At 43.9% G+C, this 72,089-nt stretch overlaps 1 protein-coding gene across 2 annotated transcripts; it reads left to right on the top strand.

Annotated features, from left to right (window-relative positions):
* The first annotated feature begins 24,432 nt into the window (after positions 1-24,432).
* Positions 24,433-49,862, top strand: GABRG1 (gamma-aminobutyric acid type A receptor subunit gamma1). 2 transcript variants are annotated; one of them, XM_066631726.1, is made up of 7 exons: positions 24,433-24,560; positions 29,981-30,063; positions 34,272-34,409; positions 35,401-35,553; positions 41,349-41,564; positions 45,608-45,621; positions 49,584-49,862. In XM_066631726.1, exons 1-7 carry the CDS (start codon positions 24,433-24,435, stop codon positions 49,860-49,862), a joined length of 1,011 nt encoding a protein of 336 aa, XP_066487823.1. The 2 variants fall into 2 exon arrangements, with proteins under 2 accessions (XP_066487823.1, XP_066487824.1); XM_066631727.1 differs by lacking the exon at positions 45,608-45,621 and having other exon boundaries at positions 41,349-41,560.
* The last annotated feature ends 22,227 nt before the right edge of the window (positions 49,863-72,089 follow it).

Genomic DNA, 72,089 nt, shown 5'->3' on the forward strand with positions numbered 1-72,089 from the left:
CTGCTGCTGCTGTCTTTGAATTGGTACTGACTATATTCTGCTGGAACATATTGCATTGCTTTAAGAATATGCATTGTGTTTTTAAAAGCATGGACACGGATTATCCCAAATGCCTCCAAGCAAAGAGTGAGATTTCTAAATAAACCTTGAATTCATTGAGACACAGAGGTGGGTGGGATTAGATTGGTGAGACACAGAGACATGGAGGTGGGTGGGATTAGATTAGTGAGAGCACCCATACGTTGGATGGGGAATATACTTCACAACAGTGCTGCCACCAGTTTGCTGGCAGTTCTGGGACAAAGATCTCCTATGGCATTTCCCATCATCTTGCTCTTAGCATATTAGCACTATCACTTCCATTGGGGTTCATGGTTCACGGGCCAGCCTGACCAGGTAGGCCAACTGACGGACATTGACCCTACTCCCCCATCACTCCTGCTACTGTGAAAGATAACCTTTGCTTTATTCTTCATAGCATTTCTGGACCAATATTCATTTTGCAAACAATATTCAGACTGAACTTCACACAAAATAACGTTTAACTTTTTGAGTCACCGTTCTTTCGTATTCGTTATTGACTTTCTGCCCAGTGTGGGGTATTGATCATGGTTCCAGCTGATGACGAGAGATTAATAAATCTGACCTCTACTTTGGTCTCAATATTATTGCGAACATTTGACAGAACGAATGGCTTTCCCCCAAATATCTTCACTAAAAATACTTTGAGAAGCATTGGTTTTGTGAGCATTTAAATACAATATTTCAGAGGCTGCATAATTAGTGGTGCATTTGATTGGTTTTCTCATTTGCCAATATTTGTGCATGAATCAAAATTGATTTACTGTGTGATGCTTTGCTTCCCTCCTCTTGCTCAGTGAAAGGTCTTTTTCTGTGTTTTCTGTCTTTTAATCCATGTTTCGTTTGATCCACATTAATAAATAACGTTTTATCTGCACTAAATAATGGAGCCATTTTTGTTATAGATCAGGTGCACTAGCAACATATGTTGTATACTGTGAGCTTTCCTTCCTTGCTTGCAAATATATGGCATGATCCTGCATCTCCCATATATGCAAAGCTGTAGGTGGGCAACTCTATGCACACAAGAGAATTTGGCTTTCTTAAGAGTCACCCTCTTCCCCTTCTGGCCCTCAACAGGGGTGCTATTGCTGGTTAAAGTGCACTGGAACATCCAGCCTACTTCAGATACTGGGAAGTACTTCTGTGCATCACATATAGACATCACATTCATTTATCTGCTCCTCCCAAAGGTCTAGGTACACAGAAGGCTATTCACATTAATTCTCACTCTGGACTTCATGCTTCATGAATGACTATCCCGAGATTCATTTTAAAACTCACCCTGGGGTCAGCAATCCTTTAAAATCCAAAGAACTAAATCCAGGGACAATTCTTTCTGATCAGTCCCTCCTTGCGGATGATCATCTGACATCATTCTCAGTGGCATCAGAAGGGGGTGCAGGCCATACCAGGTGACACACATGGGGGGATGACACTACTAGTGGCCAAAATGGTTAAAATCGCAGTTTTTAGGAATAATGGCATCTTGTTGTATATCATTCGATGTGCAATTTTATGTAGAATGCAATGAAACAAACCCATGTGGAAATACCTCTATTCTATCAAATGTTATAGCCAAAAAACCAGCCGGGAATGGGCGATGATGCATTGTCCCATCACCTGGGGTGGTGTCCACTGCATGCCCTCTACATGGGAGGAGTTCCATCATGGGGGTGAAATGCAAACCCTAGTGATGCTACGGGTCATTCTAGTTGCTTGTCTTCCATGTGGAAGTAGTCACTAAATGGGGCAAGGTACGGCTGGAGAGTAGAAGCTCCCTGTGTTGAAAATGCAAAAGGAACTTCCGTGATTGGAAAAATAGCCTTTTGAAATAGGTCTGGCACAGTGGCAGTACACCCAGTGAGAAGCTCCATAGAATGTATAGAGCTATATATGGCCGAATCCAATTGTGCCAGTGCACCAATGGAGCACATGCTTTGCTGGTGTGTGCTGACACAAAAAGTACTGTAAAGTGCTTTTCAACAGTGCTTGTAGAAGCATGCCAGCACTTGCCGAGAAATGGAGCACTTGCTCCAGCACTTACTTGGAGCAGGTAAGACTGGCACAGGGGCTGGGGAGGACAGGGAGGGGTAGAACTGGGCAAGGGAGGGCAGTGATGGGTGTGGGGTTGGCAGGTCGGACCAGGAGGGAGGTGGGATAGGTGGCGCCGCATCCTGGCCTCCCTCCGGGCCTGATCTGTCAACATGGATCAACTTGGTTTTGCACAGTGATATCACTGGCACAGGTTCGAGTTCACCCATAGTTGCTGCCTGGGCTTACCCATGAGCAAGGGGACATGTGTGTCTTCACCCCAAGGAGACCTCCAGCAACTGAAATTCCCCTGCAGGAATGCATAAATAGTCAGTACTTCACATGTACTTATTATGTTTTGTTTTAGTGAGAACGACAGTAATTGAAACAGATGTCTATGTTAACAGCATTGGTCCAGTTGATCCAATTAATATGGTAAGTGTTATGATAACACAACTACAAGGTAAGAGGCTTTTTTTTCTCCCCGGTTTTTGATCTGCTTTGCAATGCCTCTCACAGTTTGAGTGATATCAAGAGGTGGGATAACCTTGCACTTCTGAAAGTGATTATTATTTTGGATGAGATGGATGAGACATTAAGCATTCCATAAGAAAGTGGTCTCTTTTATCGAGGAAAAATCTCACTAAATTAGAGAGCTGAAAGTCAAGCCCAAATTCCAAAAGGAAACTGTATTAACCTTATTCAAATGAGGCCTTTTCATTTCTTATCCTCCTTACAATCTGGAAAGGGCTGCTTGGCAGATTAAAATTAAAGAAGGATCAAACTGAATGTGATCCAAGTACATTTTGAAAGTCTATTAAGTAGTTTTAAAATACCCAGACCTTATAATTTTGAAGATATGCTGGGTAGGAAAAAAACAAAACACATTGCTGTGATGGATAATGACTTTATACCAGTGGGTTCCCAAACTTACCTGAATCACAACACCTCTGCAACCTCTTCTTCCTAGCCAAGCTGGCCGCTACCATCTTGGGTCTCATGAAGTTTCGTGAGATCCAAGATGGTGGCACCCAAATTTCATGAGATGCAAGATAGCAACATCCAGGGGAATAGGTAGGAGGGGCAATTGGGGACATCCCACTGTGTCCCTGTGAGTGTACTAGGATGACGCCCTAAGGCAACGTGATGCACACTTTAGGAACCCCTGCCTTATATTTTCAGCTTTAAATATGGCCCAACTTGCAGCTTTTTGGCCAGCTTTGTATTCCACAAATCCTGCCCTTCCTCCTCTTACTCTGATCAGTTATTCTATCAAAGCCACTGCTTGAAATGGTAGGAGGGACTATAGAACAGTGATGGTTGGCATGCTTTTTTAAGGAGGAGGTTCCAAGTTTGATCCCTGACATCTCCATATAAAGAAATCTGCAACAGTAGAGCTGGGAAAGACCCCTACAGAGAACATGGAGAGCTACTGCCAATCACTGAGCTCCCTGATTACTGGGGAGGCAGAATGAAGGGCTGAATAGATTTCATATGCCAATCCCCTGCTATTTGCAAAATTCTACAATTCACTTGCAGGAGATAACTTCCTGGTAGATCGTACTCTTCATATCCACAGAGGTCCCTTTTCAGAGTTCCTGCTCATGTAGCTGTACTGACTCCATTCAAAATGGTGGGTGGGTATGAATCATGCTGAATGCCATTAACACTACCCAATGCCCATTTAAGGCCCTGGTCTTATGGGCGCCTTCTGCTGACGAACATTAACATTCTGTCAGTGAAAAGGTCCTCTTCGTCAACACTGTAGACCAGTGGTTCCCACACTTTTTTGACTGGCGGCTCCCTTGACTTACTGGGGCCATTGGCAACAGCTCCCCATTAAGGGCTACAATTTTATACATTGTATAGGGCTGCAGAGTTTTTTTGTGATGATTCCCTGACTGGTTTCTGTGGCTCCCTGGAGAGCCGTGGCTCACAGTTGGGGAACCACTGCTGTAGATATAGCACAAAAGAGCTGTCTGTGCAAATAGCTAGTGACTGTGCATGGGCGCCTTGAGAAGAAGTACATTTGCAGTGGGGTGGGAAGAGGGTAATGGGCATGTCAAGGGAAGAACCAGTGGCCATGTCAGGGAGAAAGGGACAGGTCTGGTGACATTGGTGCACATTTGATCTTATTCCTCTATTTTTTCTGCCTGCCCCCGCCTCCTGGCTCTTGGACTTTCCCCAGTTATATAGGTAGCGTAGGTCCAAGGAGACCCATGGCTATCAGGGGGCCTATACAGAGGTAAGGGAAGAATATCTTCCCTTGTCTCTCACAGGTCTCCTGATTTCCCCTACCCCCACAGCATGCAGCATGCGCCTCTATGACACAGCTGCATGCTTCAGTGTGGCACGGGATAAGACTGAGCAGTAAGATGCCTTTCCGATAAAACCTCTCATAGTGAATCGCAGCTGTGGATCAAAATGCTGTAATCTTGTAAGCTGCCTTGAGAGGGCCCATTTGGATTGAAATGTGGGTTGCAAGTTTAAAAACGAAGGAAAAATCCTGTCACCGCAAGATTGATTATGGGCAAGGAGTTCAGCATCTCCCTCCTCTCTCTCCTCCAGTTACTTTTTTTTAGAGTGTTCATTAAGTTTGTTTTCATATTGTGGGCTGCATTAATTCTGCAAGTTGATTCCCTTGGCATTCGGGGACTTTTGCCAAACACTGCAGTTCACAGCTTGCATTTTCAAAACATTCAAAATAGACGATAATTTCCAGGTAAGAACCTTGTTTATTTAAATATTTTGATATCTCAGCATAACACTCAGCCTTAAGTGGAACAGTTAGTGCTAAAAGATTCATTAGTTGAAAAATTACCATAAAGATCTTGAAATATGACTTAATCAGAAATTCTTTTTTGGATTCTAGCCCATTTGTGCTTTAAAATTGGATACCCCCATAGCTTTAAAAATTTGATACCCTATAGCTTTCAAACTAACCTGCACTTTTATCCTGGTTAAATGCAATCAGAATGCTCTGCTTTTAACACTTCTTTGATATGTGTTCTCTCTTTAAGTGCTTTTTTTAAATTGGTTGTTGAGATTGTCTTCATCTCCTAGTTTGTTTTTAATTTTATTTTCCACATTTATATAGTATCCTTTCTCCAAGGAGCTCAAGGCAATGTTCATGGCTCCTCCCATTTCATGTATCCTCACAACAATCTTGTGAGGTAGGTTAGGCTGAGAGAGAGTTACTGACCCAAGGTCACCCAATTAGCTTTTTGGCTGCATGAATTTGAACCTGGGCTTTCCCAGTTCAAATCTGGCACTGTAACCACTGCACCACACTGTCTTCCACTTTGGCTTTGTCCCACACATTGTTATTCCAAGCTTTGTAACTGTGAAGGTGTCACATTATCAGGACTGAAAGTGAAACAAAGGCAAAGCAACAGTCCAGACAGTGGGCTAAGATACTGACCTGGGATTCATGTTAATCCAATGAGAAATATCAAGGTAAGCTAATGTAGAGGTTCATGCTTGGTGAAAAATCCAATGCAGAGTGAAGCAAAATGAGTGCTGATGAGCTTTAATAAAGTGCTCCTGCTCCATCCCAAATCCTCTGTGGTAGTCTATTGCACATGGTTGTCTCGGTCTCTTTCTAAGAGAGTACAAAGGCGTAATTGTACCCCAGTCAGAGAGGCTCCTGGGGGTGTGGGCTGCATCCATGCTTATGTCTTTGGTGGTGGGAGAGACATTCTGGAGAGGGAGTCTGAAAAGACTGACCAGTTAACCTGGCTGCAGGACAATTGAGCTTAATAATTCAAGGAGTTTGCAGTTTGCAAACCAGATCATGCCAAGATGAGAAGCCCCAAATTTGCAACACCTTAGAGCAGCAATTTTCAGACCTGTGCTTGCAAACCAGGATTATGCCCAGCAGTGCTGCAACTTTCCATTGTGATCAATGGCCCTTATTTAGCAGGATCTTGATTAGAGAGAGCCAAGCCTCACCTCCTCCAGGGCAAGGTACTGGCTGACACTTGGCAATATCGGCTAAGGAACCAAGGTGCTGTTAGGAGAGGCTGGGCACATTTTGGAAAGTGAAGTCTTATTGGCAACAATATAACAATCAATTAATAAAGGACATCCTGCAGACTCCCTCCTTTTAAAAAAAATGTTTATAATTATTTAGGTAATTTATAGTGTGCTTCACTATCAGAAAGATTCTCAGTGGTATATAGTTACCAAAAAATTGGCCATCCAAATAACATTATAAAATTGTGGGGGGTGAGAGACAGGATAAAACTTTAGTTTCCTGTAAGTGATAGTTTTGGGGTTCTTTTTAAAAACACAACTGTTTTATTCACAAGCTACAGTGAACAATGCCAGCAGACAGGGCAAAACCTTCAGTCAGCATTAAAACAAGAAGGGCAAAACTTATCATTAAAACTCACTCTTTAGAGCAGTGATTTTCAATCTTTTTCATCTCATGGCACACTGACAAGGCTCTAAAATGGTCAAGGCACACCACCAGGTTTTTGACAATTGACAAGGCACATCATGCTGCTAGTGGGGGCTCACTTCTGCCATTGGCCCTATTAATGAATGACCTTACCCCAAATTCCTGTGGCACACCTGTGGACCACTCGCGACACACCAGTGTGCCACGGTACAGTGGTTGAAAATGGCTGCTTTAGAGGATTGTTTAGCTAGCTGCTTGAAAGTGACAAACTTCTGAATCTGTATGGTACCAGGAAGCTAAGTGGTTTCCTGGTCCCATACAGTGTAGGGGCCCCCATGTTTGTTTTTCACTCTGTCCAGTGTGCATCAAGTATATCTAAAGTATTGCAGCACCAATTGTTCTTATTTTTCAGAGCCACAGTGAATGTTCTGGAAGCTGAGAAATAATGATAAGGACGCTACACACTTTGGTGTTCCATTTAGTGTTTATCAGCCTGACTTAGACCTAGGTTGTCTCTTTAAAAGGATCAGGTGTTGTTCCACTACCAACCACTATGTGGCAGTGATCCCAAATAGTAATATCACCATCCAAGCCAGGCACAAACTCCCTGCAAAGCAAGTACGGGTAACACGGCACCAGTTTCACAGAAATGACCCTCCTATCCCAATCAGTCATCTCTCTTTCCCCCATCAATCATCTTGGCTGACTCAACAGTTAACGGAAGTTAGTCATAACATATTTTGAGTTGTTGTTTGGTTAGGGATATTTATATGCCACTTTTCAATAAAGAAAACATAAAGCAGTTTACAGAGCTAAATGAGTATAAAGATTCAGAAGAGATGCTAGCAAACAGCCACTAGAAAAGTCACTGGAAGAGGGATAGTTGCTCTCCTTGAGTTGCTAAATATAAGGAGAGAACCACTTTAAAAAGTGTCTCTTTTCCCACTTAGCAGGGCTAAGGTCACTTCTAAACAAGTTATAAGCTGCTGCTGCTGCCACCTCCGGCCTTTTTAGCATTCCATAAATGGATAACCCTGCATGGCTTCCTCGGTGACCTTCTGCAAGTAGACAATGCCTTTATAATGCCTTTATAATTTACCAGAAGAAAAGAGCATATTGGTGACAGGGATATTTGGCATTTTCCACAAAAGCCTGCCATTCTTCCAAAAGGTTTTATATAGCAACTTGAAAACGGAAGGTGTTGGGTGAAGACTAGAAGCGATTGTGAAGAGCTCCAGAAGGATCTCTCTAAACTGGCAGAATGGGCAGCAAAATGGCAGATGCGTTTCAATGTAAGTAAGTGTAAAGTCATGCACATTGGAGCAAAAAATAAAAACTTCACATATAGGCTAATGGGTTCTGAGCTGTCTGTGACAGATCAGGAGAGAGATCTTCGCTGCATCTAAAAAGGATATAGTGGAAATGGAAAAGGTGCAAAAGAGGGCAACTAAGATGATTGCTGGGCTGGGGCACCTTCCTTGTGAGGAAAGGCTACAGCGTTTGGGCCTCTTCAGCCTAGAAAAGAGGTGCCTGAGGGGGGACATGATTGAGACATACAAAATTATGCACGGGATGGACAGAGTTCATAGAGAGATGCTCTTTTCCTTCTCACACAAGTTCCGAACCAGGGGACATCCACTAAAATTGGGAGACTTAGGACAGACAAAAGAAAACATTTCTTTACTCAGTGTGCGATCAGTCTGTGGAACTCCTTGCCACAGGATGTGGTGATGGCATTTGGCCTAGATGCCTTCAAAAGGGGATTGGACAAATTTCTGGAGGAAAAATTCATTACAGGTTACAAGCCATGATGTGTATGTTTAACCTCCTGATTCTAGAATTGGGCTATGTCAGAATACCAGGTGCAAGGGAGGGCACCATAATGCAGGTCTCTTGTTATCTGGTGTTCTCCCTGGGGCATTGCTGGGCCATTGTGAGATACAGGAAGCTGGACTAGATGGGCCTATGGCCTGATTCAGCGGGGCTGTTATGTTCTTATGTTAAGCAGATGTAAATAGTACTATATGAAAGTTTTTAAAATTCACTGTTATGTGGTTAATGGCATCACCATCGGGAATGCTCAGATGCAGCCTTTGAAACTTTTTCAAAAGGATCTTAGCTGAGAAGAAACATCTGGCTCAGAAGGAAGCAAACTGAGAAATTTGCCTAGGGACATAACTTCACTTTTGTCAACTTGAGAGCCAGTATGTAACTCATGTTACATTGACAGCACAAGCCTATGTATGTTAATTCAAATTAAGTCCGATTGTGTTCAGTGACACTTATTCTCAGGAACAGTGTGCATAGGATTTCAGCCCATTGTCCTGAGAGTCAGTTCTGTTGAACACAGTGGGACTTATTGCTGAGTAAATACACATAGGCAAGTGTTCAAATATGCCTTTTAATATTTATCTAACAGATTCTTAAAAATCCAGTTTTCAATGCTTTACATTTTTCTTAAATATATTGCAACTCACTCCAGAAGTCTGGGATAAAATGAGCTAGATCAGTGTTTCTCAACCAGTGGTACTCTGATACCACTGGTGGTACTTGAAGTGATGTCCAGTGGTACTGGAGAGACCGCCCAGGCCCCCACTCCTGACAGCGAGACCAGCAAAGGAACACAACAAGCAGTAATAGGAGGCTCAGCAGACAGAACTCCAGCGCGCACTTTTCACATGCTCAAAAAAGCCCTCCCAAATGCCCTAATCCTCTTGACAGTGTTTGTTGCATCTCACATGGCCTCCCAATTCTGAAGTCCCAGTTACTTCCAGTGGTACTTCCAATAGGTGGACCATGCAAGTGATGCGGCAGGGGACAAATCTTGAGAAGCACTGAGCTAGATCATTAAATGTAGTAGAATAAGTTTCAAAGTAGAAATAAGTAACAGTTGTGTTCCCCCCCCCCAAAGAAAACTCTAATGAAAAACTTTGAAGTGGATTTTTTTTTGTCTCAGTGAAGCAAGGCTTATATGTACAGTACCTTCATTTGAAAAATTAACCACTACACTACTGTTATAGGATAAGTATCCAAGGATTTCTCACAACAAACTCTGTGTTGTAGCTTAATGGAGAAGCCCTTTCTTTGCATGCAGATGGTCGTATGTTCAACCTCTTACATCTCTGGGTAGGGCTGGGATACAGTCATCACTGAAACTCTGAAAAGTCAAATACGCATATTTTCCCATGCTCACAATGCTAACCATGCCTTAAGTGCTTTCTCCTTTTGCTAGAAAAAAAAGTCCTTTAAACTGAGATTTATGTGAACTCTGTTAACAAAATGATAGGAAAGTAGAGCATCCTTATTCTGTATGTGCCTCTGGTACAACTGAAGGTCATTGTAATTTATGTCTAATGAGGCCTGCACAAGATAATCATAACATGAGGTACTTGTAGGACTCAGTTATGTATCACTTCCTAAATTAGACATCTCTTTATAGAATTAACCTTAATTTTAACCTGGCTTTAAATCAAGCGAAATTATTGGTAACTATTGCGGGTTGTTAATCCTTCCTGCTGCTCACTGCAAAATTTGGGGGGGGGGGGTTGGACATTAGCATGGAACCCTCAGTGAGGTCCCTCAACCTGGAAGAAACAGGGCATACATTAGATCTCATAATGTATCTGAACCTTCTTTGTTGTCCCTGTATTGATATTTTAATGCAGCAGTTTTCAGCCGTTGTGGCATGGGACATTGATGTGCCCCGAATGATCCACACGAATGCCACAGGAGTTTGGGGGAGGGTCATTTATTAGTAGGGCCATTGGGGGATGTAAGCTCCCCACCAGAGCATGGTGTGCCTTGTCAATTGTCAAAAAACTGATGGTATGCCAAGAACATTTTAGTACCTTGTCAGTGTGCTGTGAGATGAAAAATGTTGAAAATCACTGTTTTAGTGGGTTAATTTTCTTATGCAGCAAGGCGAATTAACTTAACAGTTGTGCTGAGAATGGATGCCGGGGTTAACGGTTATAGTGAGAGTGGTTGTCTAGTCCAACATGGAAAAGGGAAAGATAAGAAAAAGGAAAATAATTTTGGAGGCCCACTTTTATTTCATTCTTATAACAGCACAGTGACAACTGCAAAAATATAATAATGAAGTTCTGTAAATCATATAGTTCAGTTTGTTAATAAAACAGTTGCGTTTAAGAAAAGGGTTCCCTAGATTGACACTTCCAGGAAGCCATATTGCTTACCCAGTGGCATATCTATGGTGTGGTAACTGGGAGCTTCTGCCCTGGATGCAATTTGAGGGGCGGCACTGGGTACAGACGTGTCCATATTCTACCAGTGGTACATTTCCGCACCACAACTAATGGTGCATTTTTGCACCAGTTTCGGGGGACCTCCAAAAAGAGATGAATTCCTACAGAAAAAGTTTGTTTCCATATACCTGAAACCAGAGTTGCCAATGAGCAGAGTTAGTAGGAAAGGGAATGATTTTTTGCAGTATTGTCCAAGATGCTGACATATAGATCTTTAAACCATAATCAGAAGCTGACGTCACCCAAGAAAATAAAAAAGAATTTTTTGGCGAGTAGGATAGGACTGTCTTCCCACCCCATGATCTCACCTTCTCTGTTTGAATAGGGGCACAATTTCAGTGCTTTCCATGGGTATCTATTTTACCTAGACACTCCACTGTGCTGGGCCCCTAATCTCCCTGAGCACCTTGAAAAGTGGGAAGGCTTCTGGAGGGGCTGGTAGGCTTTTTCTGTGTTGTGATCCAAGCGAATGCCTGATCTCGCCACCCTCTGGAGCTGGCCCTGAATAGATAGCAGCCAACTGAAAGAAAATAACATTGTTGGACCAGAACAAACAGGTTTCTTAGTTAAATCTATTTTGGATAACTGTTTAGCCCTATCCCATTTAGTCACTAAGTATGCTAAATCTAAAAATTCCCATCTTTATGCTGCCTTTTTGGTTTAAAAGGCTCAAGTTATATGGTTGACAGAGAGCTACTTTGGCTAGAACTGGACAATTTAGGTCTGGACAAGCGACTCCTCTTAATTAGGAAGCTCTGCTCGGAGACTAGCTGCTGTGTTAAATTAACACCATGTGGGAAACTTTTGGCCCCAATTCCTACTAATTTAGGAGTCAAACAAGGATGTGCCTTCACTCCCATGCTGTTTAACATATTCATTAATGATCTGGCTCCTCATTTGTCCTTAGTTGATGTCCATCCTCCTAAATTAGGTAATTAACCATTTCCCCTTCTGTTGTATGCAGATGATATGCTGCTATTGTGCTGTACAAAAATTGGCTTGAAGCGTTTAATCAACTTGTGTATTAAATACCTAACTTCCAATAAGTTGCAATTAAACTTTGAGAAGTCTAAAATAGTGGTTTTCAGTTCCAAATGGAAACTTACCTCTCGGTCCTTTGGGGGAAGGCAATTGAACAGGTTAAAGTTTTCAAGTACCTGGGAATTTTATTTCATCATAGGCATACTTGGTCACCTTATCGCCAGGCTGCTATTAGCTCAAGCTATTTATTAGTTCAAGCTATTGTGCGGTTTTTCTACACCTGGGGCAATTCTTATATCCCAACAGTGGTGCAGATCTTTAAGTCCAAGGTTCTGGTACAATTGCTGTTTGGTACCCCTATCTGGGTTCCAGCTGTTTCCATTTTAGTAGAACGTGTTCAATCCAGATTTCTCTATAAGATCCTTGCGGTACCTCACTGCGTCCCTTATGCAGCATTGTGCCTCAAAGCTGGTCTGCATAAAATTGAAACACTGGCCTGGCTGAGATTCTTGAGATTTTGGCTAAGGGTTGGCTCTGTGGCAAATCAGGAAGGAAGGAGGGGGGAGGAGCCAGCCAGGAGTATAAAGCTAGGCGGGCCATCGCGTGAGGCTCTCTGCAGACGCGTGTGGCCTCTGGGAACCAAGTGCCTCTGGGAACTAAGTGCCAGGTAAGGCACAAGAGTTTAGCATCTGGGCGAGTTCAGCAGCAGGGCGAGGAGGCCAGGGCCCCAGACACTGCCCTTCCTCTTCCCTTGAGAAGAGGGCTGCTATCCAGTGTACGGTTTTTAAAAGGACCCATAAATAAAACAACAACAACAACAACAAAAAAGCTATGCAGTCAGACAGCCAGCAGCAGGGTGGGGGCTATCCAGTGTTCTGCATCGAGTGCCACATGTATGATTATATGCCTCTTGGGCATAAGTCATGGGTGTGTCCTCGGTGCAAGGAGCTCCAGGCTCTCAGGGAACGCGTCCGCTCCCTTGAAGCCTTGGTGGCCGACCTGGAGAAGCGCAGGCAGCCAGAGGAGGACCGTGGGGAGACTTCCGGGGACGATCAGGCTTCATCCCAACCTCAGGCGTGCAGCTCCTCGGCTGCCCGGGTGGGAAGTCTCGGGACTGGAGGACGTCATCCTGGAGAGGAGGGAAACAATCCCCTAGGGGGGATCCCTTCTCCAGGGGATGGGCCCGTATCCGAGCGCACTTGGGATACTCCTCGGTGGGAGGGGGGTCGGGGGCTTCTTGTAGTGGGGGATTCGATTATTAGAAACATAGAGAGGGGGGTTTGCGACGGATGTGAGGACCGCATGGTGACTTGCCTGCCTGGTGCGAAGGTTGCAGACATCACTTCTCGTCTAGACAGGCTAGTAGACAGTGCTGGGGGAGAGGTAGCGGCTGTGGTGCATGTCGGCACCAACGACGTGGGCAAGTGTAGCTGGGAGGTCCTGGAGGCCAAATTTAGGCTTTTAGGCAGGAAGCTGAAAGCCAGGACCTCAAAGGTAGCATTCTCTGAAGTGCTACCTGTTCCACGCGCAGGGCCAGCTAGGCAGGCGGAGATCAGGGGTCTCAATGCGTGGATGAGACGGTGGTGTAGGGAGGAGGGGTTTAGATTCGTTAGGCACTGGGGAACGTTTTGGGACAAGCGGGGCCTGTACAAGAGGGACGGGCTCCATTTGAACCAGAATGGAACCAGACTGCTGGCGCATAACATTAAAAAGGTGGCAGAGCAGCTTTTAAACTGATCCCTGGGGGAAGGCCGACAGGAGCCGAGGGGCATCCGGTTCGGGACTCCTCATCCCTATGGGATGAGGATGGGGAGGTTAGAGAACAACAAGACAAAGGCAGGGTAGGAGAAGAAATTGGGAAAGGTAGGGTGATGGGATGTGATAAACGGTTTGGCACAATGAGAGGATGCGGGGACAAAGGAGCGAATAAGCAGCCCATCCTGGGGCATTCCGTGTATAAATGCTTTTATGCGAATGCCCGAAGTCTACGAGCAAAGGTGGGAGAACTGGAATGTCTGGTGACAAGGGAAAATATTGACATAGTGGGCATAACGGAAACCTGGTGGAATGCGGAGAATCAGTGGGATACCGCAATCCCGGGCTATAAACTCTACAGGAGGGACAGGCAGGGGCGTGTTGGAGGTGGGGTGGCCCTTTATGTTAAGGAAGGGATAGAATCCAGCAAAGTAGAGATTGAAGGTGGGTCCGACTCCACCGTAGAATCTCTGTGGGTTAAATTACCAGGCTTGTGCAGCGATGTAATACTGGGGGTGTGCTATCGTCCTCCAGACCAGAAATCTGATGGGGACCTTGAAATGAGGAAACAGATCAGGGAGGTGACAAGGAAGGACAGGGTTGTAATCATGGGGGACTTCAATTATCCTCATATTGACTGGGTCAATTTGTGTTCTGGTCACGATAAGGAAACCGGATTTCTTGACGTGTTAAATGACTGTGGCTTAGATCAGCTAGTCAAGGAGCCCACCAGAGGACAGGTGACTCTGGATTTAATTTTGTGCGGTACGCAGGACCTGGTTAGAGATGTAAACGTTACTGAGCCATTGGGGAACAGTGATCATGCTGCGATCCGTTTTGACGTGCATGTTGGGGGAAGAATACCAGGCAAATCTCTAACAAAAACCCTTGACTTCCGACGGGCGGACTTCCCTCAAATGAGGAGGCTGGTTAGAAGGAGGTTGAAAGGGAGGGTAAAAAGAGTCCAGTCTCTCCAGAGTGCATGGAGGCTGCTTAAAACAACAGTAATAGAGGCCCAGCAGAGGTGTATACCGCAAAGAAAGAAGGGTTCCACTAAATCCAGGAGAGTGCCCGCATGGCTAACCAGCCAAGTTAGAGAGGCTGTGAAGGGCAAGGAAGCTTCCTTCCGTAAATGGAAGTCTTGCCCTAATGAAGAGAATAAAAAGGAACATAAACTGTGGCAAAAGAAATGTAAGAAGGTGATAGGGGAGGCCAAGCGAGACTATGAGGAACGCATGGCCAGCAACATTAAGGGGAATAATAAAAGCTTCTTCAAATATGTTAGAAGCAGGAAACCCGCCAGAGAAGCAGTTGGCCCTCTGGATGGTGAGGGAGGGAAAGGGGAGATAAAAGGAGACTTAGAGATGGCAGAGAAATTAAATGAGTTCTTTGCATCTGTCTTCACGGCAGAAGACCTCGGGCAGATACCGCTGCCCGAACGGCCCCTCCTGACCGAGGAGTTAAGTCAGATAGAGGTTAAAAGAGAAGATGTTTCAGACCTCATTGATAAATTAAAGATCAATAAGTCACCGGGCCCTGATGGCATACACCCAAGGGTTATTAAGGAATTGAAGAATGAAGTTGCAGATCTCTTGACTAAGGTATGCAACTTGTCCCTCAAAACAGCCACGGTACCAGAAGATTGGAGGATAGCAAATGTCACGCCTATTTTTAAAAAGGGAAAGAGGGGGGACCCGGGAAACTATAGGCCGGTCAGCCTAACATCCATACCGGGTAAGATGGTGGAATGCCTCATCAAAGATAGGATCTCAAAACACATAGACGAACAGGCCTTGCTGAGGGAGAGTCAGCATGGCTTCTGTAAGGGTAAGTCTTGCCTCACGAACCTTATAGAATTCTTTGAAAAGGTCAACAGGCATGTGGATGCGGGAGAACCCGTGGACATTATATATCTGGACTTTCAGAAGGCATTTGACACGGTCCCTCACCAAAGGCTACTGAAAAAACTCCACAGTCAGGGAATTAGAGGACAGGTCCTCTCGTGGATTGAGAACTGGTTGGAGGCCAGGAAGCAGAGAGTGGGTGTCAATGGGCAATTTTCACAATGGAGAGAGGTGAAAAGCGGTGTGCCCCAAGGATCTGTCCTGGGACCGGTGCTTTTCAACCTCTTCATAAATGACCTGGAGACAGGGTTGAGCAGTGAAGTGGCTAAGTTTGCAGACGACACCAAACTTTTCCGAGTGGTAAAGACCAGAAGTGATTGTGAGGAGCTCCAGAAGGATCTCTCCAGACTGGCAGAATGGGCAGCAAAATGGCAGATGCGCTTCAATGTCAGTAAGTGTAAAGTCATGCACATTGGGGCAAAAAATCAAAACTTTAGATATAGGCTGATGGGTTCTGAGCTGTCTGTAACAGATCAGGAGAGAGATCTTGGGGTGGTGGTGGACAGGTCGATGAAAGTGTCGACCCAATGTGCGGCGGCAGTGAAGAAGGCCAATTCTATGCTTGGGATCATTAGGAAGGGTATTGAGAACAAAACGGCTAATATTATAATGCCGTTGTACGAATCGATGGTAAGGCCACACCTGGAGTATTGTGTCCAGTTCTGGTCGCCGCATCTCAAAAAAGACATAGTGGAAATGGAAAAGGTGCAAAAGAGAGTGACTAAGCTGATTACGGGGCTGGGGCACCTTCCTTATGAGGAAAGGCTACGGCGTTTGGGCCTCTTCAGCCTAGAAAAGAGACGCTTGAGGGGGGACATGATTGAGACATACAAAATTATGCAGGGGATGGACAGAGTGGATAGGGAGATGCTCTTTACACTCTCACATAATACCAGAACCAGGGGACATCCACTCAAATTGAGTGTTGGGCGGGTTAGGACAGACAAAAGAAAATATTTCTTTACTCAGCGTGTGGTCAGTCTGTGGAACTCCTTGCCACAGGATGTGGTGCTGGCGTCTAGCCTAGACGCCTTTAAAAGGGGATTGGACGAGTTTCTGGAGGAAAAATCCATTATGGGGTACAAGCCATGATGTGTATGCGCAACCTCCTGATTTTAGGAATGGGTTAAGTCAGAATGCCAGATGTAGGGGAGAGCACCAGGACGAGGTCTCTTGTTATCTGGTGTGCTCCCTGGGGCATTTGGTGGGCCGCTGTGAGATACAGGAAGCTGGACTAGATGGGCCTATGGCCTGATCCAGTGGGACTGTTCTTATGTTCTTAAATCAGAACTTCATGCTTACCAATATTCTTGCTGATGTTTCTTTTTCCCCTGGTCTAACTTATTCACAAAAGACTCTAGTTGCTAGTTTTATCACCTGATGTGATAGGAGGATCCATGTCTGCTGCTTACAATCTTATTTGGACCCGACTATTCGACATTGAGAAACAGGATTTGCAAGCTGCAGCCCGTAAGTCTTGTTCGCCTCTGTATTTTGGTCTTTCATGGCCCTCTGATTTGGGTTCAAGCTATCTATCGTTCATGTGTTCACCTCAGATTCGTAGAGCCTTTACGCTGGGTAGGTTTAATTTCTTACCTACGAACGTGCTAAGAGCAAGATTTAATAGACCATTGGAGAGTCCCCAGTCATGTTCTTGCGACCTGACCTCAAAAGAGTTCTTGACACATGTATTATTGCACTGTACCCACTATATTGATTTGCGGCATCAATTTCTGTTCCCATTTCTGGAAAACTTTCATGGTTCAGATACAGACTTGGTCCGGTACTTGCTGGATGGCAGAAATGAATGCCACTTATCAAATGTTGCAAAATATCTATTTAAGGTACTTTCAAGGCGTAAATTCCTCTGTATGTTTTAATTTTGTTTTCTTGATGGATTGTTTATGCCAATAAAGGTGGAATGAATGAAAATGGAAAAAAAATTTAAAAAAAAGATAGCAGCTAAACTTCAAGCAACTATGTTGTGTGTGGGTTGACATGATGGACTTCAGATGCAATAAAAGTTAATGCTGTAGTTCAATAGAGTTTACTTAGTATTTAGGGTATAGCCTGACTCTAAGGATGTGCTAGTTCTTTGCAGGAACTGAAAAATCACTTTCGGTTGATACTTTTTTTGTTTGTTAAATGTGTGGTTGGTGCTGCAAACCACTAAAAGACCTGTCCTCTTTAATAATTCTCTCCTTTTACCTGGAACAGATGTTAAGCTACCCAGCAATTTCCTGAATCCCCCTTAAAAAAAAAAATTGGCATCATATTGACTGTTTTTCAGTCCTTGAAGAAACTTGCCAATTATAGTGACAGGTCATATATCAGCAGTTTTACATCTAAGTTCTTTAAGAAATGGATACACCTTGATGACTTGTCAATTTTTAACTGAAATCATGAAGGTGGCATAGAGCTTCCTCAGGTGGAGTGGGCTACGGCAGAATGATTTGGGCATGTGCTTTTTATGCAGAAGGTTCTAGATTTGATCCCTGACATCTCCGGATAGAACTGGGAAGAACCCCTGCATGAGTCCTTGCAGAATGACTACCAATCAGCATAACTGATCTATATGGACTGACTCTTATATGTATTTCTATCTTCCATCCTCACTAAAGGGAGGGTGTTTCAGAAAACTTGCTGTCTGTTATCATTTCTCTTTATATCTGATTTCAAAATCAAAGCCAGTTTTGGATAAGCAAGCCTAGACAAGACTATGTTTTGCAGTACCTTCAGTGGACTGAGAACCCATCTAGCCATTATAGAGTATAAGACAGTAGACTGAGGTGATAGAATTATGGGTAATATCACTTCTTGCTAGAAGGGGAGGGGCATGTGTTTTGACCACCTCACCAAATGAAAAGATCCTTGCATGTAGCAAACTAGCACATGAGGGAAAGGGCCTCACTCCAATTTGCTAGTTTACCTCATGCAGGAAATTGGAGTGAGGATGCACTAAAAATACAGCAAATCTCTTCCCACACTGCAGTCTGTAGTGACACAGTCCATAATTCTGTTATCTCAGTCTCCCGCCTCATTTTTCATAGCACCTAAATCAGCTCCGATTGGTGTGAACGTGTGGATGTGCATGGGAGTAAAATGGGAAATGGATGCAAAAAAAGTATTGCATTTTTTTAAAATGTGGGCCTTGTTTCTGTATTTATCTGACAACGTTCACATCAGTAATGCAGTAAACTCATGCTCATGCAATTTGTCATGCAAGTTACTTGAGCATGAGTAACCTGCATGGCACGAAGATGCAGAGGGCTATGTGAGGATATGGGAGGTGCTCAGAGACATTTCATTCCCTGCACGGGTCCCTCAAACTGCCTCTTTGCATGCTTAAATGGGAAAGAGATTGATGGGGAAAACAGGACTCACCTGCAGCAGTCCATGAATGGGTGCTGTATCCAGTGCTCGGGCTAGATTGAATCCATAGTTTATTTGGTATTACTTAGGAAAATCAGGTTGCTTTGTATTCAAATAGCATGAGAGTATTGTGCCATTTATCAGAGGGATCATAAGAAACTGATACAATGTTTACTTATTCTGGACAACGCAGTAATTTATTTAGACGAATAAATTACCTTTTGTCATGAGATTAAAATTAATAGAAACTCAATTTACTGAACAGCAGAGGCTTCTTCTCCCCAAGATGAAGTGACTAATTTATAAAGTTTAATGGCCCATTAAGGAATAAAAAAACCGATTGGACAAAAAAAAAAAATTCTGGGCCAACAGGAGCAATTTTTTTCCCCAGGACTGACAGATAGTGCAATCTTTTAAATGTGATAGATCTGCATGCTGTTTGAAAAAGAAAAGAGTAAATAGAGAGACTCACTGGGATGTCTCATTACAGCTTGGGCGATGGAAGGGAAGACAGTACTTGGACAACAGATCCAAAGGGTAATTATTGGAGTGTTTTTCTCCCCCAGGTCTTCTGAATGAGTACCTACTCCTATAATTAGTATAGTTGCAACGGTACACAGAACCTTTTTGTATCTCCAGTGGCTCCTGGTACAGACCAAGGGCCACCTTTCCTGCTTCTCCACAGCCGCAATCCCATTATGTCTGATTTACAGTTACCGATTTATGCACTTGGAGGGTGCAGAGATGCGCAAACATTTAAATTACATTACCACAATAATTTATGCTATCGCACCTGCTCGGCGACATATAGAAGTGCACCCATATGTGTAAGGAAATGTGTGTGTTCTTGGGCCATTTGACCACTGGATTGTGTCCAGTGCTGGATGTAGGCATGAGCTGTGCAAGGTAGGGCTGCACTATCTGCAGGGCCTCAAAAAAAAATTCAGATTTTTTTTTGGGGGGGGGGGGGGCTTTTAAAATTTTGTGTGTGTGTGTGTGTGTGTGTGTGTATGTACACAACTGAGCCCTTTTTATCCACGGGTTTGGATAAACCTCCTGGTTTCCTTGACCTCCTGGACACAACTGGAAACACCTTCTGGTCATGTCCTAGAGGCTTTCTGAGGCCTGGAGAGGCTGCGTGTGGCAGCACAGAGCTCACATGCTGCAGTGTGTGTCAAGCATGTGACAGTGGGACAGCACAGGCCTTCCCACCAGCGCTACTGTCTTCTGAACTGTCGCAACGTGCTTTACAGCACGCTTGTGACAGCACGCGCCAGGAGAGCAGCCACTCTGCCGGCATAAGGTGAGTATAGGATAGTGCTGACAAAGACCCAGAAACTGGGTTAAGATGCAGCCCATGAAAGTGGTGAAAAATATTGGACAGGCTACAGAGCTATAGAGAAGAACATGAAACTATGTCAGGAATTGTAACTTACAAATGCATATGTAAAGGTGATTTGGCAGTCACAGCCAGGCTCCTCAGTGAAATCTAAATGACTGATGTTCCTCCTTTGATCTTTTGGTATTATATTAAAAATATTAATCCAGCTTCTTGAAACGGGAACAATACGACCATGTCACGCCAGAGGAATTTATCAATTTACATGCGTAAGATGCAGGCACCGTTACGGGAATATGCCTGAAGTTAAGACTCCAATCTATAATTGAACAAACCTGATTTGCTTGAGCTCAACACCCAACTGCTTTCATTATATACATACAAAAACATCTCGGCTGCTGCGATTAAGGTAACTTCCCATCTGGTGTGCTGCTTAGTGCAATCTCATATTGTAGAAACCAGATCCCCTTGTTATAATTAAATACAAAGGGTCAAATCTCAATTGTTTGGCAGCTAATTTGGTATTTTTCACTGAGTCACCAGTCAGTGTAAAAAAAACCCTTTGCAAGCTGTGTTTTTGGGATGTTCACCTAAATGTATACAGTTAGAACTACAGTAAAACTTCAGTTGTCCAGCACCTCCAGTGATACTTGATTATCAGATATGCCAGAGTATCAGGAGGTGCTGTCCTTCTCTTGCTGATCCCCATATCTAGTGTCACCATCTCTTGTGGTTCTAGCAATGGGATTGCTTCTTTCATTGCTGCCAAGCTGCTTGGATTGTCTCTGTGTGGCTTCCCTAGCCCACCTGGGCAAAGATTGCACCTGTACAAAGCGTGATGAGGTGGTTAATCCTGAGCTGGGAGTGCTCCTGGACAATTTTGTTGCCAGACTACAAAGAGTAACCAGGCAGTTGTGTCCAGGGCTCTTGGAGTTTTACTGTAATACCCACAAGAAGAAATTTATACCCAAGTTTGTTTAAACATCATTAGCCATGCATCCTAACTCAAAGCCAAAGACTGTGCATTACTGTATTATCATTCAATAATTAACAAGTTGTTCCATTAGTCATTGAGGGGACCATTAATTTGGGGCCCTTGGGAATCAAGCCTTGGGAATCACACAGTGTGCCAGCTCTGACCCTATGACACAAATAAATTCCAGTTTATATATTCTTATGATCTTTATGAGCTCTCCATCATCTCCAAGTGGAATTAGGTGTTTCAGTTAAGATGTACAGGTGGGACTTTGGTGTCTACTGATTCGGCATCCACTGATTTCACTCACCACTCATACAGGGTCCAGCTTTAAATGACTTGTAGCATGGGAGAAAAGCACCAAAATCCAATTTCCTACCTTCATGCTGTTAAACAGCATTGGTAGCAAGCTTCTCAGAGTTAAAAATAGTTTTAAAGACCAACTTCAGGGTTTCATGCTCCATTGTTACCCTAGAATGCATTCATATAGATACTATATCTCATTCAGCCTATAGATGGGGTGAATACAGGTCCAGCCTATTTATACACGGATTTGACTCAACACGAATGGCCCCTGCAAATGAGAAGGAATCTGCTGATCCCTGGAGAAGGGGAAAAATGCACCCCTTTAAAATCTGTTTAAAAAAAATGAACAGTCCTTTAACAACAGCCTCCTTAATGAGAGAGAGAGAGGGCAGCTGGCTGACAATCTATCAATCCTTCTCTCTCCAGCAGACCCCTCCCTTCCTTCTGAGCACTTGAAAGAAAGATGCTTTGCATTGGTGAAGGGAGGGGTCGGAGTGAAGCCTTTCTAAGCACTTTGAGAGAGACTGATTGTTGGACTGTCGTTTTAATGACTCTGTCTTAACATCACAAAGGTCAGCAAGGCTGTTTTTAAATCACCGGAGCAAAAAAACTTTGTTTTTTAAATTGATTTGCTATAGTGCGTTTTTTGCCATCCACTTGAGTGCTTGGAAGGAACCCATGTGAATAATGAGGCTCAACCTGTAATGGAATCTAATGGAATTATTCACCCCATCTAGCGGCTGAATGTGATATAGTTGTCTACACCTTGTTACAAGGTATTTAAAGGTGGACCCCAGTATCCACTGATGGCTCCAGAATTGAACCCCAGTGGATAACAATGTCCCACTTATACTAATGCCCAAGATGGCTCTTTTTAACCTTACCTATATTTATTTCTAAACAAAGTTATGATGGTTATCACATACTGTGCCCACGCATTTTCCCTACTGCAATTTATAACCACTTGCAGAGGGGTGATTATATGGATTGAGGCCAATACCACAGGTTAGGCATCCCTGATCCAAACTAAGTACCCTGTGGCCCCTCTGAGACAGGAAAAAACTCCTACATAATGTGTAATATGGCCCCAAAGAAAGCCCACTTACTGCTGTATAAGTGGGCATAGTTGTAACATTCACACTTCAGTGTATTTTGATAATTCTTATTATACCATATTCTGGCTTTCTTACTCCTATTTATATATTCCTTAACTTTTATTCCTCTTGTGATACTTTAGTTTTAGGAATAAATATAGATGAAGTAGGAACAAAGAACAATAACCGCATAATTAAATCCACCACAATTAAATCAATTTCTTCCATCCAATAGGGCTTTAATTTACAACATTGTTCCATAATTTCTTCCATCTTTTTTTTTTAAACAGGGTTGTACTTTACAGATAATGATTCTGTTAAATATGCAAATTCTTGTAAACCTAAATATCTTGCTGCTTTTTTTTACAGGGCACCTGACAAAAATTGCCGTTGTATTATAGGTTGTCACCTGTCTCATTAAGCTTTTATTCAGAGGTCCTACTATATTTTTAGACACTTTGATTGATTCACAAAACTTGATTCACAATCCTATCCTATCCCAATTGTGGTTGTGTGGTACAGTGGTGCTGAGACAGTGCTGCAGTATTTTGTGGGGCTAGGCAGGCAGCCGTAGGTCTCCTAAGGTTCAGAACCCCTCCTCCCTGGCCTGAACTATCCCCCTGGGCCATCTCCCCCCACCCAGAAACACCCGCTCCCCATCTTCATTCTGTCCTCCCCATGCCTCCCTGCCATGCAGCAATGTATTAACCCTACTTAGTGGGCACCACTGAGAATTGAAGCAGCAGTCAGGTAAAGCCAACAGGCAGACAGATGTCTGGAGGAGATGGTAGACAGGTACAGGATTCACTGTCTCTCCCAGCCCATCAGTCAAAATAGCCACTTCACCTAGCCTCATGGGCAGGCCAGCCACACCATACAACAGATAGTGTTGCTGACAAAGGGTCAGGTCTCATCCCTCTCTCTAAAATTCAGGTTTCCAAAAGCTGACCATTGGCCCAATCCTATCCTGGATCTGCATGGTGCAGCCTCTGCTACATGCTATGGGCTGACCAGGGACCAGGCAGCAATGGAGAGGTCAGTAAAACACTTTTTTATTCACTTACTCCACCATTGCCTTGTCCGCAGTGGGCCTAACATTTGGGCCCGCTCTTCCATTGGCATAAATTCTAGTGGGCCCAAGGGGGCATGTCAAACCTAGACTGGAAGCACAGGATATTGAGCCAACTGCTGCTGCCGATCTCCATCTCAGCCAGCCCTTGACACTCCCAGCAGGTCCCAGTGTGTGCCCCAGTTCTCCCTGGGAATGCCCTTTTTTGCCAGATTACCTGCTCCAGAGGCTACCGGCCCGGGGCTACCAACCCTTTGCACCAGCAGCCCCGGCCAATGCACTGTGGCAGCATCTGTTGTTCTAGCAGTCAGTCCAAGACCTGGATAGGATTGGGCCATGCAAACACCATCTGATTTTTTTCAGACTACTTTTGAACTACTTTCGGAGGACTGCATGGTGCTGGATGTAGGCTCTGATACCGGACATGGATTTCTGTGTTATTCTTGGCTAAATATCAGGGAGTGTGCATGGTGGTATTTTATGCTGAATTCTTTCTTTCTTTCTTTCTTTCTTTCTTCTTTCTTTCTTTCTTTCTTTCTTTCTTTCTTTCTTTCTTTCTTTCTTTCTTTCTTTCTTTCTTTCTTTCTTTCTTTCTTTCTTTCTTTCTTTCTTTCTTTCTTTCTTTCTTTCTTTCTTTCTTTCTTTCTTTCTTTCTTTCTTTCTTTCTTTCTTTCTTTCTTTCTTTCTTTCTTTCTTTCTTTCTTTCTTTCTTTCTTTCTTTCTTTCTTTCTTTCTTTCTTTCTTTCTTTCTTTCTTTCTAGGAGTACACAATAGATATAATTTTTGCCCAAACCTGGTATGACAGTCGCCTGAAATTTAATAGCACCATGAAGGTACTTATGTTGAATAGCAACATGGTTGGAAAAATCTGGATTCCAGACACTTTCTTCCGAAATTCAAGAAAATCGGATGCCCACTGGATCACAACTCCAAACCGCTTGCTTCGAATCTGGAGTGATGGACGAGTATTATATACCCTAAGGTACAAGTGTTTGACAAAAGGTTGAGAGACTTAGGGTGCAATCCTAACCAACTTTCCAGCACTGAGGTAAGGGAACAAACATTGCCTTACCATGAGGGGGCCTTCCTATCTCAATGACTGCCCCCTCAACTGCAGGATGCAGCACATGCCCCACTGGCACAGCTATGCCAGTGTTGGAAAGTTAGTTAGGATTGCGCTCATAAAATGTTTTATCTTTTATTCACTGTTATTTCCAGTTTACTTTTCAAGCTGTTCTAAAAATTACAATGTACAGAATCTGCAGGCCAATTTTATACAAGTTGATTCATGAGTAATATTTGTGTAATAGAAAATACCTACAAATAAGTGTTTATGGAATCACAGCCTAACTAAATAAGAGAGAGCCTGACTCTGTGTGTATTTACTTGGAAGTAGGTTCCATAGAGTTCAGTGAGATTTATTCCCAAAGAAAGGTTGGTTTTAGGGCTGCTCCACAGGTTACTTTTTTCCAACTTGAATGTTAGAAAAAACATGATAATCTAATGTGTCAACAGCAGAGTAGCACTGGCATAACTAGGGGGGTCAGGGGGCAAATAACCTGAGGCACACCCCAGCAAGGGCACTGCCACAAATTCCTCCCCTCACCACTTTTTTTTCTTGATAGGCCTGTTTACAGGCCCTCAGAAGGTCTTATGAGGCTACCGGAAAGCCTAGGAAGTCACCACTGGAAGTGTACGTTTTTAGACCTTCTGGGGGTTAGGGAGTACTTTCCTTGACACTTGAGCAAAACTGTACTTTCCTTAGGCTTACTTTATTCTGTAGTCCCAGATATGAGCTATATGAATTAGTTCAAATAATATTCTCTTGGGATCAGAGATCCCTATGCAATCTATACTGCAATGGGATTTTCCCCCCCTTACGTTTGTATTCTGCCCTTCCTCAAAGGAACTCAGACTGCTGTAAATAAGGACATTGAAACTGTGTCAATATCATCCAGTGAGGTTTATGCCTGTGTGGGGATCACACTGGATTTGAGGATCTTACTGTCAGCTTTAGATTGGCTGATGAATATTCAAGAATTCATGTGCACATTTTTTTTTCACACATATACGAGGGTCGCCCAGAAAGTAATGCACCACATTTTTTTTCTTCAACAATTATTTATTGAACACAATGAAACTTACATACAAGAAAGAATGATGTTTCTTCTACACTCCCTATTTTTCCACCTAATCTCCGTCCAGTTCTATGGCCTTCCTCCAGCAAGACACAAGGGCATGTATGCCTTGTCGGTACCACTCCTTATTCTGGTCACGAAGCCATTTCTGCATTGTGCGAATCACCTCTTCGTCATCCCCAAAATGTCTTCCGCGAATGGCATCCTTTAATGGCCCAAACAAGTCGAAGTCTGAGGGAGCTAGGTCAGGGCTGTAGGGTGGATGGGGTAACACAGTCCAACCCTGTTTAGTGATGTGTTCCGAAGTCCTCAAACTTGTGTGAGGCCGAGCGTTATCATGTTGAATCAAACATTCACCTGGGTTGTTATGGCGCCGAAGTCGCTGGAAGCGCTTCTTGAGTTTGGTTAATGTCTTCACATAAGCTTCAGAATTAATGGTGCTGCCTCTTGGCATCACATCAATGAGTATGACGCCCTCACAGTCCCAAAACACAGTGATCATGACCTTACCAGCGGAAGCAGTTGCTTTGAATTTTTTCTTCTGTGGAGATTGAGGATGACGCCATTCCATCGACTGTCGTTTTGTTTCGGGCTCAAAATGGTGAACCCAGGTTTCATCACCTGTCACAATCCTTGACAAGAACGCTTCCCCCTCATCTTCAAAACGTTTCAGCCACTCAGAAGAAATGTTTTTCCTGAGAGATTTGTGGCCCACCGTAAGACAGCGCGGAACCCATCGTGCACACACTTTTGAGTAATCAAGAGCACGGATGATTGCATCCACACTTCCTTTGCTGATTGACAGCTTCAGCGCCAACTGCCTAGTCGTTATGCGTTAGTCCTCGTGAATGAGCACATCAGCAAGCTGCGTTTTGTCAGGTGTGACAGCCGTGGATGGCCGCCCCGAACGCTGCAAATCTTGGAGCTCTGCCAAACCGCCTTCTAATGGCCTCACCCTCTGTGCCCAGCAACTAACCGTACTTCTGTCGACTGCAGATTCTCCATAAACTGTACACAAACGTTTGTGAATGTTCCCAACAGTTTCTTTCTCCGCAGTGAGAAATTCAATGATGACACGCTGCTTGTAACGTACATCACTTACGGACGCCATTTCGAAACACTGCTGCAGCTACGCTATCTGTCTGAAGAAACCAAAAATTTGTGTGCGCACTCCTGAAAATTCAAATAATGTATATCTAAAGTTTCGCATTCGTACCATTACTGTAGGCTGAGAAAAAAAATGTGGTGCATTACTTTCTGGGCCTTTCTTGCATATGTTCAGAGGCACATCTGTTTTCCATTTCTTCCTTATACATGTTCCTCTTCTCCTCTGTAAGCATGAGGTTGGTTAGGACCCTTGAAGAGCATCTCCAAGGAGAAAGCTGATTCTGTAAACAGAAGATAAGGATGCTGTTTCTTGCTTTTAATGCCTCCCCAAGAAGCCTCTGTGCAAGACTGACAAAACAAGACTGAGATAGGGTACGGGTAAGAAGTTGGGTGTAATCAAAAATTGATAAACATAATGGGAAAGTTGCAGTGATAAGTCAAAGGAAAAGGGAGGCCTGTGGGTGCTGATTTGTCATTACAAAATAGCAGTTCATTGCATTTCATCAGTTTTGCATTGTACAAGTCTATGAAATGGGAAGTGCTGTTTTTAAGCTGTGTACCCAGGATTTTTTTTTTTTTAAATTGAATATTTTTGCATGGGGAGAAGAGATTTGCTTGAATTTTGCCCAAGGTGTGAACATTCTGGAAAACAAAGCAAAGTTCAGATGATAGTGAATGAAGTAGCAATAACAGGATCTGACAACACTTCAGGCTATTTGACTGTCAGAGAGTCTCTCGTGTCCTTCCTTTCTCTATGACACTTTCTTCCTGGGGAGGCCAAAGGAAGGAGAGAAGAGCTGGCAATTTTTCACCTGCTGCTTTGTTCTGGAGTTATTTGCTTATTCTGCTCCCCTAAGGCCAGCCAGGTGCTGTCTCTTAGTGCTTTCTCTAACTTTTAAAAAAATACACCCTGAGTTTAGTGTTCCAGTAGAAAAAGAGGAAATTTTGAAAAAATACATCTTAAGAAATAACTCTTCAAGCTAGGACTGTGCACCTCCTCACAGGGCCAGAGAAACACATATGAGGAGGAGGAAGAGGAGGAGAAAATAAGTCAGCAAAGCATATTCCTCCCCTAACTCCAACCTCTTACTCTGTAAACATTTACAATCACTTGATTTTATGTAAACCAGTCAGAGACCCTTGTATCGCTGCTAACTGGGCAAAGAGGCACCATTAAAATGGTCCTCTTATATTTATATTATCTGCCCATATTCACACCTGTCTTTTCCAGTGGCCATTCGCTGGGGCTTCTTCTGTATCTTTTTTTTTTTTTTTTTAGATTTTGAGTGTTTTTGGGATAAAGGGGACTATTTATGCATTTAACTTTATTTGTTTATTTGAACTTTATTTGTTGATAAGCCGTATATAAATATACTTAATAAGAGGAATTACTAATATGCAGCTTCAACTATTTAAGTGTGCAGTGTACCCCCGGTATGTGCAGATTTGACTCACCTGGATACCAGGTGAAAGCCACTTGTAGTTTGCTCATCAAACTGGAAATGGCCGCAGATTCATGTGTCGGGGTTGGGTCCTGGAATGGATCACATACGGATAAAAAGGGCAGACTGTACTTCAGTCCTATTGATTGCAAGTGGAGTTCAGTGCACAAAACTCTCCAGACTGAGCTGACTGTCTTGATATCTCCTTTAGGGCGCAATCCTAACCCGTTATGTCAGTGCTTTCCAGTACTGACTTAAGGACAATGCAGCTCTGAGGTAAGGGAACAAACATTCCCTTACTTTGAGGAGGCCTCCGTGAGTGACACCCAACTGCAGGATGCAGCACATGCCCCATTGGCACCGCTATGCCAGAGCTGGAAAGCACTGACATAAGGGGTTAGGATTGCGCCCTTAGAAGAATACTGTATGTAAGCAAACACTATTTGCATATTTATATTTCTAACATTGGCCCAAATCCTAACAACTTTCCAACACTGGCATAGCTGTGCCAATGGGCCATTTGCTGCATCCTGCAAGGCAAGGGAATGTTTGTTCCCTTATCTTGTAGCTGCATTGCCCTTAGGTCGGTGTTGGAAAGTTGGTTAGATTGGGCCCATTGTTGTATATCTATAGATATGTGGTAGTAACTAGTGATGGGCTTACACTTTTGGCTGCCTTGTTAATCAGTTAGATTTTGTTAAAGCTTTCCTGGAAAATGCTTGGGGAGGGGGGGAAACCTAATGGATGAAGCAGTCACTCCTTTGACAGCCCCCCCCCACCTAATCCCTGAGAAATGGAGAAGAAAGCTGGTGCTGGAGAGGGATCATTAGAAACAGGGAAGGCCTTGCTGGCCTCTTATTAACTGGAAGTGATGCGTCTGTTTCTCCCATAGAGCACAGGTAGTTTCTTCTGGCTTCCAATTCAATTAGGGAAAAAGAAGGAATTCTATCTGCCCTGGCACATTGTAGCATGCAGGCAAATTAACGGAGACTGCTCTGTGTGTGCTATGGTGGAGGTGATTGGACAGCCTGCAGGAGGTCAGTAACAATATTTTACCTACACACACACACACACACACACACACACAAAATACTTTCCTCAAGTAGGCTGCCCGATCACCTATGGGTTTCCTCAGATCCCCAGCAGTTATTTTGCTGCTGTAGGTACAAGGAGAGAAAAGGGACAGAAAGGGTTGAAAAAGAGGAGGAAAAGGGGTTGAAAAAGAATCCTCTTGGAAGTCAGTACTGCCCCCTGCCCTCCTGCTGTTCGTCCCCAAAACTCCCCCTGCCCTCCCTCTCTCCACCCATGGCCCACCCCCACTGCCAACTTTCCAGCACCAACAGAGATCTCTGGCGCTGCTGCTGCATGCCACATCGCTCCCCAATTGCAGTGGCGGCCCAGCTGCATGCGCCACCTGTGCCCATTTTATGATCACAGAAGTAACTTCGGCTATCATAACTCCCTGCCTGGCAACCGAATCCTGCCTAGGATTAATCTGTTAATTGTAACTTGTATCTTCAGTCACAGCACCATAGTCAGCTCTTCTCCATGCCTGCCACACACAGGGAAATACCTGTTGAAACTAAAGGGGATTTTGAAAGCAGTCTGGGGTATGCAATGGGTGACCCAACTCCGTTGAAATCTTCGTTATTGCTATGTCTGCTTGACTGTGATCTAAAACTTTGTCCCACTTTTTTTCTTCTTCTCCTAAACAGATTGACAATTAACGCTGAGTGTTATCTTCAGCTTCATAACTTTCCTATGGATGAGCATTCATGCCCACTGGAGTTTTCAAGCTGTAGGTGGTAAAATGCTTCCTCTATTTATCTCATTTTAAATTAAGAACATGCCAATTATCGGAACATGCCTGCACTCTGCCTTCTCTTTGGCTGGGAATGGCACAACCCGTTAGTTATCGTAGCACTTGGTTCTTTCCAATTGAGAGCAATAACATATGAATGGGGAAATAATACACTAGTTTCCCTGCATTTTCCAAATATTAAACACTATAATTCAGAGTTTGTAAAAATAGAAAGGGCCTAGACACATATATGTGCTGGATTGCATGGAATTGAAGAAACCAGTGTGTTGATGATGCATGAATGAAAGTCAGAACATGAACCAGAAATCTTGTGGGCTGAGGCTGGGACCTCAGTGAGTTTTTATTATTACTTATCATTTTATTATGTGTTTTTTAAACTATTGTGACTTTTAAAAATTCTATTTACTGCAATTTTTGTATTTTTATTTTAGTTGTTTAGCCACCTTGGTCACCCCATTATGGGAGACCAGGCAAGGTATAACTGTTTAGAATGAATGAGGGCACAATCCTAACCAACTTTCGAGCACTGACTTAGCCACAATGCAGCCCCAAGATAAGGTAACAAACATGCCCTTACCTTGAGGAGGCCCCCTTGACTGCCGCCCCACTGTGGGATGTAGTGCATGCCACATTGGCACAGCTATGTCAGTGCTAGAAGGTTGGTTAGGATTGCGCCCGAATGAATGAATGAACGAACATGGATGCTTGCAACGGATAATATGAAGCTACTGAACTGACCAACCCTGGTATAAATATTAGGAATCTGGCATCATGTTCTTGCTTGGTCAGCAGAGCCCTGCTTCATGCCCAAATTATAGGTTCAGTTCCATAGGCCCATAAATTGATCTTTTGGACACCCAGAGCCCAATCCTATGCATGTCTACTCAGAAGCACGTCTCATTATAGTCAATGGGGCTTACTCCCAGGAAAGTGTGGATAGGATTGTAGCCCCAGTTACAGAACATATACTTTAGGGATGATTTGAGTACATCCACCCACAGCTCTGACAAGGCCCGGATGACAGGGCAGATACGGACCATGAATGCCTTTAGATAATGGACACTCATCTGGTCTGAACTGAAAGGTCAAGGCTGGGCAGTCACTAGGTAGCACTGTTCACTAGTATAAGTTGCTAGATACACTGTGAAGTCATATCTACTATAGTGTGGAACTACCCTGGTGGTAAAATTAATTTACAGCCCACGCCTATCAGATACACCCCACTGATGCAGCTGCATCATCGGAGTACATGCTGCATCCTGTTGGGGGAGGAGTCCTGGAGGTCTCCTCCAGGTAAGTCCTGGAGAAGTCCTAGAGGTCTCCTCCAGGAACATTTGTTTCTGGGTCTACTCAAGCTTGCAGAAGCAATTCAGTTTGTGCAAGTCCAAATGGACCCGAGAGGATTGAGGCTGAGAAGAGGGTTAGGATGCCACCAACACCTCCCCCTCTCCTGGGCTTGATCTGCCCTCCTCCCCAACTCATGATCTTCCCCATTCTTTCCCCTCCCCTCCCAGCCCCTTTCTTCCTCCATCTCATCTCCCTCCTGTGGCCCCCCCCCCACTGACTTACCAGCACTGGGGGAAACGGACAGACTGCCAGCAGCATAAGGCGCTCGTAGGATTGGGCCATTGTTCTGAAGCGAATGCTGCAAAAACATGATCAAAGGAATCCCAAACCCCAGAGCCTTCCATTCTCTTGTATGTGAGGAAAATGCCACGAGCACAGGAAGGCATTTCTTTTTGTGTGTGATATGACTCTCCTCATAGAAGAGAATGCAAAACCCTGCTGAGATGGCCCTGGGCAGTCTGCTCAAAGCAGCTGGATCCTGTCCATTGTACACACAGGCTGTCAAAAGCCTCTGGAAGTAGATTTCCATGTTAGCTTAATGACTGTCAGTCACTAAGGAGGACTAAATCGATCCACAAATGAAGTGCTAAATCTGCTTAAATGCAAGTATGACATGGTTTATGGATCAACCTGGAAGGTGTTGGTTCCTTTGAACTGTTGAAGGATGGGATACAAATGCAGTCGGTGATCGTTGCAAAATTATCTGAATCAGGTTTCAGCTGGCGATCTAACCATATATGGCAGTTTAAAGATAATTGTTAATAGATTGTGACCTGCTTCCTTGAGCATACCGTCATAGCTATTCCCATTATTATTGCAGAGTCTAAGTTTATCTAAGAATTATTAGCTTCACTGGGTTTCAGAATTACACCCGGTGTTAAAAACTGTAATAAGCATATAAAATTAATTCGCTCATAGGGACGTAACACTGTCATGGGCAGAATAAAACATGGAGTACTTCTAAACAATTTCTTTCTAGATGTTAAACTTAATAGGGGATGAAATTTAAGTACGATATATCTCTTTAACGTGTAATTTATTCCTTAATCCTCCCTTCAGTACTTCAAGAGAAACTGCTCTCAGAACACTAGCCTCACTAGGATTGGCGTTGCCCGGTACGGGAGGCTAGCATGTCATCCCCGTGAAGGACCTCCTCCCATGCAGTGGGTGGGGCAACACCCTGGGCAGTGGGCGTGGTCATGTACCTTCTCCTCCCCTCTCTTGGTTTTTTGGCTATAACTTTTGATAAAATAGAGATATTTCATTGCGGTGTGGAAGACCAGCATGTCACCCCATGATGGACCTTCTCCCATGCAGAGGGTGGGGCAACACCCTGGGCAGTGGGCGTGGTCATGTACCTTCTCCTCCACTCTCCTGGTTTTTTGGCTATAACTTTTTATAGAATAGGGATATTTCAGTGAGTTTTGTTTCATTGCATTCTGCATTAAATTACACATCGATTGACACATAACATAATGCTGTTGTTAGAAAATACCGAGATTTTAAAAATTTTGGCTAGTAGTGGTGTCACTCCACCTGTGCTTGTCACCCAGTGCAGCCCACACACCCCTAGTGACGCCACTGTGGCTAAACAACTGGAGTAGCTTCAAATCAGAGCTGCGCATGCTTGTTCATTGATTTTTACTGTTTTTGTTATTTTGCACAATTTATTCTGGTTCAGCTTGTTATGGGTTGAGGCAAGGAACTTTGCAGGAATTGTAGGGTCAAACTAGATGTTGCGGAATGTGTTTGCTTTTTGTAAATAAAAATACTGTGCTGGGAATGAAACCACAATGGGGGGTGGGGGCTTTAGGAATTTGTCCATGCCACAGTGCCATACCCTCAGCCTGTGCTGTATATGTTGAAGAAATATTCCTTGTGGAAGATTTTTTTTTCTGATTAAAATAGTACATCTGCAGTGGGCAAAGCCCAAAAGTTCCCCCACTTTTTGCCATGGTTTTGCTCTCCCCCCCCCAGTATGCTACCTGCAACAACCAAAAACAAAACATAGGATTCGTTATGCATTTGTTGCAATATATAGTTTCTTATTCCGCTGCCCCTTTTGGCTGTTCAGGTTTCAGCAGGACACTCTGCAGCATGTCTCCACCACCAAAAGCATGAATCAAGGCCTAGGCAGTCTTGCTCAGATTGACTAGAATTGGAAATACCTCCTTAATTAGTCACTTTCATGTCAGGGTCTGGTTTCCTGATGCCATCACTCTCCAAGCCAGACCTACAAAGAATATCATAATAGCATTGTTACTGCTTCTGTCTTTTTTTTCTGCACTTAAATAGCAGCTGTGATGGGGCAATCATTCCCCTTGTGCCATGGTCCTGATGAAAATTGTCCCCTTTCCTGGCCTCAGATCTGCTGTTTTCCTTGGATGGGGGTGAGAGGCTCTCACTACCATCTTTGGGAGTGTCTTTTCTAGAGCTAATTGCAGCTTTGGGGTGTGTGTGTGTGTGTGTGTGTGTGTGTGTGTGTGTAGTTCACCAAGACCACAGCCTGAAAGGGAATGGTTAGATGTTCCCTCCCCACACACTGCTATACTGATCTGATTGCCCACACACACAGCAGCTATTGCAATTTTTTAAAAAGGTGTATTCAGCTTCTCATGTGATTTGCCTCATAGCTGTAACATTAGGACTCACCCTTAATTTCACTCTGCTTTTTGAGAGGGCCATTTACCCAGTAATTAGCTGGCCAATTCCCAATGAGCATCCTGGCAGTCATAACACAGTTGCCTTCATACTAGTGTTCTCCAAAGTATTCTGCATTAGGATTACCATAAGCTTCTATTCTGATAGAGTAACTGATTTAGGCTAATGTTTTCTAGATGGATACCCAAGGAATGAAATTGTATACAAGTGGAAAAAATCTTCTGTGGAAGTGGCAGATCCCAAATACTGGAGATTGTATCAATTTGCATTTGTAGGTTTAAGGAATACGATAGATATCTCTCATACGCAGTCTGGTAAGGAAACATCTGGAAATGGCTCTGCATTGATTTAAACTAGATCAGTGGTTCCCAAACCTTTTAGCACCGGGACCCACTTTTTAAAATGACACTCTATCGGGACCCACCTAGGTTTACCAGACGTTAAAAAAGGAGGTCTAGACAGAAATGATATTGTATTTAATTACAAATAATAATAACAAGATAAAGACATCAAACATTTTATCTCCCTATGCTTGCAAACTGCAGGAGCTGAGTTTTTTTGCAGGGTAATTAGCAGCTATAGTATCTGATTTTTGAATAGGGCTTGAGGAAATTAGTTACCTCTAACCTATCCATCGCCCTTTGGCAACCCACTAAAAAATCAGGTCACCATCCACCAGTGGGTCCCCACATACAGTTTGGGAACCACTGAACTAGATTATATAGTGTGTACAGCAAGTCCTTACTTAAAGTTCTTGTAAACTGCAGTTTTAAGTGAATCGGCTTATAACGAAACCAATTTTACTGTTGGCTAATTGGTGTACTTAAACAAGAGTTCTGTTCCTACAGAATAGTTCTGGTCACAAGAACATCACCAAATGTCTAAATCAAGACCCCAAACACTTCCGGTATTAAACACTGAAATAAATGTGAGCTCTCTGGGCCAGAGAAAACCCACGCAGACATGGGGAGAGCATGCACAAAGACAGTGGTCCTGGCCAAGGATTGACCTTTTTTCTCATCAACTTTGTTACAAAATGGCTTTGAATGAAAAGACTTTAAGTGAGGACTTGCTGTGTACATAGCTGTGGATTTATACAGTGGAGTATTGTTTGTGTGTTGATATTGTGCAGGGAAAATACAATTGTAATTGCTTTAAGAAGTGACTCTTCCAATAATTTTTTTTTGTTTCCATCTGATCCCAGTAGCATATTTTTAACCACAGGAGGCTTTCATTTGGAGTATAAATGTGTAAGAGAAAATAGCTAACACGGTTGATAATTGATTCTCTTTTTTTATCTTATAGGAGATTACGTTGTTATGACCATCTTCTTTGTTTTGAGCAGACGTATGGGATATTTTACCATTCAGACATACATTCCTTGCATACTGACCGTTGTTCTTTCCTGGGTCTCCTTCTGGATTAATAAAGATGCTGTACCCGCAAGGACGTCATTAGGTACTTGTGCTCTTCCAAAACACCATGACTTCAATGAATAGGCTTGCATGGAAGGAGAAAAAAATGAATCAAACCTCAAAAATTTTGTTCCTCTAAACAGTATGCAAATGATGGTGTTATGGGAGACACCAGAGGGAACATGGGTCCATAATCTGCAGGTCCAACAAGTCATGCATGGCTTGTTAAGGCAATCTGAAATCACTTTGCAACATCTTAATTCAGGGTTGTTCATCCTTATTCAGTGATCCCTGTTCACAAACACAGGCACTAGCTTTAATTACTTCCCTTTGGCTTGCAGTGGTCAAGAATGGGGGCTCTGACGTAGGTTCCGCCTTCAGTGGAGATGCAATTGATGGTTTTCTGTGACTAAGGGCCCAATCCCATCCAGTTTTTCAGTGCTGGTGCTGCTGTCCCTATGGGGTATGCACTGCTTCTTGTGTTGGGGAAGCAGTCTTGGAGGCCTCTTCAAGGTATGGGAACATTTGTTCCCTTAACTCCAGGCTGCATTACAGCTGCCCCAGTGCTAGAAGGTTGGATAGGATTGGGCCCAAAGTCTTCTCAGTAGTGGCACCTGGTCTCTGGAATGCCCTCCCACTGGAGTCAAGGGCAGCTTCTTCCTTGCTGGTTCTTAAGACGAGGAAGAACAAAAGAAATAATTCTTTTGACTGGTCTTTGCTTAATTTATCCTTGTCCTGCTGCATTGTTTGATTACTGTATGGTTGTGTGTATTGTTTTTTTTGTTGCTATTATTGATTGCTTATGTTGTGGTTTTAAATGTAAGCTTCCTTTTAATTTTGAGCTCCCTTTTCAGGGATTGAGAAGACAGGGTATTTCATCTTTAAAACAGCAATTTTCACTCTTTTGCATCTCACTGACAAGGCACTAATATTGTTAAGGCACACCATCAGTTTTTTGACAAACTGGTAAATCCTCATCCACACGGACATCTGCCTGACATCTAGGTGTAGATGAGGTACCAACGAAGGATGGACGCTTTGCCAATCATGGCAATCTTCTGTAATTTGACTGGTGTTATTGCCAGGGCGTCCAGTGTGCAAAGTACTTGTTAAATTGTGTTGATATCGGCAGCACTTTTACATGCTTCATCCAGATACGTGTCAATTCTATGCACAGTATTAATTCTATGCACAGAATCTATGCAATTCTATGCACAGTATTTGGATACTTTCTCCTGCTCTTTCTCCAAAATTCACAAGTCGCCAGCAATAGCGACATCTATGATTCAGGCACCTGGCTTCTATGATGGTAATTGTTGTGTCACAGCTCCTCCCCACTGGGTATCGTGCCCGCTTAAGGCTGGTTAGTTTCTCTTTGATAACACATCAAAGAGTAAGCACACATCAGAGTCAGGTCCCAGTCCAATAAATGCAGATTGCCAAATCACAGTCCAAAGTCAATATGCCGGGTCACACTCCAAAGTCAAAGTCCAGGTAAGCCAGTAGTCAATGCAAGGTGCCAAATCAGAGTCCAGAAACGATATGCCAGGTCACAGTCCAAGGTCAGGTCAGGTCAGGTCAGGTCAGGTCAGGTCAGGTCAGGTCTCCTCTCCTCTCCTCTCCTCTCCTCTCCTCTCCTCTCCTCTCCTCTAAACATTCACTCCTCCTACAACCCACAAACCCTTCCTGCCTCAGGTGCTCTTATATCCCTGAGGGCCCTATTGCCTTCAAGTGGCTGCAGCTGTGCAGCACACTCTCCTGGATGCCCAGGCCTTACCCTTAAAGGGGCCACTGCTGACACCACATCTGCCTCCTCGTCAGGTCTTCCACGATTCCAATACAGTGATATCTGGAGTATTGGCCTCCACACGTCTGTCAGTCTGTATCCAAAAGTCCCACAGGATTTTGACCTCTTCATTTTCTACTACCCTTTCTACCTGGTGTTGCCATGGCTTTTCTGACATGGCTATGGTGTACCTTTTACATAAGGACCAGTGAACTAATTTGGCCACACTGTGCCCTTCTTTATAATCGGTGTTGGCTGTTTTGTGACATTCGCAAATGAGATGATTGATTGTTTCATCCCATTTTTTGCTTAAACGGCATTTACCATCATCACTGGTGCTTTATGTTTTTGTCTTCATTACATTTGTTTGCAAAGCCTGATCTTGTGCAGCTAGAATCAGTCCCCTTCTTGATGGTGCCTGTTCTTAACCCTGCCCAACTCAAGCTATTATTGCTCTTGCCTTCTATACCTTTAATGAATTGTCCAGCCGTTGACCCATTTTTCATATTCTTGCTTTTTGTACTCCTCTTTGCTTTTTGTAACTTTCATCAAATTTTCTGACGTAACTGCTTTTATCAACTTTTCCAAGCTTTGCGTGATATAGTCATTCAGTACTCGCTTTTCCTTTTCTACTGTTAGTTGTACTTGCAAAAGCCCCCGGCCTCCTATCTTCCTTGGTAGGTACAGTCGGTCAACGTCACTTTTAGGATTAGCGAGTGGATTTTCAGTCAAGAGTCTCAAGTTCATTTTGGGTCCATTCAACAATGCCAGCTGGATACCTAATCACTGGACTAGCCCATGTGTTTAATGCCTTTATGATGTTCCTAGTGTTCGGTTTTGATTTAAACACTTTTCGTACTTTCCTTTAATATTCTCACTGGGTCACATTTTTTACTCTTGAGTGCAGTATATTGTCACATTCAAGTATGCCAAGATATTTGTACTGGCCATCATGTGCAAGCGCTTTTATTGTGTCACCGTTGGTGAATTCAATACCTTCCAGCTGTTGTACTTTCCCATGCTGCAATGACAATATTGCATATTTATACTTCCAAAATTCATCTGTTTGTCCATACTGAAGATCTGCACCATATTCAACGAGGACTCAAGTTCAACAGGGCTTCTGATGTCTAATTTCAAGTCGTCGATGTACAGAAAGTGACTTATTTTGCCTGCCTGCACAGATATGTTATAGCCCATTCCAGTTTTGTTCAAAATATCCTTCAGAGGAATAAGAACCTTGTTAAACAACAGGGGTGACAATGAATCACCCTGAAAAATTCCTCTCTTGATGTTGACTTGGCCTGTTTCTTCTCCATTAGCCAATAACATAGTAATCCACTTTTTCATACTCTGTTTTATAAACTTTCGGATGTTTTCATTGGTTCCGTATTTTTCCAAGCAGGTGTTGATCCAGCTGTGAGGCAAAGAGTCAAAGGCCTTCTTGTAATCAATCCAGGCCATATTGAGGTTCGTTTGTCATTGTTTACAGTTTTTCAAGATCATTATTTCTATCAACAGTTGGTCTTTTGTACCTCTGGATTTCTTAAAGTTACCTTTTTGCTTGGTTGGGTAGAGAGAATGTAGCATCAGGTGGTTGTATACCAAAGTTGCAATGATTTTTGTGAGAAACGTGAAGGTAGTTGGAAGGCACGTACTAGGGCGACAGTTGCTAGGCACATTGCCTTTTTTCCACATCTTTCAGGATCAAAAATGTTCGCCCTTTTGTCATCCAATCTTCAGTGGTTGCAATTTGGAGCATGTGACTGAATTGCACTGTGATTTGGTGATGGAGACTGCTCAAGCATTTCAGCCAGAACCCAAGTACTTCATCTGGTCTTTGCATGTTGTTTTACCATTTGTTCTGTAATTATAATGTTATCCATTTGTTTCTCACTGTTGTTAACATCCTTATTCTAGGAAGCATGTTTATTGCGTTCAGCTGGGTTCTCCCAGATGTCTTTCCAGAATTTTAAAGTCTCCTCATTATTTGGAGCGATTTGTTTTTGGAGCAATTTGTAGAACAATCGCTGATTCTTGCGGAACTGGGTATTTTGTTGAAACTGTTTTACCAATTCATCATATCTTTCAATCTCTTTGGCAGTGGCTGTAACTCGATATTTGAGCTCTTTGATGACTACATTAATCGTTTTTCATTCAAGGTCATGCCTTTTGTAGAGGCTGTTTTTGACTTTCTCATTCTTTAATTTTCCTTCTCTCAAAAACTTCAAGTTACTGAGATCAGCTCTCAGTTTCTTTATTTTACTTTCAAGCCAAGTTTTCCACCTTGGAGGATGGGATGGTTTACGTCTCTTGGACAGTTTGTACCCAAGTTCCATGGTTACAATGAAGGCAGTACTGTATATTAGCCTATTAGTTTTTTCCACTGTAGTGGTTGGAATTGTTGAAATGGCAACATTTACATCACGTAGCAGGCTAATTACTTCTCTGCTACGAACTTGGTGTAGAACTGGCAATCTTTGCCTTTCCATATTGTCATTCACGTGTCCCATGATTCTGTCTTTCAACATTTGTTGACGTTCAGTTAAATCTTGGCTGTTCAACAATTGATTGTTCAAGTTTTATGTCCACATTTGAGTTATTATTTTTGGAAATGTTTCTTCTTTAACAATTTGGCCTGTGGTTTGCTCAGGCTTTTCAGCCATTTCTTTGATTTCTTGCAATTCCAGTTTGGTGAAAATTTTGGTCCTTTTTGTTGTTGTTGTTGTTGTTATTTATATATCACTTTTCGGGCAAGTATTCCAAAATATGGAAAAATCCAATGTCCAACATATTTCTGTTTCCAAGCACATCCAGTAAGGCATGTCTAACCTCTCTCTCTCTCTCTCTCTCTCTCTCTCTCTCTCTCTCTCTCTCTCTCTCTGTGTGTGTGTGTGTGTGTGTGTGTGTGTGTGTGTGTGGTCAATAGCAGTGTGATTGCTGTTTGACAATGAAACCACATGGGACTATTCCACATAGGAAGCTGTTTCCATGAAGGAGCAGCTTCTCATGCAGCAAAGCCAGTTTTAGTCACACCAGTGAGTGTGTCTATATATATGGTCCTGTTGTGGTTGAAATTATCTGAATCACGCAAGGACACTTCACAGGAATGGCTTTCCCCACACAGACCAGCATCCACATGATTTGATTTTTAACCAGCAACACACCAAGCATATGAATCAGATGCATCTTTGGCCATTCCGGGGCATCTCTTTTTATGTAGCACATCCTGTATATCCTTTCTTGCCAATCTCCATTAGTCCTCTGCCTTAAAGTCAAATGTATCAGAGATTTCAGTGAATTAAACAGGTTGCTATGTCAAGATAACGTGTCATGTGAGCAAACCCTTAGATCTTTTGTGCAATTAGCCTGCTAGAAGAGTGCATGTTTTGCTGTGATAATTTTCTCTGCTTTTATATATTGCTTTTCAGCCACTGGGACCTCTCAAAGCAGTTGAGAATAAAAATGCCATAAAACAAAATGCTAAATACCAAGTGCAAGCAAGGATCCCATACCTATGTAGCAGACTGTTTTTATAGTCTTAAAGTTTTATAGTTTTTTATAGTCTCTTTTTATACTTTTAGAGACTTATAGTTTTATTACAGAAAAACAATTAGTGGGGAAGGGCAGAATGAAAATGCCCTGACCTTACGTGTGACCGTAACATAGAAATACACTGAATATTCTTAAATCTATTCAGATCCTAATACACTACATGTTTCAAACAATACATTTTTGTGCGCAGTGATGTTTGCAGCGAATAGACCTTGATTTCCTTGCTTCTGTTTCTAGCCTGCTTTTCAGTCCTCAGGCTCCCAAAGTGACTGACAACAATGATCCAAATAAAATTCCATAAAACCATAATTAAAACCACAATCAGATGCATATTTCCATGGCTTTGCACCCTAATAGAGCCAAAGCAGTATTGCCCCTGATGCCATTTTATGCACAGTTAGGTGTTTCCCAAATAGATGTTTCAGAACAGCCTGTATTTTGGTAATCTATAGAATTCCACCATCTCAATAATCACCTTTTCTGTTCTCTTTGAACAGGCATCACCACAGTTTTGACAATGACTACACTGAGTACGATCGCGAGGAAATCTCTTCCCAAGGTTTCCTACGTGACAGCGATGGACCTTTTTGTTTCTGTGTGTTTCATTTTTGTGTTTGCTGCCTTGATGGAATATGGCACCTTGCATTATTTCACCAGCAACCGAAAAGGGGCCAAAGAGAAAGAGAAGAAATCAAAGAACAAGCCTTCGGTAAGTGGAATCATTTGGAGAATCTTCACATTGTCTGTCCCTGGTCCTTGGTCCGGTCAAAAGGAGCGAACTTCTAGAGATGTCATTTTAGCCATAAACATTGCTCTGTGGCTTATCTTTATCCAGGCTCTCACCTATGGAAATCTACAAGTAATTGATGATGCCGTGGATAATCATGAAATGGAGCTGAGCCTGAGTTAGGGGTTCTTAACCTATTGGAGCTGCAGCCCTAGGGTGTGCGTGAAGGGGGCTCAGGGACTGCATGGTGCAAAAAGAATTTGCTTTGTTATCACTTTTTTAAAAATAGTGAATGACAATTTTTTAAACATTTTTTGAATTTGGTTTGAATTTGGTCCTTACTACTGATGGGCCAATTTATATAAAGATAGATAGATAGATAGATAGATAGATAGATAGATAGATAGATAGATAGATAGATAGATAGATAGATAGATAGATAGAGAGGTGTGTGTGTGTGTGTGTGTGTGTGTGTGTGTGTGTGTGTATCTTATCCACAATATTTACTGTTTTCAGCATTCTTATTGATTGTTTTTGTGGTTTGTGTTGGATTTTTTTTGGGGGGGATGTCTTCAAATTCTGTGAAGGACATTTTTTTTCTGTGATTGATTTTGGGGGGGAGGGGGAGTTCTACTTTTTGCCATGTTGTTCAATGCAGTTTCAGGAAATAGCAAATAATAATTTGTATAAAATAAACAAGAAATGTATATATGGGAGTGGAGTGCATGGACAGTCTAAGAGTACATGAGGCACATGACTGAAGAACCTCTGGCTTCAACCTCCTTTGGCTTGGTGGTATAATGGCTAGAATTCACATACTTAGACTGAATAAGCTTTGCCAGGCATACAGGAAGTGCATACAGGCCTTCAATTTTTCATGCTGGCATCACATGATCTCTGCATGTGTTCATATGGGTGCACCATGTAGGCAGGGTAAGAAATGACATGTTATGTCCTACCTCAGAGATAAACACAAACATCTCTATGTGAATCCCAACAACAGTGACAGGCACAATCTACTGAGTTGGTGTTTTGATTCTTAGGTTAGGAAAATGCTGCCATCTGTTCATGCTATTCTGTCTGCAGCAACAGCAACCTAAGAATTTCTGTGAATCAGCATTTGCTTAGTGCCTAATTTAATAATGGGGAGGACAGATATAAACATAAACATACATAACCACATTATCTGTCAGTACAGGTCCCGGACCTGTACTATATATATATATATATATATATATATATATATATATATATATATATATATATATATATATATATATATAAAATCCCTAGCATGTATGCACTGCTGAAACAGAGACGCCTGCGTTGGCTTGGTCATGTCGTGAGAATGGATGATGGGCGGATCCCAAAGGATCTCCTCTGTGGGGAACTCGTGCAGGGAAAGCGCCCTACAGGTAGACCACAGCTGCGATACAAGGACATCTGCAAGAGGGATCTGAAGGCCTTAGGAGTGGACCTCAACAAGTGGGAAACCCTGGCCTCTGAGCGGCCCGCTTGGAGGCAGGCTGTGCAACATGGCCTTTCCCAGTTTGAAGAGACACTTGGCCAACAGTCTGAGGCAAAGAGGCAAAGAAGGAAGGCCCATAGCCAGGGAGACAGACCAGGGACAGACTGCACTTGCTCCCAATGTGGAAGGGATTGTCACTCCCGAATTGGCCTTTTCAGGCACACTAGACGCTGTTCCAGAACCACCATTCAGAGTGCGATACCATAGCCTTTCAAGACTGAAGGTTGCCTACATATACTAATATAGTAGATATATAGATATATATATATATGTGTATGTCCCGGACCTAAATATATATAACCACATTATCTGTGGTTATATATATATACAGATCCCGGACCAACAGCAGGAAAGCTGCTCTCCCATTCGGTAGGAAGAGGTCACCAGGGCAAATGGCTGGAGGCCACGCACAGACTACAGTGGCCCACTGAACCTCCTCCGTCCCCCATTGCTGCTGGCAAATCAGCAGTAGGGGCAGTTCAGGGGAGGATCATGGGTGGATCAGGGTAGGGAGTGGGCCAGGCTGGGGAGAGTTTGGGGATGGGATGAGATCTCAGCGGCAGCTGCACATGCAGTGAACTTAACCCCCCTTCTTGGCACAGGCCCAGCATGCTATGCAAAACATGTGGTAACCATGTTTAGTGGGAAAGGAATCAAAAACAAAAATGGTAAGCAATGCCCACGCTCATGGCACATGAATCTATGTGCTTGGCTATTGATTTCAGTGATTCCTAATTGTCTGACCGTTTTCATTCTTTGTTCTTTCTTGTTCTGCTATACATGCTTTAGCAATGTATTAACGCAGAACAAATTATTCTTCTGTTCTTTTGATATTGTGTGCATGAATATGTGTACAGGCAAATTTCAAGAGACACACGTTATCTCTGGGTGATGTGCTGCAATCATTTTATTTATATTTGAGGATTACTCTTTTTTTTTTTATGCCACTGTCTGACTTGCTAAAAATAACAATTACTTTTCCTCTTCAATGATTTTTGAACTTCAAAAGAGACTAGTGTGCAGGAACATGAACATTTAATAATGCCCAAAGGGTAAACATACTAAAATATTAACATGCAGCATATCATTAGGCCATATATAAATTTAGCCATCTCCTATAAATAAATAAGTTACTTCTCGTTACTACAACATGAAGACTTTTTTAAAAAAATTGCCCGAGCCTGCTACTTGGAAAAAGGATCACTGAACTGGAATCCTGAGGACTGCAAAGAGCTTTCTTCAAATGGAAGAAGGGTGACATTTAAGAACCGAGATAGAAAACAACATCCCGTCTTCAATCCCCTGGGTGTTCTATCAAACCTCAGTGCTGAAACTAATATTGAGGAGAAAAGGAAATTTGAATTCACCAAATACTGTGAGCCCTCGATATCCAAGGGTGGTCCATTCTAGGACCCCCCAGAGATACCAAATTTCATGAATATTGAAATCCATGGAGGAGGGAAGCTGCCAGCAAACCTGAAGTGCCATTCAGAAGTCTCCGGGAGGCTTCTGCACGTGCCTCCCTGCACTTCAGAAGATATCCCGAATGGGACTGGAAGGCACCTCCAGTTTCATCCAGGAGGTTCCTCTGAGGCTCTCCAGTGTGAGCTTGGGGTCTAGACTGAGTTAAATTCATGGACGCCAAGCCTGTGGATAAGGAAGGCCCACTGTATGAATTGTGGGCTTGGACACACATTTTTATATATCCCATCTTTCTTTCATTGGGAAATGCAAGATAGTATACATGGAATTCTTAGGTGGTCACCTAAGCTCTGGTTAGATCTAAACTTGGGACTGTGCACCCTCAGACAAAAGCAAGCATCTGAGTTGTTTCATCACTTACTTGGTATCTTCCATACAGGCACAGCTTCCTGAGGCAACACAATTCCAGGGTTGCCACTGTACTAGGAGCAGCGTATCAGTCCAATTTTGTGTGCTATCTCCAGCATGGAAAAGCTCTCTGTACAAATTGAGAGTGCAGCCAAGAAACCTCTTGTGACCTCGCAGCAGGGACTCTGGAGTGCACTGCCAGTAGGGGAGGGACTTAGTGGTAGACCACATGGTTTGCATGCAGGAAGTCCCAGCTCCAACTCATGTCATCTGCATGTAGGGTAGCCAAATATTCCTGCTTGAAACCTTGGAGAGTTTTTAACATAAGAACATAAGAACAGCCCCACTTTCGAGACTGAAGGTTACCAACCAACCACTGGATCAGGCCATAGGCCCATCTAATCCAGCTTCCTAGATCTCACAGTGGCCCACCAAATGCCCCAGGGAGCACACCAGATAACAAGATACCTCATTCTGGTGCACTCCCTTGCATCTGGCATTCTGATACATAGCCCAATTATAGAATCAGGAGATTGCACATACACATCATAGCTTGTAACCCGTAATGGATTTTTCCTCCAAATATTTGTCCAATCCCCTTCTAAAGGCATCCAGGCCAGATGCCGTCACCACATCCTGTGACAAGGAGACCAACCACACGCTGAGTAAAGAAATATTTTCTTTTGTCTGTCCTAACTCTCCCAACACTCAATTTTAGTGGATGTCCCCTGGTTCTGGTGTTATGTGAGAGTGTAAAGAGCATCTCCCTATCCACTCTGTCCATCCCCTGCATAATTTTGTATGTTACAATCATGTCCCCCCTCAGGCGTCTCTTTTCTAGGCTGAAGAGGCCCAAACGCCGTAGCCTTTCCTCATAAGGAAGGTGCCCCAGCCCAGTAATCATCTTAGTCCCTCTCTTTTGCACCTTTTCCATTTCCACTATATCCTTTTTGAGATGTGGTGACCAGAACTGGACACAATACTCCAGGTGTGGCCTTACCATCGATTTGTACAACAGCAATATAATATTAGCTGTTTTGTTCTCAATACCTTTTCTAAGGATCCCAAGCATAGAATTGGCTTTCTTTACTGCCGCCGCACATTGGGTCGACACTTTCATCGACCTGTCCACCACCACCCCAAGATCTGATCTGTCACAGACAGCTCAGAACCCATTAGCCTATATGTGAAGTTTTGATTTTTTGCCCCAATGTGCATGACTTTACACTTACTGACATTGAAGCGCATCTGCCATTTTGCTGCCCATTCTGCCAGTTTGAAGAGATCCTTCTGGAGCTCCTCACAATCACTTCTGGTCTTCACTACTTGGAAAAATTTGGTGTCGTCCGCAAACTTTGCCACCTCACTGGTCAATCCTGTCTCCAAGTCATTTATGAAGAGGTTGACAAGCACTGGTCCCAGGACAGATCCTTGGGGCACACTGCTTTTCACCTCTCTCCATTGTGAAAATTATCCATTGACACCCACTCTCTGTTTTTGATAGTCAATGTCAATAATACTGAGTTTAAGGGACCAATGTTGATTCAAGGATGCCGTTTCCTTGCCCTTCAATGCCCAGCAAACAAATCTTGAGCCAAACGTGCTTGCCACTCTCTTCCCTCTTTATGTACAGAAGGTATTGAGCTGCTATAACCCATTTTCAAAGGACAGGGGAAGGTACCAATGGCAAAGCAACAATGAGCCCAATCCTATGCATGTTTACTCAGAAGTAAGTCCCATTATAGAGCTTAATCCCAGGTAAGTGTGGGCAGGATTGCATCCAGTTACAAATAATGACAAGATAGGCTGGGGAGGGGGCAGTGCCATTGCCACCTGAGTCTTTGGCTCTTGCCATATTGTCAACAGTGGGACTCAGAACAGTGAGCAGACTGGGTCACTCTGAAAGCTCCAAACCAGGGCACTCTGAAAGCAGTTGGCAGTGGGTGACACGATGATGAGTTGACACCATCATGAACCCCCCAATGTCCAGAACGCCAACACTTTGCAAAGTAAGCTCCACACTGGGTGCTGGCCAGCCCAGCAGTTCACTGCATCATAACAAAGTGTTGTTCAGGAGCCATTTGAATAGAGCAGGCAGTGACCACCAGGTGGGACGCATCAACAGGAGTTCCATCAGCACCGCTACAAAAGTGATCATGGCCAAAATTAAAAAGACCACCAGTACAACAGTCATCCTAGTACATTTCCCTCCCCCCCCCATCCCAAGCCTGTCTCCACATTTAACTACAGATATATTCCAGTGTTGAGCCCAATGGTTTGAGGCAAGGGCTTGCAGCTCAACTTTAGATCTAGAGGAAAAACGATGTGCACAAATTCCTCCAAGCATTTGTCATGGACAAAAATCCTCTTTTTTGAATACTTGTTCCAATCCACAAATGGAGGCTGACTGTAACACAGTGGCCACCAGAAAAAGAATATTAGCAAAGAAGAAGCAAAAGTGTTGGCTGAACAGGCTGTCATTGGCATGTCTGGTGCGCTAAGGGATTGTTGTTTAGAGACTTGGACAAGTTAAGTACAACTATACAATGCAGCGATCCTGCCATTTTGCCGCAAAGGAACAGTTCCCATCTTGGGTTCTGCCTCTTTTCTGCAGTGCTTCCTATTAAGCCAATTAGAAGCTTTAATTATTTAGTAACCAATATGTCAAAAATGGGCCCTCTCCAAAACTTCCTATTTCTTCTCTGGGAGAGCAAATTATCTGCCTGCTGTATTATAATGTGTTTAAAGGCTGCCTTTTCACAACACTGCAGACAGCAATTGGCTCCATTAGATCCTAAATGTGATCACGAATGCTGAAAAAGCAGATTGTGCTAAAGTACCTACTTAAAATTTAATCATATAATTTTAGCAACTTTTATTGGAGTTTTGAGAAGCTGCTGGATATTGTAGCATTTACCCAGCACCCCCCAATAAAGACACAGGCATGGGCATATGGTACAAAGGGCCACTTTATTAACTATTTAAATATACTTAAGATTGCAACAGGGCCTAACAAATAAGTCATGCGAGTTCTACATGGGGGAAACGGAGCTGCCCGTCTACTTCCCCCTATAGTGATTTGGGCAACCACACCCAACTCTGGGCAGTGTCAGTACAAGCCTGCCACCCCCTTCATTGTCACCCCGAAGGGGCAGGGTGGCACGCTAGCTCAGGCCACCCAAGCGAACCCGTGGTGCACCTTTACCACCAGGCCGAGGTTCATCCAGCCTGCGTCACCCAGCCAGGAATGCCAGCATGACCAAGCGTGGAGTCCTCCCAGCCCTTGCCACCCTGCGGTGTACACCGAGATAACCTTACCTACCCACAACCCGCACGACACCTGCCTAAAGCGACCAACAAGACCTGTGGAAAACCCCATTCCGCCCCTAACTCCACAGTCTGGGGTAGGCAAAAAACCACCAACCAACGTGCCAATTAGGCTGATGGCAAAAATTCCTACCCGGCCCCAGGTGGCGACCAGCTAGTCCCAGACTGCCAAAGGGTGGGCGTGTGGGTGATCGCTGCCTGGTCCTGACTGCGTGGGCTTCTCCGAGCAGCCTGCACGTGGCCTCACACCAATTAGCCCCCAGCCAATCAGCTGCGAGGCTGGCCCCCCCCGTGCCTCGTGCGGGGGCAGGGCAAACGCCGGTGGTGCGCTAATTCACGTGCCACCGGAATTCTGCTCCATTCAACGCAGGAAGCTACCTTTTTCGGAGTCACATCTTGGTCCAGCTAGATCAGTATTGTCAACTCTGACTGACAAGATTTTTCCAGGTTTTCAGATGTGGTCTTCCCCCAGCTCTATCTGGAATTGCCAGGGATTACATCCGAGACCTTCTTCATTCAAATCATGTGCTCTTTGACTGAACTTCAGTCCTTCCAGACACCATTCTGAAAAAAGCCACATGCCATATCTAGCTGGGGGGCGGGATGGATTGGAATACTTCAGAGGGGAAAGGGGTTAAATCCCCTTACCCTCTCTGAAAGCCTTCTGCTCTGCAATGGGTCTCCTTGGACTTGCACCAGCTGGAGTGGGGAGGGGAGAGGAACAGGGAGCGGGGAGGCTGCAAAAAAGGAGGACAGGATCTGGCACATGCGATTGTCACCAGATCCACCCCCTCCCGCAGCATCCCCACTCCCTGTTCCTCTCCCCTCCCCACTCCAGCTGCTATCTTACCTGCTCCAGTGGGTCCAGGCAAGTGACAGATGGGGAGTGCTGCCACCTCTTGCAGCACTCCCAAAATGGCCACTGAGGGAGGGCTGTACACTCCATTGACAGCCGTTTTACAACAGCAGAACCCAGTTCTGCTGTTGTAAATCCCTTCACAGGGCAGCCCAATCTCGAATAGGATGCATGCTGATTCAGAAGAACGTCCCATTGAGTTCAGTTGTGCTTACTCTGAGTAATGACTGAACCAGGCCTACTCAGAAGTAAGTCCTATTTTGTTCAATGGGGCTTACTCTCAGGAAAGTGTGGTTAGGATTGCAGCCTAACTTGCATAGCATCGGAGCTTGAAAGTGAGAATTGCATGTACTGAGTGGAGTTGCGGAATGCGCTTGAATCTTCCATTTCCCCCTTTCCACTCCCCATCAAGCACTATACGCTTCCGATTTAAAGCAAAAGTAACATAGTGTTATCTTCTTTAGAATCCACCTGGGCTTGCTGTTCGTTCTGGGTCAACGTTAATTCCAATGAACAATATCCGTCACCTTCACGAACATGGCGACAGTTATGGATACGAGTGTCTTGAAGGTAAAGACTGTACCAGCTTCTTTTGTTGCTTTGACGACTGCCGCACAGGATCATGGAGAGAAGGAAGGATACACATTCGAGTGGCCAAGATTGACTCCTACTCTCGGATCTTCTTTCCCACAGCCTTCGCCCTCTTCAACCTTGTGTATTGGATCGGGTACCTTTACCTATAAACAGCAGATATTTGACAGTCTTGGAAAAGGGATAACTGACACTCATAAGCACATTGATTAGTTGAAAAGGTTAAAGCCCATCTGTTTTTCTTTCTGTTTTTATGCTTGTTACTTCAAAAAACAAAATTTAACTGAGGTAACATTAAACGTGTTTCTAGAACTCTTCTGTTTTGACCAGTTACAAAATTGACTGAAATTATTCTGATTTGAAGAGGGCAATTTCAAACATTCCCCCTTCATTTTTGAACCAACTTTTAATAAAGATCAGTGGTTTAAAGGCTAGACCAGGAATTTCTTCTTAATTTGTTTAAAGAGGACAATAGTTCAGCTCTGTAGCAGGTCTTACACCAAAGCTGACAAAAGCCTTAATACCCTGGAAACTAAGACTAATCTGAAAAAGATTGACTTAACCAACTTTGGATCACCAAAGTAATTACATTTAAGCTAATTTTAATACACTGACACAGAAAGCACTTTCATGGGATGAAATCGGTTTAGGCCAGTTATTCTGGCTTGACCAATTTGTGGATAAATCTGAAAGGTTGATGCTGAGACCAAACTACATGCGACATAGGAGATCCATAATAAGATATCTGTGTGTCTGTCTTTAGGCTTAAAAAGCAACAGTGGGGGCACCTGTTGAGATTGGGGCTGTGGTGCTGAGAAGGGGAGGGTTATCTTTTTCCTGCTGCACTGTGTCCCCAGTGAAAATTGCCTCTTGAAATTCTTATTAGCCATGGAGAAGGAAAAAAAAAAAAAAGCAGGTAAACATATTGATCCTGTCTCTCCCCACCCACCCAATGGCAAGTAAATGCTGGGAGATATTGCATTAGGAAAATGGCATGCAGGGAAGGGTTAACTCCCTTCACCCAGCACCACAATCCCATCTAAATCACAGCTGAGTTTAAGGCTGAAAAAATAGGCATTATGCATGTAATTGTCTTGTACTGAGTCAGACCGCTGGACCATCTAATTCAGTCTTGTTAACTGACTGGCGGTGGCTTTCCAGGGTTCCAGATATGGTTTTTTCTAACCTTAATTGGAGATACTGGGGATGAAACCAGATATTTTCCGCATGCAAGGTATAGCCCTTCCTCTGATGGGAGCACTGTTTGCCGATCTCTTGCATTATGTGTCATTTTGGTCCTCATTGAAATTACTAATTGACTAGTCTTGGTATGCGTTTAGTTACTGTTGATGCATAACACGGTTTCATGTGAAAATATGCAAAAACCTCAACAACATCTCCCTAGTGCTACATTTCAGAGATGAGAGCAGCCTCCTACCAAGGTATTAGGTTACATAAAGGGAAAGTATGTCTGAGCTCTTTCTCTAAAGACGGGCTATCCTGATGCAGTTTATTATTCCAAATTATCTCTGGTATAAATTGAAGTTCAATAGTTCTGTCCTCATGGGTCTGGTTGCTGTGATAATTAAGCAGTGTGGTCCCTGTCTCTGTTTGGTCATTTCCCATGACAAAAAAGAAAGGTGGTAGAGCACCAACAGAAGAAGGGAGCTTCAAAAGCTGCATTTAAAGTTAAGTAACACAAAAATCATGCAGTCTGAAGAGTGATGCAGTAAAATGGATGGGTATATCCACCTTATCTATAATGGTGTTCCATTTCTTATGGAATTACAAAGTTCTGTGTCAGTCAAGACTGGAATTTGTTGTTGGAAGTTACTAGATAATCACCTCCTAAAACATAACCTTGAGTGTCTTTCTACAGCTCAAGACAGAATGACACACCAGAGTTCTCAGGTTAAACAAAACAGGAACTATTGTGGCTTAATGATTAAGAGTCTGAGCTGCAAATTGGGACTTCTGTGGTTTATTTCTTAAGTCTGTGAGAATCTTGGACAAGCCACTTATCCCTCCCAGCTTCAGCTGCTACATGAGAACCTACCTACTTTGCAGGGTTGTTGTAAGGATGACAGCGATATAATACAGAGGAGGTGCTTTTGCACACTCAGAAAGTGGCGGTGAAAGTACTATACAAGTGTTAAGTACTGCTATTAAGAGAATGAACTATAATCCGGAAAGTCTGACATTCAGAATTCACTTGAATAGAATTAATTGAATAGATGATGTTGGATGAGCCACTATATCTCAGCCCCCAGACCTGTCCATAGTGGAGTAATAAAATAGTAATAAAATTGTGGAAAAATAAAAATACTGGCCTACCTTTAAGGGGTGCTGTGAGCAGGTAGGGAAAGTTTGGTATAAATACTATTGAAGTATTAATTCTCTTGAAGTCCATTCTGCCATGAAACACAAAAAGAGTGGTGTACTTCATGTAAACCATCTTGAGGACCCTGGTTTAAGTTGAGATGTGGGCTAGACATTTGAAAAAAATAATAATAAAGAAATGCATTTTAATCATGATTGAAGAGTAAGGGTACAATATGACATCAGGGAGGACCTGTAGCTGATCTCTATGCTGCAGTGTGATGTCTGATGAGTTAGAGGTGTTTGTTTCCACTGAGTAAGGTAGGATTCCAGCCTGAGTCTTACTGAACACAATGGGCTTACTTCTGAGTAAAGTAAATAACACCCTTTTCAAACATCTCTACTGAATGAGGTATACTGGGTTAACCATTTTATGGCCATAACCTACCATCAGATTCCATTCACTTTAAATCCATGTTCTGTTCTTATGAAACGCTTCCCTTAAAGAATCCTGACTTCATGAAGGACTTATTGCCAGTACTTAGGCCCTCAGTGGGCACTCCCCCCCCCCCAGCAGGTATTGATTGGAGGTCAGCCTGTTCACCACCACTTTGCTGTGGCCAAAGGAAGGGACTGCAGCAAGATTGGCCAGACCAGTGAGACGGTTTAGGGCCCAATCCTATCTAATTTTCCAGTGCCAGTACAGCCATGCCAATGGGGCATGCACTGCATCCTGTGGTGGGAAGCCAGTCATAGAGGACTTCTCAAGGTATGGGAACATTTGTTCCCTTACCTTGGGGCTGCATTGTGGCTGCACCGGTGCTGGAAAGTTGGATAGGATTGGGCCCTTAATCAGCAAGTGGCCAGAGCAGTCAGGTGGTCTGATCTGTTCAAAAGCTCCAGATCTGGCTTACTAACTGATTTCAGCAAGTTGGGAATTATGTTCCCCCTTCTGATTATTAACTTCCTGGTGCCTTTTGGGAGTTACATCAATTTGGTCTTTTGGGCTTTGTTTTTCACTTACCTCATTTCATCTCTGCCTCTCTTTGGCCTTTGACTGGAGCTGGGTCTGATGGCATTAATGTTTCCCAGAATGTCATATTTGTACCTTGCAGAGGCACTTCCTCCACCACAACTGCCTGTCTTTTGACAACAACAATCACAAGTGGTCTACAAAGGCTTAGATGTAACAGCTTGTGACAGAACTAATGTGAATCGTGGCGCCGTGGCCCTGTTACTTAATGACCACAAACCAAGCAGCCTTTAACATGTTCAGTGATGTCACATGAAGAAAAAAAAATGGCCATGGCCGTTTCCATGGCCGCCTAAGTACATTGGTCTTTTTGTTTGCTGCAAACACACACAGTGTCAAGGAGAGACACCAATCTCCACTCTCAGGGACACGCAGTGGATGTGCACAGGGAAAGCAAGCCACAGCCCAATGGCACATGTCCACTGTGTGTTTGGAGATGTCTGCCTTCTCATTGTACATTTACCATGCAAGCACTGGTGGAATTGAGGTGTGCCTGGTATGTACTAAAGGGGAATTTGGTAAACCTCCATAGAAGACATGGTTGTAAAAGAACAGTGGAATTATGCAGAACAAGATGTGAGCTACATCTCTTTGTTTGAGTCATTCTGTAACCTTTTCTTGATTTAATGTTTTCTATAGAGTTGTCTAGATGTGCTGGTGTTTTGTGACTAGGCCACTATCTGTCTGAAGTGATGCCCAATGTTTGTTTTCCAATCTCTTGTTGTATATAGGCAGAGAATTGTCTGGTTTCCTATTCCATCTGGTGGAGAGTTCTGTGAACTCCTTTGATATTCTTTAGCCAACAAAAGGCGATCCAATAAAAGATACCACTTTACTGATTCTCATGTGCAATTCGTATTGTAATGCTGGAAGATAATGTGCAGAGACGTCATCATAGCCAAGGCTCCAGAAGGGATTGACTAAGCTGACTTTGTATCACAGAAGATCAGGGCAAGCAGAGGGCCTTTGGCTGCCATTGGTTGAGCTGCTTAGATGCTAGCAAGCAGAAGGGACGAGGAAGGAACTGCTATGCATCTAGTATCTAGCTTAGATGCTAGATGCTTAGCAGGCAGAAGGGGCTAGAAAAGAATCAGATAGACACCGAAGTAACCTATCTGACTCAAGCAAGCAGAGGGCTAGGGGAATCTAAGCTATTTTGCTGGTGCAAATTCAGGAAACCTGGTGTAAAGTTGCAAGGGAGGGAGGATAGGATACAGTGGAGGCTGTTCCTGCCCCCTCCCAGACCTGCCCCACCCCCACCCTGAAATACCCCCTTCCCCTGCTCTGGAACACCCTCCTACCACCTTCCCCCACCCCAGCACCTGTTGGCGTGAAACTCATCTCTGCCAGCATCCCGGGAGCCTGGTTGCAGTGCTTGCAGTTCCAGCGCAGACTAAGGTAAGAGTTGAATCAGGGGCTTTCCAGATCTCATTCTTAGGACCTACAAACAAACCAATACAATAGTAGTTCTATCTCTCCAGAGAACTCTAGAAAGTATTGTCCACCTAGGTTATAATAACTGAGAACTCTCAGCATCCATAGCCAGCTACAATTTCCCAGATACTTTGAGAAAAGACAAACCAATTGAACTACTATAATAAATGTTTGTAGCACATTATCATCCCTCTGCTGACTGTTAAATTGATGATTTTAGTATTTGTGCCATTCAGAGGTAGAATTCTGGCATTGTAGTGCTGCCCATATTTCTCTTCTAAACCAGGGTGATATGGCTGAAACCTGTCACTGGAAGTTGTGTGCCAGCAAAGGGCACTTCATCTTCATTTGATCAGGGCTGATTCCTCTTCAATTTAGTTGTGAGCTTCCAGTGATTGAATTAGAAAATGGAGAACATCCTGAACTGGCAGAAGCTGGGCCATGAGGTCTTTCATCTCCAAATCCTGTGAATGGAGTATGAAAGAGATTGAATGTTATGGCTGTTTGGCTTCTAACTACACTTTTGCTGCAGTCTGTTGACAAAGTTTCCTGTGTACCTCATTTGTTTTCAGGAGAAATCATTTCAGCATTTCCTGATGCTGGGAGCGCAAACACAAATGGGAATGCGGTGAACCATAAGCTTGACGTATAACAAATGTATTCCTTGAGCCCAGGAGTATTTCCTTTCAATATGCCTCTGACTCCTTTCCCCAGATCTGAGGCACTCTCATTGAAGCTGCAAAGCCATTGGCAAGAAGGAGAAAGAATGGAAGGCTTAATCAGCCTGATCTTAAGAGCTGCTGCCCCAGCAAACCCATGTTCAGAAGAAGGGTGAATCTAGCACTCCACCAGTGTAAAACCAAACAAGAATTCAAAGGGGTGTGCAACATTTAAGCAGAACAACAACGTTGAATAGGGTGATAGTTTTCTAAAATTCATGGAGATAAAATGTGACCAAGGCTGTTTGCATGGAGAGAGAAAACCCACTGCAGAGTTTTCAGAGAGGACAGCAAGACTGGAAATGGAAAATTTAGTCTATTGTTCATCCAACAACCTAAGAGTAGAACTATAAGCTACAAGAAGAGCATGGGTTTCCCAACTCCGCATCCCTTCAGCCTGTTTTTAATCTTTTCCCCAGCAAAGCTCTGAAACGGTAAGTAAGCCCAGATGAGGGGGAACTGCCCTAGGGTGGGAGAATTGCAGGGGAGAATATCCACAATACAATCCTCATGGGAAATAAGGACAGGGGGGCAAACAGTGTGTCGAGGATGTGAAAAGAAGGATCTTGGGAAAGGGGGGAAAGAGCAGAAGAAGGAAGAAGGACCCTAGGAGAAGATGAAGAAGGAAAAAGAAGGAGACACAATAGGAGAAAGGGGAAGCATTTCCTGGAAGAAATAAGAAATAGAATCTCAAAACACATAGATGAACAGGCCTTGCTGAGGGAGAATCAGCATGGCTTCTGTAAGGGTAAGTCTTGCCTCACAAACCTTATAGAATTCTTTGTAAAGGTCAACAGGCATGTGGATGCGGGAGAACCCGTAGACATTATATATCTGGACTTTCAGAAGGCGTTCGACATGGTCCCTCACCAAAGGCTACTGAGAAAACTCCACAGTCAGGGAATTAGAGGACAGGTCCTCTCATGGATTGAGAACTGGTTGAAGGCCAGGAAACAGAGAGTGGGTGTCAATGGGCAATTTTCACAATGGAGAGAGGTGAAAAGCGGTGTGCCCCAAAGATCAGTCCTGGGACCAGTGCTTTTCAACCTCTTCATAAATGACCTGGAGACAGGGGTGAGCAGTGAGGTGGCAAAGTTTGCAGACGACACCAAACTTTTCCGAGTGGTAAAGACCAGAAGTGATTGTGAGGAGCTCCAGAAGGATCTCTCCAAACTGGCAGAAAGGGCAGCAAAATGGCAGATGCGCTTCAATGTCAGTAAGTGTAAGGGCATGCACAATGGGGCAAAAAATCAAAACTTTATATATAGGCTGATGGGTTCTGAGCTGTCTGTGACAGATCAGGAGAGAGATCTTGAAGTGGTGGTGGACAGCTCAACGAAAGTGTCGACTCAATGTGCGGCAGCAGTAAAGAAGGCCAATTCTATGCTTGGGATCATTAGAAAACGGCTAATATTATAATGCTATTGTACAAATCGATGGTAAGGCCACACCTGGAGTATTGTGTCCAGTTCTGGTCACCGCATCTCAAAAAAGACATAGTGGAAATGGAAAAGGTGCAAAAGAGAGCGACTAAGATGATTACTGGGCTGGGGCACCTTCCTTATAAGGAAAGGCTAAGGCATTTGGGCCTGTTCATCCTAGAAAAGAGACGCCTGAGGGGATTTGATTGAGACATACAAAATTATGCAGGGGATGGACAGAGTGGATAGAAAGATGCTCTTTACACTCTCACATAACACCAGAACCAGGGGACATCCACTAAAATTGAGTGTTGGGAGGGTTAGGACAGACAAAAGAAAATATTTCTTTACTCAGCGTGTGGTTGGTGTGTGGAACTCCTTGCCACAAGATGTGGTGATGGCATCTAGCCTGGACGCCTTTAAAAGGGGATTGGACAAGTTTCTGCAGGAAAAATCCATTACAGGGTACAAGCCATGATGTGCATGTGCAACCTCCTGATTTTAGAAATGGGCTGTCAGAATGCCAGATGCAAGGGAGGGCACCAGAATGAGGTCTCTTGTTATCTGGCATGCTCTATGGGGCATTTGGTGGGCCGCTGTGAGATATAGGAAGCTGGACTAGATGGGCCTATGGCCTGATCCAGTGGGGCTGTTCTTATGTTCTTATGAAGCAAGTAGAGCTGCCCTGGGTGTGGTAGCAAGGCATGTGTTGACATAACCCCAACCCCTGCTCAAGAGGCAGGGGGTTCCCCTCAAGACTGTAAACCACTTAGACCAGGGTACATGATCTCCTGGGTTCAGCAGTGACTAACACTTGAAGGAAAGGACTGTGATCACCAAGTATGCACATGAACTTTACTCACCATCTGGCCCCAGTGAAAAAACTGGAAGATGGAACAGACACTGATGGAAGGGCTTCAGGAGGGGCATCCCTGGCTGGCAAAGGACTCATCATTTTTTCCTTTGAATGTGTGTGACTACAGCATAATGTGTCTGCCAGGTGTATAAGGCCAAACCTTTAAAGATGTCATGCCCTACCCTGGTCTTAAAATCAGGCTGATTAAGTCTTCCATTCTTTCCTTCAGTGTTGACTTACCCCCTTGGGATGAGACCAAACAGGTCAACCACACTCTCTAAGAAACTGAGGGTAAGCCATCTCCCCACCAGTTTCAGTCAATCAACAACCAGTGCTGCTGAGAGCCAAATGATACAGCACCTTGACTTAAAAACCTCTTTTCTCCAAGTAGAAATATGCAAATACACAGAGATACTTGAGAAAGCTTTGCAAGTGTTCTCCAAACTCTTTGCTCCTCTCAGAACCCTTTGAAAGTTTTCTCTTGATGAGAAACTTCCAAATCTAGATCAAATTTCTGCTGATGATGGCTGGCATTCTACATTTGGTGATCTCTTGGTCATGGAGTCATCATTCCACTCATGGATTCAGTTCCATAATGTGTTCGTGGCAATGTACTTATATTTAATTTCTATTGACGCTCAGGTGGTAGGCTAGGCTGAGAAAGGATGGCTTGCCCAAGGTCACCCTATAAGCTTGGAAGTTGAGCAATGATCTGAACATGACTTGATCATACTGAAACCCAATGAGCTACCCAGTGCACCACTTTGGCTCAGGGGAATGGCATGCAGTGGCAATGGCTGGTACTCAGTCATCTATCACCAAATCCCTCCCTTGTGCTTAATTCTGTCTACTCATCGTCAGCTCTTCCTGATGAGCTCCCATTTGTAGCTGATTTCATTCATTCATTCATTCATTCACATATCTATTCCACCCTTCCTCCTAGAAGCTCAGGGTGGTATACATGGTTCCTTCCTTCCTTTTTTCTTCGCAACAACCCTATGGGGTAGGTGAGGCTGAGAGTGACTGGCCCAAGCTCACCCAAGAAGCTTCATGGCTTTCTCATGAGTGAGAATTTCAACCTGGATTTCCCAGGTCTAAGTCCAACATCAGAACCACTACACCATCTTATTGCTCAATAAGCACAACGTGTCATTTTCTCCTTCAGTCCTGCCTTCTGGAGAACGTCATCTAATTACAAGAAAACAAAGATAACTACCATGACAGATCTTTTAAAAATAAACAATGAAATCAAAGTGCCAGGCAATGAAATGCCTTGGGATTAATGACCAAATGGAATAAACTGTGGGCCATTAATTCTCACTGCCCATTAATTTGTATGAGCCATCCTGCTCAGAGGCTATTATTGCTCACAGGTGCTCAAACACACAGTCCCAGAGAAGGAAGCTGGATAGGGCTTTTATTTTTTAATGGCTGGGTGAAGGTTACTTGTGGCATTTATGTGGCATTTCCAGAGAATGAACAATCTGTTTATCCAGCCTCAGTGACTGCCTACAGAATGGCTTCTCATCATCTCGTTCTCCTATCGCTGAAGCTTTGCAGCAGGTGTGTAAGGATAGAAGGGGATGTAATTAAGTGAAATAGACAAGTTCTCTTAGAATAGCCTAGGAACACCACACAATAAATTGCCCAGGCAATTCGCCGATGACTCACAGAAAGAAAACAACCCGGGTGTACAACAGCACAGCCAACGCAGGATTTCAAGCTGCCAGGCAAAGCAGCATGGTATATTAAAGGTCAGATAGGTAAAGGTGTTCTATCGAGGGCCACAGAATCGTAGGTTGCAGAATCTCTGCCCCCTGTGACTCGACTTATTTGCAAGTCATCATGGGGGCACTTTCCAAACTGCCCAGAGCGTTTTTGTGACTTGAAAAGACTCAAGTCTTGAGTCTTTTAAAGGGTCTCAAGTCTCTTTTAAAAGGGACTCAAATCCCTTTAAAAACCCAGCTGTGGAAAAAAATGGGGCTGCTGCCAGGCTGTGTGCGTGTCAGACTTCTCTTTAAAACTCCCCTAATGTCCCCATCCCATCTATAAACAAGGCAGGAGGGGGGTGGGAGGGACTGTGTGAGAGCGGGGACAGAAGCAGCAAGAAGGAGGAGGGTCATGCGCAGCAGATGTGAGGCTTATCGGAACAACCCAATCCTTTTCAGCTCTACTCAGAAGTAGTTTCATTTGCACCAGTCATTCAATGAGGTTTCCTCCTCTCAAGTAACAAAGGAGCCATGAGGAGCCATGCATTGGAAAGTGTGATAGCTACAAACTGCCCCCCTCCAGCTTCCCTGCCTCCCTTCCTGGGCTTCTCCAGCCAATTCTAAGGCAAGAACCCCCTTGATCTCCTCAACTCCACCCTCCTCAACTTCCACCCTCAACTCATCCAAAGAAAAAAATCAGACCACCCATCCTTCGTCCAATGATCATTGGTCCCTATCAAAGACCAGCAAGAGAGTCTGCTCCTACCTTCCCCCCAAGCAAGAGCAAAACATGAACCCTTCCCTGCTTCCTGGTTGGAACTTCCCTGCTGCTTCCTGGTCTGAACATGGCTTACCGTCACAAAAAAGTAAGCAAGTACACCCAGGCAGGCTGCAATGGGCATGCGGAGGTAATCAGTGCCAAGTTAAGTGGCCTCAGACTTGAGTCAATGCCTAAGTCATCAGCGCAGGTGACCCAAGTCTCCAGGAATCAGAAAAAAACACTGATTTTCACAACTCGAACTTGAGTCACCTGACCCTATCCCAGGTAGGTAACTCTGCTAAGCCATGATCAAAGATCCAAAAGTTACAGTCTAATGACTGTGGCTGGAGCCAATCAAAATGGCACCAAGTCTTGAGCAAGTGTCAAAGTGCTGCAAAACTCTTTAGTTTCATTTAAGAACAGATAAGAGACAAAAGACCTGACCAGCTGCATAATGTAATATATCTAGTAAAGCACAATCTTCTGCATGTTTGCTCAGAAGTGAGGCCCCGCAACTCTGTACATCCTTTCCCAGGAGTAAGCCCCACTGAACACAATGGGACTTACTTCCTAGACATGCCTAGGATTGTGCTGTTAAGTTCAGTGGTACTTTCTCCCTGGTAAATATGCTGAGCATTGCAGAGGCATGGCAATGCAATAATGTATGACAAGATCCTCACATCTTTTTATTTTATTTTATTTGATGTGCATCAGTGATTAGAGTGTTGATCAGGATTCAGTTGTTCCAAATGCCTATTCGACCATGAAACTCATTAGCTGACCCTGGGCTAGCCACTCCAACCTCCCTCACAGGGTTGTCATAAGGATGAAATAGAAATGTAGGAGAGAACCATGCATACCACCTTGAAATCCCTGAAGAAAGCAAGGGATTAAAATGTAGTTAATAATGCTCTAGAATTGTATCTTCAACCAGTAAAGAAAGATAACACTGGTGCAGATGGCCTTTTCTACCAGTGGGATTGGGCCAGAACCCAAGAGAAAAATTTGCACACCTTCCTTCTGATGCAGGTCACATTTTCCAAAGGCAAAGCCATTTTTAAAAGGCATAGTGTTGAATCGAGCTATTAGTAACGTGTCCTTTTAACAAAGGAAACTGATAAGACTGCTGTGATGCTCCAGACAGTAATGTGATAAGAATCAAGTGCAGTTTAACACCACACTTTGTAAAGCTCTTGTACTTCTTGTACTTCCCCCCTGGTGTCTTACTGTGCAGTTGATTTGGTCATCCTGTGATAAATGAAACCGTGCCTCAGTGGCTAATCTTTTTACACTGTTTATTTATGACTCAGGGTATGCATTCTTTCCCCTTTGAATAACAGATAAGGTGGAGTCTTTTCTCAAATCAGATACAGTCTTTTCAAGTCCACGCAGGGACGGTCCAAATGAAGCCAAATGAGGCAATTGCCTCAGGGAGCAGATTGGCAGATAGGAGAACATTTCAACTAGTGTAGTGGTTTGAAATTTGAACTTAGATCTGGAAGATCCGGATTTAAGTCCTCACTCAGCTTCCTGGGTGACCCTGGGCCAGTCACTATTTCTCAGTCTTACTTACCTCACAGGGTTGTTGTGAGGACAAAAGGAAGGGGGAACCTTGTACACCTCCCGGAGCTCCTCAGAGGAAGGGTGGTACAGACATGTGGAAAAATAAATAAATAAATCAGCTTCAAATGGGAGCTCACTAGGAAGAGCTGGTGATGAGTAAACAGAATTAACAAAAGCAAGGTTGGGATTTGGTGATAGGTGACAGAGTACAGATTCTCTAGCCCAGATTCTCAAATTGTGGGTCGGGACCCTTGAGGTGGGTTACGAGCCAATTTCAGGTGGGTCCCCATTCATTTCAATATTTTATTTTTCATATCTTAGACCGGTATGTGACTGCATTTGGGGAGATGTTCCAGATCTATACTTTTAACAGGTTACTATGTATATGCTCTTAACAATGATAGTCACTCCTGGGTAAGTGTGGGTAGGATTCCAGCCTAAGATTGTTAAAAATTTTCCTGCTTGATAATGTCATTTCTGGTCATGACATCACTTCCGAAGGGTCCTAACAGATTCTCATCCTAAAAAGTGTGTCCTGACGCTAAACGTCTGAGAACTACTGCTCTAGCCATTGCCAATGCACACCGTTCCCCTGAGCCAGAGTGGTGTGCTGGGTAGCACATTGGGTTGTAGTAAAATCAAGTCATGTTCAAATCATTGCTCAACTTAATAAAAATGTAGGGAAAAAATAAATTAATAACCTGGCCCTCTCATCCACACTTCCTCTTTGTCTCCTTCCTTTTCCACTGCAGGGGGAGGAGCAGAATTTGACACATCACCAGATTAAGGGGAGGGGGCTAGCCCTGAGTTCTTGTTTATTTTTCTGAGTCATATATGGTAATTTTCAGGGACTAGAGTGTACACGTGTTAGGCCTCAGCATTTTAAACCGTCGCTTTGAATTATGACAATAGGGGTGTCGAGCTTCCAAGACTTGGTCTCTAGGATAGTTCGACAGCCATGCTAACGGGGTCATTTGGAGAAGAAGTGAGACAAAACGTGCCTGGTTTTGAAGTTCAAAGAGAATTCGCCTAATTTGCAGTAGGATACAAAATAGTATCATTTCAGTGATCAGCAGCTGAAAAGATAAAAGGAAGAGCCTTTATTTTAATCCTAGGACAGTCTGTTTCAAACCCTCTGTGTTCAGGAAAATGTATCCGGCTCAAAGCCCTGTGTGTTGTATAGGATTCTGGGAAGCATTCAAGAGCACACATTCTGTACACTCAGTGTGCTGGTCAGGCCTCAGGGGCTCATTGATCTGGGCCTGAGCTGAGAGTGCATCTGAAATAGTCCCTAGCCCTTGGGATTGGAAATCGCAGGGGACATTCTGCTGTGGTAGGCATGCTGTCGTTTAAGAAAGATTGTCCACAATTACTGGTCTTCTCCTTTGAGGGATGCCTGCTAAGCTTCCAAGGAGCCCCCGAGCACACCATGAAGGCCATTGCTCTAGGACTTTCTCTTCTCCCCCCATGGTTTGGCACTCCTAAGCCCACTGTGCAGGGCAATATGAAATTTACTGCACAATCCTAAGGTGCCCGTCTGCTGGCGGAACACATGCTTCACTGGTCAGGGCAGGAGGTCTGGTCTAGAGGGTAGAGCCTCCATTTGCCTGAAGATTAACATCCACAAGGTCGCCAGTTCGAGGCCACCGGCACCGTGCGACCTTGAAGCAGCTGGCAAGCTGCAGCTGAGCTGTTCCATCTGCTCGGAGCGTGGGAGGATGGAGGCCAGAATGTTAAACCAGATCGGAGTGTAACAGCTTGAATGTGGTGGTTCTTGAAAGAGAGAACCTTCTTTCAATTTGTAAAAATCCCTGCGTGGATTTAATAAGCCTGCCTGTGTAAACCGCCTTGAATAAAGTCTTGAATAAAGACCAAGAAAGGCGGTATATAAATACTGTATATTATTATTTATTATTATTATTCACTGGCGTTGCAAAAGCACCATAAAGTGCATCAGAGTTCATGGCTGGCAGGAAGGTCTGAGCTGGACCATAGGTGCTAGTGGAAGCCTCGACCCACACCGGAGCAGGTAAGGGCTGCACTGGGCAGCAGAGGGGTGGGGGAGGGAGTGGAGGGGTGGGGGGGTAACAGGATGGAAGATGGTGATGATGGGGGCAGATTGGGTCACAAGGCGGCACGATTAGTGGCGCTGATGAGCACTATACCGTATTCCCCTTCTTGGGCGAGATCTGCTGACATGGATCTATTTGGTCTTGCACCAGTGATCTAGCAGGTGCAGGTCCAAGTAGACCCATTGCTGTGGATAGGGCTTTCACGGGGACAAATGTCCCTTTATCTTGAGGAGACCCCCAGACTACAGTTTTCCTTGAAGGATGGGGCACTGGCATTGCTGCATCTGTGTGGGAGAATTTTTTAGGATTGGGATGCACTTTGTGGAATTGATGACACTTTATGGAATCTTATATTTAACATGTGGAATTCAGTTCCACAAGACATGAAGATGGCGAATGGCACCCATGTCTTTTCCCTCATGGGGGGGGGGAAGCAGCTTGGAGGTGGCACTACACTTTAATCACCATTCCCTACTGTAAGTAAGTATAAAACTAGAACAACTGCATATATTTCCTGTTTGATACTGCCTTTATCCCTCTTCCCTCTCTCTGTTGTCTTCTTCTTGTCGGTATCTTGAATGTAAGCCCTTTGGAGGCAGGGACCTTTCTTTAAACTGTGTAAAGAGCCAAAGAAGAGAGGGGAGAGGTTAAGAACCTAAACCTCCACCCCCACCCCAATGCAAGGCTTCTACTACAAAGAATTACAACACCCCATGACTCAATTTTTCTTAAGACTGGGGGGGGGGGGGAAAGTATGCACTACTGAATTGCAGTGGGTTACAGTGACTCTCTGCTACTTTTTGCACTGGTGCTTCTCATATAATGGTCAGAGCACTCTTAGGTAATAGATTTGTGGCTCCATTAAGTGAGATGGTGGTTGAAACCTCTCAGTGATTATTGAACTAAATAGGAAAATTGTTTTACAGACAACCTTCACATTTCCCAGCAGACTGAATGAAGATGAATGGGAATGTGCTGTCATTCCCCCATTCCAAAAGGACATTAAGGGGAATTCTAAATTGAGGCTAAATTGTCCTTAAGACCACTTAGGGCAACCATTCATAATGGGACCATTATGTTGCTTTAAAAGTGGAGATGCTGAAGGAGAGGCGTTCACAATGTGCTTGAAAAGACTCGCTGGGTGGGAATTATGAGGCATTTGTGGAAAGTCTGCAGTGGGCACAGAGATCAGTCACTTGAAAGATAATGAGCTGGGCTGAGAGCCCACGGAAAGGGTTGAACTGGAGGCACAATTTAGAAGCCGACAAATGGGAAGTCACTTTGTCTGGAATCCTTGAGCAGTCATCTGACCAGCTTCTGACTTTTACGATGGGGGAAGCATCCTCCAAGTGGAATGCAGGTTTCCCTAGAATGACTGCTTGAAGAGAATACTGTTTCTATTGTAGTTGCTCAAGCAGCCTCAGGACTGTGGCATGCGCTGCTAGTAGCCATTTTTGAGCTGAGGCAGCATTGGAGGCCCACTGCAGCAGCCAGCAACCTGCCCTGATGCAGATCAGTCAGTGCAGGGGGTGGTCTGTGGGTGGAAAGTGGGAGGAAATGGGGGCAGGGAGGAGAAGGAAGCAGCTGGATCTTTCCCCCTCTTTTCAAAACTTCCTTGCCCCTTTTCTCTCCTTGGACATATGACACCAAAATTGGTGCAGTATGTCTGTCCAGGGAGACCCACTGGTAGCCAGAAGGCTTACATGAAGGTAAATTAACATGTTTTTACTTACCCCCAGTTTTCTTTCAGATTACCACCACTAACACAGATTACTACCACTACAAAGGTAGTGCATGCCTTTTTGGTGCAGCTGCATGCTGTAGCATGGGAAGGGATAGGACTGGGCTCTAAGTATATATGTTCAGTAGCATAGCTAGGCTGGGGCTTGGGGGTGCATGCACCCCCACAGCAGAGTGGCAGTTTTACACCCATCGGGGGGGGAGGAGGTGACAGCGCCCATCTGTTGGGGGGAGGAGGTGACAGAGCTTACCATTGTTGAACAGCAAATGCCACAAAATGGGCCCTCCTGCCCACCCGAGGCCTTGTACAACTCCGAATGGAGCCGTTTCCAGGATCAGGGCTATGCATGAATGGGGGAGAAGGTGATTGCGCAAACACAGTGGTGACACAGTGACAAGGGGGGCATCATCACATCACAGAGCCCCGGGTACCAGGCCCCCTTGCTATGCTACTGTATATTTGTGATGGTGCCATTGGACTCCAACCAAACGTTGCCTCTGTATTTCATAACTAAACTGGGTCACTGGAGATCATTGAACAATCTGTTGTTGCTTCATCACGAAGTTATTCTATCTATTGAGTGAACTGTCATGGGGAACCATCTCTTCCTCTGCTGTGAAGCTGCTGTTTACTCAGAAAATGTTATTCTCTTGTGTCGGAAGCAGATGCTCTCTATTCAAGAGAGAACTGAAAACTTGTTTCTAGTCTCACTTCTACAAAAAGCTACTTAGCAGACTTGATAGTAAGGTAACACATCCCAAAGGCCAGGCTTTCCCCCAGGAACTTGACACGAATCACATCTTTTTCTCAGGTGCCCAAGGAATATTGGATTGGAAAACTAAACGTAAAGTATTCATCAGGAGTTGTGAAAAGCATTTCATAGATGTTTTGCCAACAGGAAGCAACATTGTGCAAGATTTCCTATGCAATATTTGACACTCTAGTGCGCAACTGGGAAAATATGAAATATTCTGAAAACAGCTATTTACATCTTTAGTGGATGATACAGTTCTTCAAGGTATCCTCTTCCCCTCTTTCCATACCAGGAGCAGTCTTTATTTAATACATGTATTTATTTTACAACCCAATCCTAATCTGGGCTAGTGCCAATGCAAATGTGCCATAAAGCACAATTATGATGACTTGGGAGTAGGCAGCGCTGGTGGAAAGGTCTGTGCCATCCTGCTGGCAATGAATCCAGCCCAACGACCACTGCAGCAGGTAAGTGCTGTGCCAGGCAGTGGAGGGGCAGGGCAGCAGGAGGGAGAAATGGAGGTGGGGAGGGAGCGTTACAGGGAGTGTGTGGAGAGTGGGCGGTTCAGACCTAGGAGGGGGCAAGGATGGCGGAGGAGACCTCCACCATATCCTAACCTCCATCCCAGACCTGAAAGCCCTGCACAGGGCTACTTGGATTTGCATCAGCAATTTAGCTGGCACAGATCTAAGTAGCCTCATTGGCAGACTGCGGGTCAACACTGGGTAAAGGAACAAATGTTCCCTTACCCCAAGTAGACCTCTGGCCTGCCCAATTTCAGTGCTGGATTCAGCATGGGCCGTGTGCCATCACTGAATTTGCACCAGCACTGAATAAGATTGGGCTGTAATATATATAAACAATGCAGTGATAAAATAGCAAAAAACAAAAGTAATGTGTGCTCATGTTGATGCCCTACAATAGGAGAGGATCCATTAATTACTGTGGTACTCAGTCTTGCTGTGGTATATTCAAAGGAATGGCTGCACCATTGTAATGACACAGGAACAAACAGGGGTATAGTTGGCATCTTTCAGTCTCGTAATACTATGGTATCGCACTCTGAATAGTGGTTATGGAACAGATTGTCCTCTCCAGTGCGCGAAGCCTGGGTAGAGTAGATATGGAGGATAGACTGTTACCCATGCAGCAGATCCCCCCCTCCACGTCGCTGAAATGATCCAATGGAAAGGCAGAAGCCAATACGGTTGGTTCCAGCGGCGTCGCAGGAGTTGCCAGAACGTGACTGTGTTCAGCCATGAACTGCCTCAGGGACTCCGGCTCTGGATTTTGCCTCGAGGTTGACTCCTGAAGCCTTTTCCATAACTGGATGTAGCCACAAGGCAGTGGAGGTTTGGGATCAGAGTTTTCCTTCTCTTAGATGAGCTGCCTTCCCAGGCTAAGGAGTCCCATCTACCCGGTGGCTGTTTAGTCGCCTCTTACGACAAGTACAGCCAAACTGAGGGTCTATTCTTATCCCCAGCCCCCAGGGGTAAGAGGGGTATAAATCACAACCAAATTTGGGTGGGCAAATCAATCCAGGGATGCATCATCACAAGGAATCAGGCAAAGCTAATAAAATCAAAAGCATTTGTGCAGTGGGAAGATGTGGCAAGCCAAGACTGGGAACAAGGAGAAGAGTAAACAAAGGGACCAGAGAAAAGAGAAATGAGGCACCAGAAGTAAGCCAGCAATGAAGTTAGGATAGAAGAATCATTCAGGAGAAGTCTTACCATAGGGCAAGACCTCAAAACCACAGTGGTAAATTCCAAAGACCTCTTGGACATGCTTAACGGTGTCAATTAAGGAAAAAGCTGGAGTATTGTACAATCAGGCATTCCAAACAAGGAGGTGAATGAACCTCCTGGTCAGCAGTAATTATTTGTGCTAGAAATAATTACCCGGTGATGCAAATGTTCATGCCAGTAGCCAGCAACAACATCACTTTGAACCTGGCACCCTGTGACAGTGGACATGGGTAGCAAGCCAGCCAGTCACCTGCAGGTTGGAAGCTGCGCTTGGCAAGCAATTTTAATATGGTATTCAGCATTAATCCACTGGACAATTTTCTGTGTTGATTTGTTTAGGGAGACGCTGACATTGACTGCGTGAACTAAAAAGGAACAAGTCAAAAAGTCAAGCCCACCTACCATCCCTTCAAAGGCGGGCAATTAATTGCCATTCACATTTTCTGATGACCTGCAAGAAGACATGGCTTGCATTAAATGCTTTGCAATGACATTTGTGCGTGTCCTTGCTGAATGCCTATTAATTTGTCATTCCGTTCCTCCATTGGGTATTAAATTGGTTATTAAACTGTCCTTGATCAAGTTTGTTTGGATGATTAAAATGTGCAAAGAAAAGAGTAAGAATTGTTGGTGCTTGAATGAGGGAACGGACTAACAGCCTGATTGACCTCATGGCAGGGACGTGCTGATGGTGGAATGTTTGTTGTTTACCATTGTCTGCAGAGCCTGGTTGCTTTTAACTGCCTTTCTTTCAGCGGCTAATCGAATCTGACATTTGCATCACACTGCATTAGTGCACAGTCTTACCTAAGAATAGGAAGGTATCTAGACAGTCTTGGCAGGAGCACCAGTCAGGTGCTTTCATTTGCTTCGTTCCCTTTTTTAAGAAGACTTTTCAGGTCTCCTACGTCAGCAGGAGGGTTGTGGAGAACATAACCTGGAAAGGCACAAGCCCCCCCTTTTGGGAAGAGACGTTGCGTCTTCAGACTAGGTCAGGGCCCAAAGCATCTTTCAGAAGTGCTCAGACCGATTAAACTCACCTGAAGAGTGTTTGCCTGTGCTCACCTCCAGTCACCCCACTAAGAACTCAAGCTAGAATGGAGAAAATTAGCTGAAGAGTTCGTCTGCAAGGCTTACTAATTTGGGTTGTTTTTCTGGAAGTTCCCTTGACATTTGGTGTTATGGCAAAGGCTGGGATGTTTCTAAAAAGGGTGACACCCACTATTTAGGGAATCTCTAGTCTAGATCTTTTTTTCAAACCTACCAAAAATTTTGGAAGTCCCCCTGAATTGTCCCTGTACCATTGCTAGAATTTACTGGCCTTTTCTATATTTTTCTGGGTTTCAATGGTAGGTTGGTATGCACTTCTGTGCTACTGTGGGGCTTCCCAGGGCCAGGCCAAGACCTCCTGATGCCTGAGCTGGCATGTCAAATGTTGCCCCTCTTGATGATGATGATGTGCCAGCCTCTGCTGCTCCCACTCTCCAGTGTTCTAACTCAACACTCTCCTCCCCTCAATATTTCCGCTTCCTTACTGTTCCCCTCTTCTATTTCTATTCCATAGAGTAGAAGGATAAGAAGGAGCAGTGGTAGAAAGGAGGTGGAGAGAGATAGGTGCCCCTCACCAATCTGCTGCCTGAGGCAACAGCTTCAGTTGGCCTCATAGATGGGCCAGCTGAGGGACATCCTGTAAAGAAACATAATTTTTGCAAATGCTTTGTCTCTCTCCGCTACCATTGGGGATGCTGTGAGGAATGTGATGGTGCATGTGCATCATAGAACCTATAGAAAAAAGCAGTGCCTTCAGTAGTGCATGCTTGGCCACTGTTCCTGAAGGAAGTTTCTTCCATCACCAGCTGCTGCTGCAAAGTGGCAGCTGAGGAGGTCCCAGTTCACCCAGTGTTAGACAATGCAACCTTGTGCCTGTAAACTGCCCTCTGGCAAGAGTTGGCACCTTGATGCTTTCCCCATTCAGTCTGCAGGCAGGGAGTGCTTGTTGGAGTGCTCTGCCATATTTATATAGCTGCTTGGCTCAGGGATCATATGTCGGTTCTGCTGTGCACTCTGGGAACCCGAGTCCAACTCATATGCCACATATGTCCTGGGGCCTATATATCCTATCAGCACCATTCATTCCGACCATCCTGAGAGCTTAGTGGTCCTGACCATTACAACACTTCTTCTGTGGCCATGCACAGTTGATTCCAATAGACACAGGAAATGCTGGCAAGAACTAAGGAACTCTGGGGCTTGTATTTCTCAAGAGTGTGTGCCTGACAGGGAGGCATACATCCTCTGATCAAACTAATTTTCCTCTATAGCCTCTTCTAGAGGAGGACTGGACTGTTCAGAATGTTACAAGTTTGATTCCAGCAAATCTCACTAGATCTGAACATGCTGTATAAGTAAGGGAAGTAAGTGTGCATGAACATCTTCAAGTAAGATAATTTAACCTCACTTTTTTCTCATGACAGTAGCTTTGCTGGCCAGTCTGGTCCCCCTAAAAGACCTGTAGATCTAGCTAAAAATGTCTGGTTTTTCTCTGCTTGCTTGAGCCTTGCTTCTTTCAAGCAAGCTTTGACAAAGCAAAGGTCTTCAGTAACCTTGAAACATCCAGTTGCACACATTTGAAGCTGTTCGATAGAAAGATAGGTAAAGAGAGTGATTGGATCTCAATCCACTAACATGTGGGTTCTTCTAATAGTAACCTGATGGTCATAAGGGTTAGGAGAGCCTCAGCAGCAGATTTCCAGGGACTGCAGTGGGAAAGTGAGATTGACAAAAAATATCACCCCTCACTTTCAGGGTCGGCCTTAGGAACTTCAGGGCTCAATGCAAAACACTTTTGCGGGGCCCCCCATCCCTGGGCCCCCCTACTCTCCACAGCAGCATCACTGCCAACTGATTTGGGGAAGGAATTTCAAGCCAATTAGACCAAGGGTGGGTTTGGAGAAACCAGGGGTTTGGAGAAACACCCCCTATCTCTGTATTCATATTATGTTGCAAACACAGTCCTGCGTTTGCTGCGTGCTATCAAATTTCATTTTCAGTTTCTTCATAGCTTTGTAGGTTCACATGGCTGCTCAGTGCCTCAAGTTGAACATTTAGCAAACTGAACATATGGGTGTATGCATCCAAATTTCATTAATAAGACTTCATATTCAGAAGTGAATATTACCACTTCAGTAAGAATCTCCAATAGAGTCTGAAACCCAGTCTGTGAATTAACACCTTTTAAAACAATAACCAGAGAGTGTTGCACCAAGTTTCCATTCCTGTATCAGGAAACTGCAAGTATCTGGAGAATTTCCATTGCCATCAGTCAATAAACTCTAATACCATCAAAAGAATGTGCATCATTTATACAGTGGATAAAGAGGGTCAGGCACTTTGCAAACAAGCTTTCATTTAACCCAATAAAGCATGTATTAGGCACATCAGGCGATGTTAGCATTTACAGTTTAAATATACGGAGCGAAAACCAAGAGAGATTGCAAACAGACAATAGCTAGCTATTGAATGAAACCATCTCATAATCTCATCATGTTGGCCTGCCTTTGGTAAATGCCTTTTCCATCTGTTCACATGAGTACAAGATTTCATAGTTACGAGTTTGGACAATAGTCCAGCCTGCAATGAAATCAGTTGTAAATGCACACATCTCCCCTCGCCCCACACCTCACTTGACTTGCTCTCCTTACATAGTAATGTGCACACTTGCTCCTGGTTTGTAGTGCGTGGGAATATTGTCCAAATCAGCCCATTGATAGAGATGGAAGAAAACGGTTTAATTTTTTCCACAGATTTCAGGGTTTTTCAAAGTCAGAAGTGCAGAATGCGGCATTATGCGTTTTTATTCAAGATTTACATTATGACTATAAATTATATTCACTTTAAAAGTGTATTAAGTAGGTGATATAGGTGGCATAGTGGCAGCAGAAGCAAACACCGATATTATCCATACAACCCCCATTAAACAGTAAATAAAAACAATTAAAAAATGGGTTGTTTTTTTGCAAATTTCAAGATTTTTTTACAAAAATGAGAAGCGCAGAAAGTGGTTTTATATGTTTTTAGAACCCAATCCTATGCATGTCTACTCAGAAGTAAGTTCCATTATAGTCAATGGGGCTTACTCCCAGGTAAGTATAGATAGGATTGTGGCCTTTATTTTGTTAACAGTTTTCTCCCACCTCTACCCATTGAGAACTCTGGGATATCTCTCTCATATAATTTTAGAACATCAGTTC

Source organism: Tiliqua scincoides, chromosome 6 (genome assembly GCF_035046505.1).
Source record: "Tiliqua scincoides isolate rTilSci1 chromosome 6, rTilSci1.hap2, whole genome shotgun sequence".
NCBI classification, from domain to species: Eukaryota; Metazoa; Chordata; class Lepidosauria; order Squamata; family Scincidae; genus Tiliqua; species Tiliqua scincoides.

Bases quoted from the DNA above. Each gene is read 5' to 3' on its own strand.
- GABRG1 (XM_066631726.1), top strand. From the start codon at position 24,433: ATGGTTGGAAAAATCTGGATTCCAGACACTTTCTTCCGAAATTCAAGA. The intron at 24,561-29,980 runs GTACAAGTGTTT...TCTCCTAAACAG, and splicing joins CGAGTATTATATACCCTAAG to ATTGACAATTAACGCTGAGT. The intron at 30,064-34,271 runs GTAGGTGGTAAA...AATGTTTTCTAG, and splicing joins CCCACTGGAGTTTTCAAGCT to ATGGATACCCAAGGAATGAA.